This window comes from Giraffa tippelskirchi, chromosome 11 (genome assembly GCF_054371585.1).
Source record: "Giraffa tippelskirchi isolate mGirTip1 chromosome 11, T2T-mGirTip1v1.2.pri, whole genome shotgun sequence".
In the NCBI taxonomy this organism is placed as follows: domain Eukaryota; kingdom Metazoa; phylum Chordata; class Mammalia; order Artiodactyla; family Giraffidae; genus Giraffa; species Giraffa tippelskirchi.
The window spans coordinates 131,714,492-131,786,580 of NC_137285.1; the positions used below are offsets into that span (position 1 = coordinate 131,714,492).

The following is a 72,089-nucleotide window of genomic DNA, read 5'->3' on the forward strand; positions in this document are numbered from 1 at the left end:
TTCTTTAGACTCCTCTCTATACAGATTAAAGCTTTATAAAGACTGAATTTTAAAGTTCAACTGGAGAAAAAGGAACATATACCAAAAGCCAGGAATATTCTGAAAAAGAAAATGAGAAGGACAAGCTCACTCTGATAATTAAACATAGTAAGAAGCCACAGTTTGTGACTGAAGAAGCAGAATATGGGTCAATAGAATAAAGAGAGAATTCAAAAATTGATGTAAACTCCATTTGCTAAATGAGTATTTCAAATAAATGGTCAAAAAGAATAGATTATTTAATAAATGATTTGAGACAACTAGATGGTCCATTAAAAGGAAAATTAAGTCAGATCTCTATTTGATATGCAGCAATGAAATAATTTCCAGAAATATCTAAGATTTAAACACTTAAAAAATGAAACCATGAGTGTTCTAAAAGAATCAATGAATGCGTTCAAAATCTCAGAATGGCAAAGGCCTTTCTAAGCAAGATACAATTCAGAAATCATGTGACTACATTAAAAAAATTAGTCATTAAAAATTATATTCAAGACTGGAGAGGATATTTATAATACATATATGAAAGGAATATGGAGAAGGCAATGGCAACCCACTCCAGTACTCTCGCCTGGAAAATCCCATGGACTGAGGAGCCTGGAAAGCTGCAGTCCATGGGGTCACTAAGAGTAGGACATGACTGAGCGACTTCACTTTCACTTTTCACTTTCATGCATTGGAGAAGGAAATGGCAGCCCACTCCAGTGTTCTTGCCTGGAGAATCCCAGGGACGGCGGAGCCTGGTGGGCTGCCGTGTGTGGGGTCACACAGAGTCGGACACGACTGAAGCAACTTAGCAGCAGCAGCAGCAGCAGCAGCAGCATGAAAGAAATAATTTCTTTAACATATAGAAAAGTTTTATGAATCAAGATTAAGACAATCTAATAAAATTAAGCAAAATATGTGAAAAAATAATTTATAGAAAACACAAATGATCAGTACACATGGAAAAAATTCATAATTCATAATTAAAGAAATGCCAACCAAAACAAGACATTAGTACTGCTCACAAAATTGGTCATAATCTTCAAAATTTAACAATTGGACCAAGACTGACACTGTTGGTGGCAGTGTAGATTTATACAAAATTTTGAAGACAATTAACCACTATCTTCCAAAATCTGAAGAATTTGATTCATTTGATCCAGCAATTCATTGCAAGGAATTTATCTATATAGGGTGCTTACTGTAGCCAAAAATGGAAACAACAAATCCTTTTAGTATTATAGTTCTTATTAAACAAAATATGACATCTATACTATGGAATTCCATACAGCCTATGATATAAGAGGGGAAACTTACATTAGCTGATAATGGAAAGATGGCCAAGCCGTATTACTGAGTTACAAAAGTAAGTGTAGAATAAAGTGTAAAGTATGATCCTTTTCTGTGAATAAAAACCAGAAATATTTCTAGATGCTAGTGTAGGCTTAATTTCTTTTCTGGAAAAAAGCACAAAAAACTATTTATAGATAGTACTTTTGGATGAGAGACTGGGAATCATTTAGAATCTTTCTATACTGTTTGAACTAGGTTTACTATGAGTAGGTCTTTATTTTTTTTATGTCATAGACATTATGGGCGACTTCCTAAAATATATTTCACCTATCTTTAAAAATAAACATTTTATTTAGGTAACATTTTAAAATTTTTAAGTCAGTTATTTGGAACTCAGGATAGATCATCCACTTAGCAAGACGAGGCTAAGAAACTTCCATCTGGTCACACGTGATCACATGTTCTAGTTCCTGTTTTCAGCTGACCATTGAAGGAAAAAGGGACATAGATAGGATTTCTGTTAATAAGGAAAATAGTTCTCTCTTTCTGTTAATTAAGATATCTAAAAACACAAGCACATACCTATGAGTTTACCTGTAGAATTTCTTAAATTAAGAAATCTTTGGAGAACTAAGCGAGGCGCAACTCAAGCATCCAAAAAGGCCTCTGCACAAAGCAAGTGAGTGAGTTATGATCAGGTTAAAAGATTGCCCCAGGCAACAGCAAGAGTCAGCAGCACATATCTGACGTTCAAGTGAGGAAAGTGCAGTTATTTATATTCCAGGCATTTGTTCAACAACAAACATTGATTGAGCATCTACCACATACAGACAGGTCAAAAGCATTTAGTAAAACAAAGTCTTGACCTCATGGATCTTATATTCTAACCAGAGAGAAGATAAAGACTGAATAAAGACAAAGACTAAATAAATGTATAACTAACAAAATGTCAAGCAAGAGCCCAAGAAAAAAAAATAAAGTAGGATAAAGAGATTGAGAGTGAAAGAGTGGTTATTAGGGAAAGACTTCCTGATACTTAATGTTTAGGTAGATTCTTGAACTCATTAGGAATAAGCCAAGATAAACTGAAGAAGAGAATTCTAGGCTGAGGGAATGGCATGTTTAAAAACTCTGACATGGAAGTTTGTGTGTTCAAGGGACAGCAAGGAAGACAGCCTAACACTGTGGGGACAACACAGAGAGTAGTAAATGAGACCCAAGGTGGCATCAGGGAACAAGGCAGGCCAGATCATACAGGGCCCTTAAGGAAATAACAGAATTTTACTCCAAGCATGAGGGGAAACCACTGGAGTATTTTGAGCAGGAAACTGATGTGATCAAATTATTTTCCTAAAGGATTCCTCTGGCTGCTTTGAGAGGATAGACTTATAGAGTGTACCAGTCAGGGTTCTCTAGAGAACCAACAAAAAATTAGATAGACAGATACATAGGAGAGAGATTAATTTATTATAAGGAACTTACACGATTACAGAGGCTGAGAAGTCTCAAGATGTGCAGTCAGCAGGCGGAATGGAGACCCAGCAGAGCAGGTAGTACAGTTCCAGTTTAAGTCTGAAGGCCATGAAAACCAAAAGAGCTGATGGTGTAAATCCTAGTCTAAAAGCTGGCAGGCTCAAGACTCAAGAAGAGACGATTTGTCAGTTCAAATCTGAAAGCAGGAAAAAAGCAGATGTCCCAGTTCAAGACAGTTAGCGGGAGTTCCCAGTTACTCACAGGAGGATCTACTTTTTATTCTAATCAGGCCTTTAACTGACTGGATAAGGATTACCAACATTATGCAGAGCAATCTGCTTTACTCAGTCTACCAAATCAAACGTTAGTCTCATCCAAAACACCCTCACAGATGTACCCATAACAATGTTTGACTAAATATCTGGGCACCCCTGGCCCACTTAGGGTAACACATAAAGTTAATCAACACACAGGCAAGAAGGGAGGAGACAGGAAGACCATGAGAAGGTTCTTGTCATTTACCAGACAAGAGATGAGGATGTCTTGGACTTGGGTTGCAGCCACTGAAGTGATGGAAAGAGGCAGGATTTGGGTACTTTACTTGAAAGTAAAGCCAAAGGAAATTGCTGCTCAATTTCATACAGGATATGAGAAGGAAGAATCAAGGATGACTCCAAAATATTTGGCCTGAGCAAGCAGCTAAATGGAGATGCCATTTACCAAGATAACAACAACAACATTAATAATAACTAATAGTTAACTCTGAAGTGATTCTTAGTAGGTATCAGGCACTTTTCCAAATACTTTATATATATTAATTCATTTAGTCCTCACATACATTATTTCATTTAATCTTCACTAATAAAAAAACTGAGGCAAAAGAATTTTTAGTAACCTGTCCAAGCTTATACAGCTAGTCAATGAAAATGTACTCATAATCCTACTGCACTAATAGCAGCTTTTCTTATTTACTTTCCTTATTGGTGGGAGGAGGTGATAATAAACTAGAAATCAAGAATTTGGTTTAAGACATGTTAAGAGTTAAGAAGTTTATTAGATGCCCAAGTGGCGATGTCAACAGTTTTCATATAAAAGCCTAGAGTTCAGAAAAGAGATCAGAATTGGAAATGTGAATTTGAAACTTATCTGTATTTAAAGTGAAGGGACTGAATTAAGTCATTAAGGGAATGAGTACAGACAGAATAGAAGTATGAGAACTCAACGTGAGGAATTCCAACATTTAGAGGTCAGGAATGATGGATGATCCCATAAAAGCAAACGAAAGCCAGAAGTATTCCAAGTAGAAGAAACATCATGAGAACAAAGTACCCTGGAAGCCACATAAAGTCTTTCAAGAAAGAGATCACATTTGTGGGAAGACACTAAGAGGTAAGAGGACTGACCGCTGTATCTTGCAACCATGAGTTCTTGGGTGATCTTCCAAAAAGTTTCACTAAATTCTATTACAATTTGTATTTCTTGTTTTTACACATCCTGTAAGCAGAAAAATAAATATACATTTTTGTTCATTTCATTTTTATTTTTAGATATCAGGGAGAGGAACTGGCTAGCCACTGATGAAGTTCTCATTATAATATGTTGGTGAATGGAATAAGGTCTTCAGTTTGATAGCCTCTATTTTATCAGTTCACACAGAAATGTTTAAGTTCCAGACGACCAACTCACCCTGAAAGTTACAAGTTTACTGATAAAATCTGATTTGTTAATCAAAAGCCAGTTTATCCATTTTTATTAGGAAATACACTATTCTAACACCAACGGAAAAGAGTTAATAGTAAAATGAGCCCTCTCAGGGTGGTATTACTTTGAAGAAGTAACCATAGTCCAGAATCTAGTCCTTACTTTGCCCAATATTAAACTCTGTGAGCAGATTTGACTTGAGAAGTTTGGCTTTTCACTAATCACATTCAAAAAACTCCTGAATGAACTCAAATGAAGTTTGTTCAAGCTTGAAGATTTATTATTCTTTGACTTGCTTCACTGTCAAAGACTGAACACTTACTGGCCAAGTTTCAAATTTCTCAGGACACCTTGATGTAGCTCTTTATGTTCTATATTCATGTACATAGATATCTGAATAAGCTTAATAAGTTACATTTTATAGATAAATGCAAACCTAAACATGGAACTGCACATTTTGTCTACAATGTATCAGGAATGTGGCTAGCACCCCCCACTTTCAACTGCTACTGCATGAGCCCACATTACTATCCATATTGAATTATTGCATCAGCCTCCTGGCAAATCATTGTACTCCCACACTTGCTCACAGTCTATTCCCAAGAACTGACTAATCCAACAGCCAGAATGATTCTCAGAAATGCAAGACAACTTTCAGAACTCTCTAATATCTCTCTATTTTACTCAGAGAAATAACCAGAGTCCTGACAGTGTCCGAGGGCATACCACCTGAGCTATATCCCCATCACTTACCTCTGACTAGTTCCTACTACTCTCGGACTAACTCACCCTATTCCAGGTGTATTGACATCCTCACTCATCCCAGACACGCCTCTACCTCAGGTATTTGTACTGATTGTTCCCTCTGCCTGGAGAGCTTTTCACCAGATAGTCACACTGCTGACTCCCACACCTCCTTCAAGTCTTTGTTCAAATCATATCTTCTCAATGAAAATTCCTCTGGATAAATGGTTAACAACACTCTTTCCTACAAAATTGCCCTTGGGTTAACATTTTAGCATTGTTTCCCTGAAAAGTTGATAAAAGTAGAAGAGCAGTTGTGTCACTAAGCAACAGCACTTATGGTAAAAACAACACTGGATTCATAAGTAGCATCTTGATCAAAAGTTACATATGTGAACCATAGATTCTTGGTTGGAATCTATAGCTTTGGAATTCTTGAAAGTGATAACTCTTGTAACTAAACATGTCCCTTGCAGTAACATATTCCCATACTTGAGATTGTAACATGAGACACTAGGTTATACTTGAGAAACAGGGTTTCTAAGCCAGTGTGCATGCTGTACTTACCCAAATGGACCATCTATTTTCACACTAAAACTTTGGTGGGGGTGCAAAAAAGACTGGCTCCTGGATGACTGTAGGGATTGCTGTGAAGACTACTCCCACTGAAGAGAAACACATGCCTGTGCTACTGGCATGCTGCTTTTCCTGACCTATATCCTTTTTTTTTTTTTAATTAATGTTTGTTGGAGTATAGCTGATTTACAGTGTTAGTTTCTGCTGTATAGCAAAGTGTATCAGTTACACATATACATATACCCACCTTTTTAGATTCTATTCATATATATATATATATATATATATCCTGGAGAAGGAAATGGCAACCCACTCCAGTATTCTTGCCTGGAGAATCCCATGAACAGAGAAGCCTGGTGGGCTACAGTCCATGGGGTCGCAAAGAGTCCAACACAACTGAAGAGACATAGTACACACACTGTGTAAGTCATTACAGAGTATTGAGCAGGGTTCCCTGGGCTAGGGCCTTATTAGTTATCTATTTTACTGAGCTATAGCCTTCTAAGTAAAGCAAGTATAGCCTATGGTAATTTAACTGAACCAGAGAATACTTCCCAGGTGGTGATCACACAAGGAGTTCAAGAGAAAATGAGCTGGAAATCAAACATGAAGCAGACCAGCAGGAGTGTGGAAGAACTAGGAAGGCTCTGAATGAGATATCTGGGCATGCAGACAGTGCAGGAATGCAAGACTAGAGGTCAGAGCTGAAGTCTGCAGGCACTAAAAGAGGCATCTGTAGGTTCATCAGCACAACTACTCTCCCATCACCTACCCACATCTAGGATGCCTGCATCTAGCTTTCTAGCCTTTGGATGGATCCTGGGGAGAAAACTCAAACACCCTACCACTGCTTTTGCACTTATCGACGGAACTGACAACTATCTGCCCCTGACTGGAGTGGGTGCCACAGTCAACTGGCAGCAATTCCTGGGAAGCCCATCCTGACAAAGCACAGTGGATGAGTCAAAGCCTTAAAGCAGCCAAAGCACTGCTGTGCCAAGGCAACTCTGGCAGCTGAGTGGGAACACGTGAGAAACTGCGTCTCTAGGCCCAGGATGTTGGGTCCAGGGACTCAAGGAATGTTTTGGAGGGACTGGTGTCCTATGTACCATGTCAACAGAGGAACATCCCACTTCCATGGGCCCTTCATGGAACAGCTCCCATTGCTCTCTAGCTCCGTCAAGTCCAGATCCTTCCTTCCCTGCCTGCTCTCAACATGCTGTGCTTCTCACCACTGCTTCAACACAGAGGACTTTTCACACCCCTGTGTGTTGCCAAATATTATTCCCTCTGCCTGGCATGGACTTTTCCAACTCACTTTCTATATCTGATCCAGAAAAGGTTGCTTCAGGCTAACTGAATCCCTTGACCTAAAGTCACCTTTCTTTAGGTGTCCCTTTCTCCAGCTACTGCTTCTTCCTCCTTCCTTTGTGCCATATCTCCATTAAGTTCTCCTCCCATTATTCAACTTTTGTGTGTTCCAGCTCTTTCCAACTGGGACTCTGACTGGCAATATTTACAGAAATGTATTGAATATTTTTACTTATCAGTTTCTTCACTAAGAGTGTACCTTCCTCAAAAGTGCAAACAATTATTTTATCTATTTGTTCAGTAGTTTAACAAGTATTTGCAAATTCTTCCACTGTCAGGGATCCAGAGAAAAAATGGCAGGCAAGAAAGACCATACCCTCATGGAAAGGCTATTAAAATGCTTTCTTAGGACTTCTTGATTTTAGAGACCACACATCATTTCAAGCATTTTTATATATTTATTTATTTTTAAATATGTTGATTTATTTATCTAGCTGTGTTGGGTCTTGGATCCTCGATCTTCATTGTGTCATGCAGGATCTTTTTAGTTGCAGCATACAAACACTTAGTTGTGGCATGTGGGATCTAGTTCCTTGACTAGGGATGGAACCCGGGCCCCCTGCATTGGGAGTGCAGAGCCTTCACCACTGAACTACCACGGAATTTCCTCAAGCATTTTTAAATGTACCAGTAAAAGTCATGAAAGCAGTCTTACAATTTATTGTGTGAATCATTAGATACAAATAGCACATATAATTCATGAATTATGATTTTGTATCAGTTATACTTATTGAGGACTTTGAAATTAAGAAATAAAAATTTCAAAAGCGCCGAAGTATTTATGACTACTCTACAATGAAGTCAACATTTAATTATTAATGTGGATTTTCTTCATTTTTAAACTTTGGATTTTTTAAATTTAAATTTATGAATTCAGATTTCAATTTTATTTTCACATTTTGGAATTTTTGGAGACATGATCTAATACCAATATCTGGCCTTCCTCACCTCTGGGCAAATAGAAAGCAGTATTTCTCAATTGCTAAAGTGCTGCACTCAATATGCCAGCAAATTTGGACAACTCAGCAGTGGCCACAGGACTGGAAAAGGTCAGTTTTCGTTCCAACCCCACAGAAAGGCAATGCCAAAGAACGCTCAAACTACTGCACAATTGCACTCATCTCACATGCTAGTAAAGTAATGCTCAAAATTCTCCAAGCCAGGCTTCAGCAATATGTGAACCGTGAACTTCCAGATGTTCAAGCTGGTTTTAGAAAAGGCAGAGGAACCAGAGATCAAATTGCCAATATCCGCTGGATCATCAAAAAAGCAAGAGAGTTCCAGAAAAACATCTATTTCTGCTTTATTGACTATGCCAAAGCCTTTGACTGTGTGGATCACAATAAACTGTGGAAAATTCTGAAAGAGATGGGAATACCAGACCATCTGACCTGTCTCTTGAGAAACCTGTATGCAGGTCAGGAAGCAACAGTTAGAACTGGACATGGAACAACAGACTGGTTCCAAATAGGAAAAGGAGTACATCAAGGCTGTATATTGTCACCCTGCTTATTTAACTTATATGCAGAGTACATCATGAGAAACGCTGGGCTGGAAGAAACACAAGCTGGAATCAAGATTGCCGGGAGAAATATCAATAACCTCAGATATGCGGATGACACCACCCTTATGGCAGAAAGTGAAGAAGAACTAAGGAGCCTCTTGATGAAGGTGAAGGAGGAGAGTGAAAAAGTTGGCTTAAAGCTCAACGTTCAGAAAACTAAGATCATGGCATCTGGTCCCATCACTCCATGGGAAATAGATGGGGAAACAGTGGAAACAGTGTCAGACTTTACTTTTTTGGGCTCCAGAATCACTGCTGATGGTGACTGCAGCCATGAAATTAAAAGACGCTTACTCCTTGGAAGGAAAGTTATGGCCAACCTAGATAGCATGTTTAAAAGCAGAGACATTACTTTGCCAACAAAAGTCTGTCTAGTCAAGGCTATGGTTTTTCCAGTGGTCATGTATGGATGTGAGAGTTGGACGGTGAAGAAAGCTGAGCGCCGCAGAATTGATGCTTTTGAACTGTGGTGTTGGAGAAGACTCTTGAGAGTCCCTTGGACTGCAAGGAGATCCAATCAATCCATCCTAAAAGAGATCAATCCTGGGTGTTCATTGGAAGGTGTGATGTTGAAGCTGAAGCTCCAATACTTTGGCCACCTCATGCGAAGGGTTGACTCATTGGAAAAGACCCTAATGCTGGGTAGGATTGGGGGCGGGAGGAGAAGGGGACGACAGAGGATGAGATGGTTGGATGGCATCACCGACTCGATGAACATGGGCTTGGGTAGACTCCGGGAGTTGGTGATGGACAGAGAGGCCTGGCGTGCTGCAATTCATGGGGTCGCAGAGAGTCGGACACGACTGAGCAACTGAACTGAACTGATAGTTGTGCAAAGCCATGTGATTAGACCTGCCCAATGAAAGGAGAATGATGGACAAAGAAGAGCCTCAGTTCTTTAGACTCTCATTTCTCTACCTTGGCAATCAGGAAGCCTGGGTTTTCTAGGTGGTGCAGCTAAGGGATTGTGGAGGTTGTATCAGCGTGGGTTCTTGAGTGACTTTGTCGAGTCCAGAATGCCCATTGCCTTACCATTAACCTGTAATGAACATGTAACATAAACTAAAAATAAAGCTTTTGTATTAAGCTGCTAAAGACCTGGGAAATATCTGTTGTTGCAGTATAGTCTAACCAGTGCTGACTAATACAAAGCCCCATTTCAATTTTTGGGGTATTTTTTTACAGGTCTCTTACATTTTTAGAGACCCTACCTCCAGGCCTAAGACACCATGCCAACACTACCTAGTAAATGAAACACTCCTAAGTCTACTAGGGGAAACAGATGATCAAATGAGAAGTTAAAGTTTAATCAGTGCAATTCATTCAACAGAGATTTACTGACCTCATGCTACATGGAAAGAGGATAAGATCAACTTCCCTTGAGTCATGTGGCTGCAGGAGAGTGTGGTGGATACTGGAACAGACTCAGAGTTCTAAGTAGGAGAAAGAGAGATGAATGCTCTGTAGACAACTATTAGTATCTGCCACAGGGTGACATTTCCAAAGTTATAATGACTTCTCTCACCAATGGCCCCAAATGAAATAATGATAAGATACTCTGGTACTAAAGAAAAGATGATTTCTATGAGAAGATAAACAGAGACATTGTTCTGTGTTGTTTTAGTCTACAGGCTATTAAGGGAGGCTAAGGAGGATGGACTCTTATAAGGAAAAAGAGGCCATTCCATTAAACAGAGAGAAAAGCACTTTCTCTTCAAGTGGAGTGTGAGAGAGAAAGAATCTGGCTACCTGAGAGATGACAGTGACCAGGAAAAGATAAGGGAAAGAATGCAAGAAAAAAGCTGTCAAGAATTCTGACCTAAGAAGATTCTCTATTTTTGGCTGTCAGTAATACTTTAGTTAAAATATTATCTTATACAATGCTCCCCGTAAGGTTGAGAGACTGGGGTTCAGACTTTTTTTTCTGTTGATATTTGTACTTTTTAAAATACAGCTTTCTGTATATCACCACAAAAGCAAGCAATAATCATTCTTAAATTGATTTTATAGAAGCTAATTAAACTACAGTAAAATTCACTAATTTTAGGTTTACAGTTTGATGAGTTTTAAGCTGTGTAATAAGCATTACTATCAAAATATAAAACATTTAACTAGTCCACAAAAATTCTCTCTTATTCCTTTGATATATACTCATTTTGAAATGTGGCCCTAAGAAAGTTTGCCAACCTCATTTCCATGAGTGGACTCTCAATCAGTTTAGTCACCCAGTCATGTCTGACTCTGAGACACCATGGACTGCAGCACACCAGGCCTCCCTGTCCATCACCAACTCCTGAAGCTTGCTCAAACACATGTCTTTTGAGTCAGTGATGCCATCCAACCATCTCATCCTCTGCCATCCCCTTCTACTCCTGCCTTCAATCTTTCCCTGCATCAGGGTCTTTTCCAATGAGTCAGTTCTTCACATTAGGTAGCCAAAGTATTGGAGCTTCAGTTTCAGCATCAGTCCTTTCAATGAATATTCAGGACTGATTTCCTTTAGGATTGACTGGTTGGATCTCCTTGCAATCCAAGGGACTCTCAAGAGTCTTCTCTAACACCACAGTTCAAAAGCATCAATTCTTCAATGCTCAGCCTTCTTTATGGTCCAATTCTCACATCCATACATGACTACTGGAAAAACCATAGCTTTGACTCTACAGACCTTTGTTGGCAAAGTAATGTCTCTGTTTTTTAATATGCTGTCTAGGTTTGTCATAGATTTTCTTCAAAGGAGCAAGTGTCTTTTAATATATTCTCAATAGATTGCATCAAAGATGATAATCACAGAACTTCCCTGGTGGCCCAGTGGTTAAGAATCTACCTGCCCATGCAGGGCATATGAGTTTGATCCCTGGTCCAGGAAGATACCACATGCCATGGAGCAACAAAGCCTCTGTGCCACAACCACTGAACCTGAGCTTGAGAGCCTGCGCTCCGCAACTAGAGAAGCCACTTCAATGAGAAGCCTGTGCACTGCAACTAGAAAGTAGCCCCTGAGCAATGTACGGAGAAGGCAATGGCACCCCACTCCAGTACTCTTGCCTGGAAAATCCCATGGACAGAGGAGCCTGGTAGGCTGCAGTCCATGGGGTTGCTAAGAGTCGGATACGACTGAGCGACTTCACTTTCACTTTTCCCTTTCATGCACTGGAGAAGGAAATGGCAACCCACTCCAGTATTCTTGCCTGGAGAATCCCAGGGATGGCGGAACCTGGTGGGCTGCCGTCTATGGGGTCGCACAGAGTCGGACACGACTGAAGTGACCTAGCAGCAGCAGCAGCTCAATGTAACTTGAAAAAGCCCACACACTACAACGAAGACCCAGCACAGCCAAAAATAAAAATAAACAATAAAACTGGTTTAGTTTTTCATTTTTTTAAATTAATTTATTTATTTTAGTTGGAGGCTAATTACTTTACAATATTGTAGTGGTTTTTGCCATACATTGACATGAATCAGCCATGGGTTTACATGTGTTCCCCATCCTGAACCCCGCTCCCACCTCGCTCCCCATCCCATCCCTCTGGGTCATCCCATTGCACCAGCCCTGAGCACTTGTCTCATGCATCGAACCTGGACTGGCGTTCTGTTTCACATATGATAATATACATGTTTCAATACTATTCTCTCAGATCGTCTCACCCTCACCTTCTCCCACAGAGTCCAAAAGACTGTTCTATACATCTGTGCCTCTTTTTCTATCTCGCATATAGGGTTATCATTACCATCTTTCAAATTCCATATATACGTGTTAGTATACTGTATTGGTGGGTTTTTTTCTGGCTTACTTCACTCTGTATAATGGGCTCCAGTTTCATCCACCTCATTAGAACTGATTCAAATGTATTCTTTTTAATGACTGAGTAATATTCCATTGTGTATATATACCATAGCTTCCTTATCCATTCATCTGCTGATTGACATCTAGGTTGCTTCCATGTCCTGGCTATTATAAACAGTGCTGCGATGAACATTGGGGTACACGTGTCTCTTTCAGTTCTGGTTTCCTTGGTGTGTATGCCCAGCAGTGGGATTGCTGGGTCATATGGCAGTTCTATTTCCAAAAACTGGTTTTAAAAAGATGATAATCACAAACCCTTGGCTAGTGACTGTTTCAGGAATGAATGCATGCATGCTAAGTCACTTGCAACCCCATGGACTACAGCCCACCAGGCACCTCTGTCCATGGGATCCTCCAGGCAAGAATATTGGAGCCATTTCCTCCTCCAGGAGATCTTCCCAACCCAGGGATTGAACCCGAGCATGAAAATCTAATCGTGGCCTAGGACTGGATTGCCATAAACTTCTGGGAAAGCATGGTTATCTTCTTCTTCCGCTCCTGATGGAGTAACTAACTGACACTAGATATTTTCACCATAAACAAACAGAAAACTGGACAAACTTTGTGAAAGAACTGTGTTCAGACTTTATACAACAGGTAGTGAAGGACTCTCGGAAAAGGCAATGGCACCCCACTCCAGTACTCTTGCCTGGAAAATCCCATGGACGGAGGAGCCTAGTAGGCTGCAGTCTATGGGGTCGCTAGGGGTCGGACACGACTGAGCGGCTTCACTTTCACTTTTCACTTTCATGTATTGGAGAAGGAAATGGCAGCCCACTCCAGTATTCTTGCCTGGAGAATCCCAGGGACGAGGGAGCCCGGTGGGCTGCCGTCTATGGGGTCGCACAGAGTTGGACACGACTGAAGCGACTTAGCAGTAGCGGCAGTGAAGGACTCTGACCCCCTTATATTTACTCCCAATTTCTGCCCAAAAGAAGGGTCCAGCCTGCAAAGAAGGAAGGTATAAGCAGGGCAGAAAAAGCTCATTTACAGAGCTGGGGATACAAAGATCAGAATTTAGGAGGCTAAGTGGCAGAAATTTCTATAGCAGAACACCAGAGAGAAGGGAACTAAGCAGAGAAAGAATGCCAGAAAGCTGCATCAGGGTCACAAGTGTTCACTAAATTCTAAGATGCCACACAGTTGGTCAAAGAGCAAATATAATGAAAAAGAATATCAAGTTGGTAAAAGCTGAATATCTTAGAATTTCTCTTATTAGTCATGCCAACCTACTCCCTTTATTCATAATACCACAGCACAGGGGCCTCTGTCTCCTTTATGTCATCACTGTCTACTCTCATCTCTGATGCACAGAGGACCTTCTTCTATAAAAATGCAATTATGTAAGTGCTCTAAGATTGACTTGTGATTCTAAAGAACTTGTTTGCCTTATGGGTGATCCACTTAAGAAAATAAGAGTCCATCATTGCCATCCAAAGATGGAGCCTAAAATAGGTTTTCTGGGGCAGCAAAGTTTATTAGAACCCAGCAGGGGGTTGGGGAAAGGGAGGAAACCAAGGCAATAAAAGGACGGAGGGCAACAGACTGAAAAACAGGGTACTTCTTGGTACCCATCAGATGATTACTCTGTTTGTTCGGCCATAGCACATAGTTTGTGGGATCCTAGTTTCCCAACTAGGGACTGAACTTGGACCTTTGGCAGTAGAGTAAAATGGAAACAGTGACAGACTTTATTTTCTTGGGCTCCAAAATCACTGCAGACAGTGACTGCAATCATGAAATTAAAAGACGCTTGCTCCTTGGAAGAAAAGCTATGACCAACCTAGACAGAGTATTAAAAACTAGAGATATCACATTGACGACAAAGGTCTGGACAGTCAAAGCTATGGTTTTTCCAGTAGTCATGTATGGATGTGAGAATTGGACCGTAAAGAAGGCTGAGCACTGAAGTATTGATGCTTTCAAACTGTGGTCCTGGAGAAGACTTTTGTGAGTACCTTGGAGCAAGGAGATCAAACTAGTCAATCCTAAAGGAAATCAGTCCTGAATGTTCATTGAAAGGACTGATGCTGAAGCTGAAGCTCCAATACTTTCGCCACCTGATGCGAAGACCTGACTCATTGGCAAAGACCCTGAGGCTAGGAAAGATTGAGGGCAGGAGGAAAAGAGGTGACAGAGGATGAGACAGTTGGATGGCATCACTGCCTCAAAGGAGATGAGTTTGAGCAAATTCCTGGAGATGGTGAAGGACAGGGAAGCCTGGCATGCTGCAGTCCATGGAGTCACAGACACGACTTAGCAAACAAACGACAACAACAACAGCCTTGGCAGTAAAAGCACGGAGCCCTAACCACTGGACTGCTAGGGAATTCCCTGATTACTCTGTTTGGCCCCAAAGGTAATTCAACAGCAATAGGAAAACACGTTAGGTCATTCTCTGAACTATGAACATGTTTGAAATAAGCCATTCATAAGGTCAGTTTCTTTCTTCTAATACCTGGACTCACCCATTTCCAAATGTTTTTAGACGGAGTTATAGACTAAAACAAACACCCTAGTTCTCAATGAGAAAGAAGCGCTTCTCAACTCTCCTTTTGGTAACATGGGAAACTTAGAAACTACAGAGTATCCACAATCAGAATTTAATTTCCAACATTTTATTTCAGATTAAACATCACAAAGAATGGGATTACCATGCAGAACACTGAAGAAGTAGGCTGGGAAGTAAGAAGCAAGCAACGGGGAGTTTGAATCTGCAGATAAGCAAGGAAGCGGGAAGAAAAGTTTTCAGGTCACATCTGCTTCTTAAGGGTTGGGGTCATGGAAATTTCTTCCGAGTTAATAGGTAAAACAAAAGTATTAAGGAAAACCAGAAAGAACTAGAATTTTAAAAAATCCCTATTTGAAAGCACTAAGAGCTGCTGAGGCTGAAAGGGCCAAGATCCTAAAGAAGAGTGAAGAGAGAGAGGTAAGCCAGTAAATTTCCCCTTGAGGAATTAATTTCCTAATTCTTGAAAGTGAAAGTCACTCAGTCATGTCACATTCTTTGTGACCCCATGGACTGTGGGATTCTCCAGGTCAGAATACTGGAGTGGGTAGCCTTTCCCTTCTCCAGGAGATCCTCCCAACCGAGGGATCGAACCCAGGTCTCCTGCATTGCAAGTGGATTCTTTACCAGCTGAGCCACCAGGAAAGCCCAAGAATACTGGAGTGGGTAGCCTACCCCTTCTCCAGTGGATCTTCCTGACCCAGGAACCAAACTGGGGTCTCCTGCATTCCAGGCGGGTTCTTTACCAACTAAGCAAGCCCTAATAAAAGGCTAAAAGGCTAATTTAGCTGACTAAAAGGTTAATTTGGGTGAAATGTAGTTCCTAATGGGCTTCCCAGGTGGCACTAGTGGTAAAGAACTCACCAGCCAGTGCAGGAGACCTAAGAAAAAGAGATGCGGGTTCCACCCAGGTGGGGAAGATCTCCTAGAGGAGAGCATGGCAACCCAGTCCAGTATTCATGCCTGGAGAATCCCATGGACATAGGAACCTGGCTGGCTACAGTTCAGAGGGTCGCAAAGAGTCAGACACAACTGAAGCAACTTAGCATGCATGCAGGCAGGGAGTTCCTAATAGGCAAAGCAGCAGGAGTTTCTGGTAATCATACAGGACTGTGTTGTCTCTAAGTCGTGTCCAACTCTTTTGCGACCCTATGGACTGTAGCCCACCAGCCTCCTCTGTCTAAGGGATTCGTCAGGCAAGAATACTGGAGTGGGGTGCCGTTTCCTTCTCCAGGGGATCTTCCTGACCCAGGGATCAAACCCGCATATCTTAAGTCTCCTGCATTGGCTAGTGCCAGGACAGAAAAGAGCAAAAGTGGATTCCAGAGTCACAAAGACAACAAGGATAGGGAGAGACAAGCTTGACACATAGCTGAATTTTTAAGGTACACAAAGCAAGAGGGTAAGAATATAAGAAAATGCCATTGAAAGCACCAGAGTTTACAATGGTCTGACAGTGCCAAGGAAATAAGAGTATATGACCCAGCAAAAAGAAGAGGCCCTAATAAACACCCATAGCCTCTCAGTTAAGACCGCTGGATGGCTATGTCCACAAGATGGGGGCAAAGAGTTGTATATTTGTCTTAGTAAAAATTGCAACACAGATGATTCATGACAACTCAGTTGTTGATCAAATTAAAATGATCTGATCTCCACCCTAGCTTTGTGACAGAGAACAAGGTGTATCCTTTCTGAGGGAAGATAAAAGCATTTGGAACCAATGCAATTTGTCCATATACAATATCCATTGTTTAATGAAATGTGACAAGGTCTACCAAGAAATAAGAAAAAGAGAAAATTCAGATGATAAAAACAGACCTTCAGATTATCTGGATCACTGCTGTTCAACAGAATTTTCTGCAATGATGGAAATGTTTCCTGTGTGCCATCCAATACAGTAGTGACTACATGTATGTGGCTACTGAGTACCTGATAGGAAGAACTGACTTTATTTTATTTTAAATAATTTACATTCCTACTTTAATTTAAATAGCCACATGGACCTAATAACACTCGCATAATTTTCATGCTGATAAAGGGAAATATAATAAAAAAACATTTGGTTACTCCAACAAAGGAGAGAAGAAGGAACATGAAACAAGTGAGACAAAAAGAAAAGAGATAGTATGATGGTCAATATATATCCAATTATGTTAGTAATTATGTTAAATACAGAAAGAATATATACTGCAATAGAAAAACAAAGACTGTCAGGCTAAAAAAAAGACACAATACTATATGCTGCTTACAACTGTCACACATTCAATCATGGAGATTTCTTTATATACTGCCTCTCCTTTCCTCTCTCTCCTCCTCTAGAACTCTCATCATATTAGACATATGGCCACCATATGGTCCTCTATGTCTTGACCTTTTTTCCTATTTTTCATTTCTTTACTTATCTTTGTAGCATTTTGGTTAATTTTCTCAACTCTTCCTTCCTCTTCAGGAATTCTCATTTTTCCTGTGACGTCTCCTCCCTCCTACTGAGTTCTTTCATTTCAATGATTTTACTTTTGATAGTTCTTTCCAAGTGTTTTTTGAATTCATGTATCCTATTCTAATATCATAATATCTTACTCTTTCCTTTTGGTTTTTACTCATTTTATCACTTTAATAATATTAAGCACAGTTACTCTATCGTATTTATCAGATTGTTGTACTTTTCCAAGTTCTTAAAGTTCTAATATTCCTCTTCATCATGTCTAATTATTCTCTCTCCTGAATTATTTTCTTCTATGATTTGTACATTTTAATCACTAACTCTTCATGGATATTTTTTATTGCCCTGGACTGCTAGAAGTGCTGTTACAAAGAGTTCTGCTTTGGCTAGACACCCAGAGATTCCATTGGTGTGAGAGATTAATGTTCATATTAAAATCCTAAGAAGATTGTCAAATGAGACTTTACATTTGCATATGGCAAAAGCTTAGAGTGTTTATTTCTCAGAGGAATTTTCTTTATTTTTTGGTTTTAACATTTAGTTTTTCTAATTACCCTTTTATGGAAAGGCAGCAATCCAAAGGTCCTGCTCTTATGCAGGGACCTGAGTTAAAACTTTTTGCCTCACACAAGTCAAAACCAGTCTTTTATAACCAGGAGAGCTTTGAAACTACAACTGCCAACTTCTAGGGGCTATAAGCAGTCAACAGAGCATCTCTGATTCATTTGTATAACTATCCTTCATGTACATCTGATCCAGTAAAAACCAACCTTTGGATTAATGTGATGGTCTTGAGTTCACTGCTCAGTCAACTAGAAAGCTGAACACTAAGAAGAACATCTCAAAATCATACTAACTGTTAACCTTACTAAATCTAATGTCTCACCTTGGCTGAACCCTCATTCAGAGTTTCAAACTGATCTTTGCTCTCCCAAACCACATGATGGCAATCTAATGGACAGTTTTCAATATATGGCCACTGACAAGTCCTCTCCACTGAATATAGCTCCATAGATCATTCCTTCATCCCTATTTCCTCCTTCCCAAATTCTCTATTTCCTTTTGTTCCCATGGCACTGTATTCTCTGCCAATCATTTCTGTAATACAAAATATTTCCTGAGGTGTTCTCTTTACACTATACTTTCCTCACTTAATATCTTTATTTTATTGACAACTTAATAATGGTGACTCAGACAGTAAACTACCTGCCTGCAATGCGGGAGACCTGGGTTTGACCCCTAGGTTGGGAAGATCCCCTAGAGGAGGGCATGGCAATCCACTCCAGTATTCTTGCCTGGAGAATCCCCCTGGACAGAGGAGCCTGGCAGGCTACAGTCCATGCAGTCACAAAGAGTGTGACACGACTGAGTGACTAAGCACAATAACCATGGAATCCAATTCTCTAGCAAAGGTGTTTTCAAGCCCATAAACATTAACTTGTAGACAGGCATTGTCTTGTGGTCATCTCACAGGCCTCATCCTCCATATTAGCAGTCCCCAACTTTTTTGGAACAAGGGACTGGTTTCATGGGAGACAATTTTTCCTCAAATTGGGGTGGGGGAGATGGTTTCAGGATGATTCAAGCGCCTTACACTTATTGTGCCCTTTATTTACGTTATTCTCATATCAGCTCTACCTCCAATCATTTCAGGTATTAGATCCCGGAGATTGGGGACCCCTGCTGTACCTGAGCCAAATCAATTTCATCATCTCCATTGGTAGAAGTACTCCCGTTCTGTGTTCTCTTCTTTAGTTAGGGACACCATCATTTACCTATGATAGAAAGCTGAGAATCACTCTTGACTCCCCTTTCTTCCTTATTCTTCACATCTCTTTGCAGTAGTATAGCATGGTGACCCAGAGATTAGCACTGGACAGGTCTCTGCTCCAGATTTATTAACTATAGTTGGATGTTATTAGATGGAATTCATAAATTCAACCTAGTACTCAGTCTCTTTCAGCTTATTTTTCTCCCACCTGAAAAACTGGAAAAGGTGTGCTACACATGATACAGAAGATTGTTGTGAAGATTAAAGAAGGTAATGTGTACAGAGTGCTCAGTCTCCTGCTTCATACATAATAAATCCTCATCAAATTCATCAAGCCTTGACTGCCAACTTCCAAAATATATCTTGACGTTATCTCCTCTACCTCATCAGTATTTATTTACCCATTCACTAGCAAATCTTTATTGAATAGTCACATGTTCCAGGTACTAAGTTGGGCCTTGGAAATTCATAATAAAAAAAGTAGACATTGCTCCTGCTCTAGTGATACTTTCAGAATGGATAGAAGAGCAAACTGTTAAATAGCTATTACAGGAAGTCATAAAAAGTCATGACCCTAGGGTTTGCTCTGGTTAGTGAGAGTATATTTGCTGGGTCTCATCCCCACCCACTAGGGTCCTGGGTGAGGAAACAGGCAACATGAGAGAACTGTTGAAGAAACTCCTGCCAGAGTAACCTGTTGTTGTTTAGTCTCTAAGTCATGTCTAACTCTTTGTGACCCTATGGCCTGTAGCCCTCCAGGTTCCTCTGTTCATGGGATTTCCCAGGCAAAGAATTTGGGGGGGGGGTTGCCATTTCCTTCTCCAGGGGGTCTTCCTGACCCAGGGATTGAACCCATGTTTCCTGCATTGGCAGGTGGATTCTTTACTGCTGAGCCACTAGAGAAGCTGAAGTGATCTACCTAGACCACAAATCTGACTATGTCACCCACTGTGTAAATCATGCTATGGTTTTTCACTGCCTTTAGAATAAAATTAGACTCCATAAAATGACAGATAACCCATTTTATCTCTTAAAATGAGAGACAGAAAGTGCTAAGATATGTTTCACTAATACTGAACTATTTCTATTTCTGTATACATGCCATTCTTTTTTATGTTTTTATACCTTTATTCCCAAAGCCCCTGCACCATCCTTCACCATGTCTCTGCATTGGTAACTCCTTATACCAGCTGGGATTCTTATGGCTGCAAAGGAAAGCAAGCCAACTCAAACTAGCTTGAGAAAAAAAGAGAAATGTATCATAAGGAGACTGGGGTGTCTTATGAAACACAAGGACAGGGAAGTGAATACACAGCTACTGTAGGTAACAACAGAACCAGAGGCATGAATGCTGGGAACGTGCATTTCACAGCTTCTCTCTGCTTCTCCCTGTGTATTGTCAGCGTAACTCAGATTGTCATTGTTTTTCCTCTACCTAAAGGCAGAAAACAAAGCAGCTGACAGTTCTCAAGCTTCACTTGGACCTGTGTTGAAAACTCCTAGGGAGGGACACTGATTAGCCCAGCACATTTCAAGTTTAGCCTCATGGACAAAAACTTGTGGCCTTGGGACACAGTGTAACAGTGAGTTGAAAGGCTGTTCTTGCCATAAGCACGTGGATGTGGGAGGAAAGCACCTAGAAAAGCTGAAGAAAAAGAACAGGGCAGACTAAGGAATACATTGAGTAGAGTACATTCCCACTCATCCTTTTTGACAGCTTAGGTGGTCCTCCACCAGCAGTCACTCCAGATCCCCCTTATTGGGTTGAATGTTTGTAGTCTATGCACCCTTACCGCCCTACATGTATGTCTAATTGTTTAATATTGCCATTAAAATGTTCAGTTATCTATTTCTGTGTCAGTCTCTTATGTACTACTTAAAGTGTGTATCATATTCGGTTTGATTCCTCAAACTGAGGATACAAAAAAAAGCAATAATGAATGTGTAAATTTATGAAATGTTTCTGGAAAAATGAGTAATTGATTACTTGAATTGACATATGAATTCTATTTCTAAAACTCTAGCTATAAAAAGTCATAATTTCAAAATTTCTTTGAAATCAGTACACATGGATCCTCTTACATAGCAAACTCCAGTGACATAATTCCAAACCTTATTAATTGTTATTTTTCTGAAGTAATTATTAGAGGTGAGAGAATCTATATAATTCATTTGGTTATATACATTTAAAGTCACTTAATTAACCCAATATTCTGAAGGAAAGCAGACACATACACTCCCCCCCCCAAAAAAAACCCTCTCACTATACTTAACAACTTTCCAAACCCAGCTCACATGATAGCCAATAAGTTAAATAAAAACTCCAGTTTGCCAACAGAGGCATTCTCTGCTCTTCCTAAAAGTACAGGAAAGAGTAGTATTTTTCTCACCACTATGAAGGAATTTATCAAATACGTGCAAAAAAAAAAAAAGAAGAAGAAGAACAAAAGGTAAAACAGTGAGAAGAAAGTTGATGAAAATTGTCAAAACAATGTTCTGCTCTCCCTCTGCTGGCTCCCAGGTAGTATTGCCCTTCAAAGATCTGCTCAAAAGCCGGAAGGAAGGTTCTCTCATGGAATCCACAAAATATTCAGAATTGTTCCTATTGTTCATCTAAATAAGCCCCCCTCAAGCCAAAGCATCCCCCCCAAACCATCAATATCTTCTCTTCCTATCATTAATAATGGCTAATAACCTGAAAAAGAATAGATATGTATCTGTATATAACTGAACTACTTTGCTGTACACCTAAAACTAACATTGTAAATCAACTGTACTTCAATAAAAAATTAAATTTAAAACAAAAACAAAAACAATGGCTAATATAGAAGAGAGAATAAGTATATGTTAATAGCTTGACTCCTAATTCTTCAAGAGAGTAGTTCAAAAGTAGAGAGGTATATGTAATATTATATTTTCTGGTTTTCTTAGAATATGATCCTCACTAATAGATTAAGATGTAACCTGACAGAATGGGGAAAACACTGCATTTTGAGTTTTAAGACCTAAGTCTGCTTCTTGGCTTTCCCTATTATCTGCTGGCTGTGTAACCTTTACTAATTGTCACTTTTACATTGGTTTTTTAACATCACCATTTCTGGAACTCAGTTTCATCAACTTCTAAATGAAGAAGCTATGCTACAGAACAGTTGGATCTTTTTTTTGTTTGTTCTGAGTTCTGTTGGATTTTTCTTGTTCTAATATTTTATGATTTTAAGTGCTGTTGAATTACAAAATTTTAATGATTTATGCTTTTTCTCTACACCATTTAAGTCATTCTCAGACATAAGCAAAATGGTTGAAACCTTTCCTGTCACCATCAGCTTCTTTTCTTGATGTAGTGCCAAACACACTGTGGATACCCAAATGAATCTTAATTGATATATTAATGATTATGATGGCAATGAAAAGCCCTAGAGTTTTAATTTGAGGCAAATTCTCTCCTGGTTATATGGCTAGAATTTTGAGTAGCAGCTGTGAACAGATCTGTATTTTCTTCCCCACGCCACCCCCACAACAGTCTGAAATCTTTGCTTGAAATGAGAAAAATCAGAAGTAGCTAAAAATGCACTTTCAATCTGTTCTGCTGTCCAGTCATTAGTTTAATTCCCTAAGTCACATCTCTTTATGTCAGTTAACTCTAAAATATTGTTCCAAGGAAGAAGAGTACAAAGTGGCGAGAGGGAAGTCAGGAGACATAACATCAAATAACACCTCTACTTCTCAGTTTAACATCCGTCTTTTAAGACTAAAACATAGCATGTCATGAATGAGAGAACATGTGTGGACTGATCACTCCAGTGCTTCCATATACAACATAATGGGCAGTAGCAGACATAATTATCCAGTTCAGTTGCTCAGTCGTGTCCAATTCTTTGTGATCCCATGGATTGCAGCACGCCAGGTCTCCCTGTCCATTGTCAACTCCTGGACTTTACTCAAACTCATGTCCATTGAGTCGGTGATGCCATCCAACCATCTCACCCTCTGTCATCCCCTTCTCCTCCAGCCTTCAATCTTTCCCTGCATCAGGGTCTTTTCAAATGAGTCAGTTCTTCCCATCAGGTGGCCAAAGTATTGGAGTTTCAGCTTCAACATCAGTCCTTCCAATGAATATTCAGGACTGATTTCCTTTAGGATGGACTGGTTGGATCTCCTTGCAGTCCAAGGGACTCTCAAGGGTCTTCTCCAACACCACATATCAAAAGCATCAATTCTTTGGTGCTCAGCTTTCTTTATAGTCCAACTCTCACATCCATACATGACTACTGGAAAAACATGGCTTTGACTAGACGGACCTTTGTTGGTAAAGTAATGTCTCTGCTTTTTAATAAGCTGTCTAGGTTGGTCATAATTTTTCTTCCAAGGAGCAAGCATCTTTTAATTTCATGCCTGCAGTCACCAACTGCAGTGATTTTGGAGCCCCAAAAAATAAAGTCTGTCACTGTTTCCACCGTTTCCCCATCTATAACTATACGTAATTATGTATAAATAAATATACACAATTATAGCTATCAGTTATTGAGAGCTTACCTGTGGCAGGCATGTATGTATATATATGTCTTATACACTAAGGAGATCACATACCCATATGTGATATACAATAAGAAATTTATACATGGTCTCAGTCCATTTTTCAGGCACAGAGTTCCTAAAATCCTTAGAATTTTTTAATTGCTAAGAATGATAAACAAGTTTTCAACAACTACAGCAGAATTTTGTTAATGAGGGGACTAACTAACAGAAAGTCCTGAAGGCTAGGGGCTGGTTTCCAGGGGAACCGATTAGGTGAGCAGAGTGTTGGAACTTTAGGCCTCATCCCACTGCTGGGAGGGGAATGGGGCTGGAGATTAAGTTCAGTTAACAATGGCCAATGATATAAGCAATCATCCTTAAAGAAGCCTGCCCCCAAAACCTAAAAGGATTGGATTAGGAGAGCTTTCCAGGCTGGTGAATGCATGTAAGCTTCTGGGAGAGTGGTGTGCCCCAGAAAGGGCATAAGAGGTTCTGCACCTATTCTCACCTGTCTTGCCTTATGTATCTCTTCCATCTAGCTATTCCTAAGTTATATCCTTTTGTAATGACCAGTAATCTAGTAAGTGAAATATTTTCCTAAATTCTGTGATCTGCTCTATCAAAGTAATGGAACCAGGGGTTTATGGAAACCTCAAATTTATAGCCAGGGGATCAGAAGCACAGGTAACATTGGTGCTTAAACATAACACTGGTGCATAAACATTCAGCATTGGTGTCTGAACAAGGGAGGGGGCAGTCTTATAGGATTGAACCCTTAACCGCTGAGATCTGACACTATCCCCAGGGAGATAGTGTAAGAATTGATCTCAGTTGGGCTTCCCAGGTGGCACTAGTGGTAAAGAACCCACTTGCCAATGCAGGAGACTGAGTTTGATCCTTGGGTCAGGAAGATCCCCTGGAGGAGGGCGTGGCAACCCACTCCAGTATTCTTGCCTGGAGAATCCCATGGGCAGAGGCGCCTGGTGGGCTACAGTCCATAGGGTCACAAAGAGTCCAACAAGACTGAAGCGACTTAGCACAGCACACAGTAGAATGACCAGCTGATGTCCTGGAATTGTTTGGTGTGTGGAAAATACACACATCTGTGTCAGAAGTAAAGGAGTATAGTGTAGAGGAAACACACAAGAGGAGATGTGATATGTGTATGTATATAGATTGAAAGTGAAAGTGAAAGTCGTTCAGTCGTGTCTGACTCTTTGCGACCCCATGGATTGCAGCATGCCAGGCTTCCCTGTCCATCACCAACTCCTGGAGTCCACCCAAACTCATGCCCACCGAGTCGGTGATGTCATCCAACCATCTCATCCTCTGTCGTCCCCTTCTCCTCCAGCCTTCAATCTTTCCCTGCATCAGGGTCTTTTCAAATGAGTCAGTTCTTCGCATCAGGTGGCCAAAATATTGGAGTTTCAGCTTCAACATCAGCCCTTCCAATGAACACCCAGGACTGATCTCCTTTAGGGTGGACTGGTTGGATCTCCTTGCAGTCCAAGGGACTCTCAAGAGTCTTCTCCAACACCACAATTCAAAAGCATCAATTCTTCAGTGCTCAGCTTCCTTTATGGTCAAACTCTCACATCCATACATGACCACTGGAAAAACCATAGCCTTGACTAGACAGACCTTTGTTGACAAAGTAATGTCTCTGCTTTTTAATATGCTGTCTAGGTTGGTCACAGCTTTTCTTCCAAGGAGCAAGCGTCTTTTAATTTCATGGCTGCAGTCATCATCTGCAGTGATTTTGGAGCCCCCAAAAATAGTCTCTCACTGTTTCCATTGTTTTCCCATTTATTTGCCATGAAGTGATGGGACCAGATGCCATGATCTTTGTTTTTTGAATGTTGTTTTAAGCCAGCTTTTTCACTCTCCTCTTACACTTTCATCAAGAGGCTCTTCAGTTCTTCACTTTCTGCCATAAGGGTGGTGTCATCTGCATATCTGAGGTTATTGATATTTCTCCCGGCAATCTTGATTCCAGCTTATGTTTCATCCAGCGCAGCATTTCGAATGATGAACAAGCAAACACTCATGGGAGCAAGCAAATAGGATTTATTAAATAGAAGGAAAGTACAAAGCTCTCAGCATAGACACTGAGAGGGGGTAAGTTCAGTTCAGTTCAGTTCAGTCGCTCAGTCGTGTCCGACTCTTTGCAGGGGGAGAGGGGGTAAAGAGTCCTCAAAAAGGCAGGGATTATAACAGTTTTATATCTTTACCAGTATTCACCTGTACATTTTTGGTTGGCTCCTGTCCTTAAAAATACGTCATTTTTAACCAATCAGTTTAAAGGTCAAGATGCTTAACTAAATATCTTTATGGCTTAACAGAAGTTAATCACTGCCCTTCCCTGGATCTGAGTGCTGATAATTTATCAAACCAAGGATACATTCTAGGAATTTGTGACAAAGGGTATAGCTTTAGGCTAATGGATCAAGATGTTTATTGAAAACAAGGTCTCAGAGTCCTACTGCTGCTAAGTCGCTTCAGTCGTGTCCGACTCTGTGCGACCCCATAGACCGTAGCCCACCAGGCTCCTCCATCCCTGGGATTCTCCAGGCAAGAACACTGGAGTGGGTTGCCATTTCCTTCTCCAATGCATGAAAGTGAAAAGTGAAAGTGAAGTCGCTCAGTCGTGTCCAACTCTTCACAACCCCATGGACTGCAGCCTACCAGGCTCCTCCATTTATGGGATTTTCCAGGCAAGAGTACTGGAGCGGGCCAGAGTCCTACACTAACTAGCAATTTCTACCTCAATAGCATATATATTTGTCAAAGAACAAAATTCAACTACTGAGTCCATTTTAAGATTGTATTGTCTTTATTCAGCAAATCATGAATGGATTAACAGATAGAAAGCAGTTTTCAGCAGCTTTGCAAAATCAAAGACTTGGGAATTTCCTGGTGGTCCAGTGGTTAGGACTCCAAGCTCGCACCTCAGGGGGCATAGATCCCTGGTCTGGGAACTAAGATTCCTCACTCTATGTGGTACAGCCAAAAAAGAAGGGAAAAAAAAGCTTTTGCAGGTAGAAAGGAACAAGAACAGGGAAGTCATACTAGGCATCTGCTGGCCAGTTAAAACAAGGGTTGTTGTTCAGTAGCTAAGTCCTCCCTGACTCTTTTGCAACCCCCATGCACTGTAGCCTGCCAGGTTCTTCTCTCCATGGGATTTTCCAGGCAAGAATACTGGAGTGGCTTGCCATTTTCTTCTCCAGGGATTGTCCCAACCCAGGGATCAAATCCACCTTTACTGCATTGGCTGGCAGATTCTTTACCACTGAGCCACTAGGAAAGCCCTAAACCAAGGGCACTTTCCTTAAAATGAGCAAAAGGAAATCTTAGAGCCTAGCTAGGTAACTGATGCTGAGCAGGCATGCACTGATTCTGATTGGTTGACCTCTGCCTTTCTCTTTTGGGAAATCAAAAATCAAAACTTGGTTAAGTTATGGTTTGCTGACATGGGCCTTACTTAGCATAAGCAATTTCATCTCAAGCTCAAACTGATACTTTAACATATTATATATTATACATATATACACAAATGTGTATTTATGCTAGGTACACACACACACACACACACACATATATATATATTATTTCCCACAACCATATAAGGCAGATGATATTATCCCTATTTTACAGATGAGAAGTTGAAGCTTAAAATTACTATAGCGACTTCCATAGGTTATCCTGCTAATAAGTGGCTGATCTAGGATTTAAACCAGGCATCTAATTCTAGAGTCCATTGAGAGTTGCCTTGAACCCCAAGTGGTACACTGAAACAACCTAGTGCCCCCCACCCCCACACCAGTGCTTGTGCTCAGTCGTGTCTGACTCTTTTCGACCCCATGGACTATAGACCGCCATGTTCCTCTGTCCATGGGATGTTCCAAGCAAGAATACTGGAATGAATTGGCATTTCCTCCTTCAGGGGATTTCCCGATCCAGGGATTGAACCCACGTCTTCTGCATTGTAGGTGGATTCTTTACCCACTGAGCCATCAGGGAAGCACCAACTTAGTATTTTTTAAAAAGTACTTATACAGCTTCCAGAATAACTAAAATAAAAAAACACAATAACAACTGATACTCCCAAGTGCTAGGAACATGTTTAGGAGTATAAATTGCAGCTGGAAGGAGTATAAATTGACACAACCACTTTGTAAACTCTTGGGCAGTATCCACTCAGACTGAACATACACACTGCCTATGATCCAACAATTCCACTTTTCACTGTATGTCCACTACACATGTTCACAAAAAGTGCAGAATATATGCATACCAAAAGACAGAAAGTGCACAGCAGTGTCATTTGTAAAAGCCACAGATAAGATCAATCCAATGTACATCAACCATGAAATGGATAAAGTAAAAGTTTCTCACCTTCATGTAACAGAAATATGATTCAAAAATGACAAAGAACTACTGCTACACACAATAGGGATGGATATAATGTTGTGTAATGGAATCCAAACACAAAAGCATACATTCAGTACAATTCCAAATTCCAAAAACAGGCAAAACTAGTCTGTGGTAAAAGAAGTTTTGGAATGCTTATTTCCTTTGGCAACATGTGACAACAACTAGGGGTGGGGGGCATAAAAAAATCTTCTGGGATAGTGGAATTTCTTGACCTGGGTAGTGGTTATTCAGATATAAAAATTCATCAAGCTATGACTTGTGTACTCCTGTCTGACATGTCAAAATTCAATATGAAAGCTTACAAAAGGAGAAGAGGAGGAGGAGGAAAATAATGACTAAGAATCCATCCTTGTTCATATTCCATAATCTCTTTTGTAGTGCTAGGTCATCTCATCTCAAACCTGGGACTCATTTCATATTAATGCTTCGTGTTTTCCCTAATGTGTGGTTCTTTTTGCATATTACCTTCTCCCTCACATATACATATATATCTAATCTGTTACAAAACCCAACCAAATCTGCTTGCTTAACTTCTATCCTCTCTATGCTTTTTTAATTCCCTTAGTTCAGGGTTTCTCAATCTTGGCAACACTGCAATTTTGAGCCAGGTAGTTCTTTGCTGTGATGGGTTCTCTTGTGCACTGTAGGATGTTTAACAGTTTCCATATCCTCACCCCACTAAATTATCAATAGCACCCTCTAGTTGAAATAAACAAAAATGTCTCCAGACATTACCAAATGTCTTGAAGGCAAAGGAATCACCTCTCACTCCACAGAGGCATTGCCTTAGTTATCAATGTCCTTACTATTAATCACCTGTATTAAGGCAAGAGATCTTACCTGAACCTCCTGCCCAGGATGGTGAAGTGAAGAAGTGAAAGTATTAGTTATTCAGTTGTGTCTGACTCTTTGTGACCCAATGGACTGTAGCCCTCCTCTGTCCATGGAATTCTTTAGGCAAGAATACTAGAGTGGATAGCAATTCCCTTCTCCAGGGTATCTTCCCAATCCAGGGACTGAACCCGGGTCTCCACTGCAGGCAAATTCTTTACTGGCTGAGTCACCAAGGCAGCCCCACCCAGGACAATACCTCTTCCCTATTCTTCACAGTCCTTACAGTTTTAGTTTTCTCCAAGATAAAATCTAGTTATCTCTAATGTGGCTTAAAAATAGTATTATCTTTCCTCTACTTACCTCTCCAGCTTCCTACCCCCAGCTATACTGAATTCCTTGCAGTTGTCTGAAGGATGGATGAAAGTTAGAAGAAGTGTTAGTCAGAAGTATTAAGTACACTAGCAGTTTAAAAGATAAAAGCAAAACTCCTAGAATGTTTTATATATAGAATATGAGTAAGCATGTACTTTGTGAAACATAGACAGAACTGTGTTAAATATACATAGTAAGTTAGTAAACTATAAGGCATACCAAAGTTAAAATAAATAAAAAATATGGAACAGAGCATCATTTACAGTCAAATTGGAATGGAAAAACAAAGATACGAATAATTATGCCATCTCTAGGATGACAGGTATGTCACCCCTAAATCAATCATCCACAGGCAACACTTAGTATGGTCTCATACGTGCGCTATCCAAGAAATGCAAATAAAACCCATGTCTGCTCCTCAGGCTAATTAGTAAGCTCTGGTTGTGACCAAGCATGTTTCCCTTCATCTATCCAAGGGAGCATACACGGTGGAAGTGGGCTAACCACAGAGTTACCTGGATGTGATCCACTATGAACTTGAAGCCTAGAGATTGCAAAGCACATGGCAAACCATATGCACAGATAATCCAGCAGCTTAGTGTCTTCCTACTAGTTCTTTTCAGAACTGATGGACCAACTTATAAGTTCTACTTCCATTAATGAAAGTGTCATTAGAGCAGCAGTTTTTTACCATGGTTCACACTGCTATGAATTTTACATCCATGATCTTATTTCATTTTTAGTCACAGTATCCACTGCTTACTGGGCTTCCCTGGGGGCTCAGCAGTAAAGAATTCGCCCGCCAATGCAGCAGACATGGGTTTGATCCCTAGGTCGAGAAGACCCCTGCAGAAGGAAATGGCAACCCACTGCAGTATTTTTGCCTGGGAAATCCCATGGGCAGGGAGAGGAACCTGGCAGGCTACAGTCCACGGGGTCACAAAGAGTCGGACATGACTAAGCAACCAAACAACAAACAGAGCAGGTGCGTGCCATTACCCCAAAGCACTTTCTACCTGTGGGCTCCTTGCTGTAACCTTAACCCCAGTCCTCATAAGCATATCATCAGCAAAGGCTGACGTGGGAAACACATGAACGCTGCAGAACTCATGACTCAGCTGACGCTACCCTTCCACCTGCTTGCACCCTAGTCTAAGTGTGTCAGTTTACCCCAAATCTTTCCCCTTGCTTTTCGCTGGCTATTTAATTCAGGCTTTAATCTCCTTCCAGAATACTCCTGCTTTAGCACCTCTCATTTTATCCTGTTGATATCCTTTTGTTTCTACGGCTGTGGTGTTAGCTATTTATCCTTCTGTCTCATCAGTCTACAAGCTCTTTGAGAACAGGAATAAAATTTCATCCTTTTTCTCTCATTATAACTTAGCAAAGTGCCAATCACAAAGTAACTACTAAAACAACTACTGAACGTCACCTCCTACAGACACAGTTAAGGAAGTTACCCATTGTTCTCGCCTTTCTCCCATTCTTAGTTTCTAAGATTGGTGTAAATCAGAGAGTGGCAAAATCCTGCTTAGGTTCAAAGCAGTAAGGAGGTGTTCAGTTCAGTTCAGTTCAGTCACTCAATCGTGTCCGACTCTTTGTGACCCCATGAATCGCAGCACGCCAGGCCTCCCTGTCCATCACCAACTCCCAGAGTCCACCCAAACCCACATCCATTGAGTCGGTGATGCCATCCAGCCATCTCATCCTTTGTCGTCCCCTTCTACTCCTGCCCTCAATCCTTCCCAGCATTAGGGTCTTTTCCAATGAGTCAACCCTTCGCATGAGGTGGCCAAAGTATTGGAGTTTCAGCTTCAACATCAGTCCTTCCAATGAACACCCAGGACTGATCTCCTTTAGGATGGACTGGTTGGATCTCCTTGCAGTCCAAGGGACTCTCAAGAGTCTTCTCCAACACCACAGTTCAAAAGCATCAATTCTTTGGCGTTCAGCTTTCTTCACCGTCCAACTCTCACATCCATACATGACTACTGGAAAAACCATAGCCTTGACTAGATGGACCTTTGTTGGCAGAGTAATGTCTCTGCTTTTCAATATGCTGTCTAGGTTGGTCATAACCTTCCTTCCAAGGAGTAAGCATCTTTTAATTTCATGGCTGCAGTCACCATCTGCAGTGATTTTGGAGCCCCAAAAAATAAAGTCTGATACTGTTTGCACTGTTTCCCCATCTATTCCCCATGAGGTGATGGGACCAGAAGCCATGCCGTGTGGGGCCACCCAAGACGGACGGGTCATGGTGGAGAGGTCTGACAGAATGTGGTCCACTGGAGAAGGGCATGGCAAACCACTTCAGTATTCTTGCCTTGAGAACCCCATGAACAGTATGAAAAGGAGGTGTTAGGAAGGACAATAGATTCACTGCAGAAAACAGCTGACAGTAGGTGTCCCTGGTGGCTGAGTGGTAAAAAAAATAAAAATAAAAATCTGCCTATAATTCAGGAGATGTGGCAGGAGCTAAGGGTTTCATCCCTGGATCTGGAAAATCCCCTGGAGAAGGAAATGGCAACCCACTCCAGTATTCTTGCTGGACAGAGGAGCAAATAAAACCACAAATAAAACCTCCCATGGACAGAGGAGCCTGGCGGGCTAGAGTCCGTGGGGTCACCAAAGCGTGGGACACCACTTAGGAACTAGAACAACAACCAAGAACATTTCGGTTTTGGTGGCTCTTCTTTCCCTGACCCAGTTTTTCACTTGGCTGTTTTAGGATTCACAAGGGGCTCATAGTGTATAGTTAAAATATGGCCCATTGTGGTGACCTGACAAACAAGGAATAAAGTCACAGTGGCCACATTGCCCTGGTGGGCATTCTGTTTTTTCCATATAGCAATATCCTGTTTTTCCCTGCTGATACCAGTCTCTCAAGACCACCTGACCACCCTGACAGTGAGACCCCTTCGACTATGTGACCACAAGACCCCAGCTGCGGGCTAAAGATAAACTGAGGCCCCCTCCCTCCAGGGCACAATTTCCCATCAATAGGGTATAAGAAGCGATGGCTGAAAAAAGAGGGCACTGGTTTTTCTCTAAGGCCAGTCTCTTTCTTTCTTTCTTCCTATAATAAATCTTTCTCTGCCTGACTGTCTTGCTCACTCTCTTTTTTCTCCATGCTCACCTTACAGGCTGGTTAGTGGGGCAGGGCAGGGTGGGACAGGGGTCCTCCTACCCCCACCTGAAAATATTTGAAGGTTCAACCCCTTCAGCTAAGAGATGGAGGGCTCTCAAAAATTCCAGGTGAATAAATCTGCTTTAAAAATTCAGTTCAGTTCAGTTCAGTCGCTCAGCCATGTCCAACTCTTTGCGACCCCATGGACTGCAGCACGCCAGGCTTCCCTGTCCATCACCAACACCCGGAGCTTACTCAAACTCATGTCCATCGAGTCGGTGATGCCATCCAACCATCTCATCCTCTGTCATCTCCTTCTCCTCCCGCCTTCAATCTTTCCCAGCATCAGTGTCTTTTCCACTGAGTCAGTTCCTCGCATCAGGTGGCCAAAGTATTGGAGTTTCAGCTTCAGCATCAGTCCTCAGTGATCATTGCCAAGAAATAGAGGAAAACAATAGAATGGGAAAGACTAGAGATCTCTTCAAGAAAATTAGAGATACCAAGGGAACATTTCATGCAAAGATGGGCACAATTAAGGACAGAAATGGTATGGACCTAACAGAAGCAGAAGATATTAAGAACAGGTGGCAAGAATACACAGAAGAACTATACAAAAAAGATCTTCATGACCCAGATAACCACAATGGTGTGATCACTCACCTAGGGCCAGAAATCCTGGAATTTGAAGTCAAGTGGGCCTTAGAAAGCTACTGGAGATTATGGAATTTCAGTTGAGCTTTTTCAAATCCTAAAAGATGAGGCTGTGAAAGTGCTGCACTCAATATGCCAGCAAATTTGGAAAACTCAGCAGTGGCCACAGGACTGGAAAAGGTCAGTTTTCATTCCAATCCCAAAGAAAGGCAATGCCAAAGAAACGTTTCAAACTACCCCACAATTGTACTCATCTCATACGCTAGCAAAGTAATGCTCAAAATTCTCCAAGCCAGGCTTTAAAAATTAATGAGCTCCTAATTGGTACAGACAATAAGGATACAAGAAAGACAATGCTTTTTGTTCTCCTCAGAAAATTAGCAAGTGTCTTCCTGTGCGTGCATGCTTAGTCCCTTCAGCCATGTCCAACCCTTTGCAATCCAATGGACCGTAGCCCTCCAGGCTCTTCTGTCCATGGGATTCTCCAGGTAAGAATACTCCAGCTGGTTGCCGTGCCTTTTCCAGGCGATCTTCCTAACTGAGGGATCGAACCCGCGTCTTTTATGTCTCCTGCATTGGTAGGCGGGTTCTTTGCCATTAGCGCCGCCTGGGAGGCCTCTGGCCTCCTATTTCGCTCAAAGTAATAAACAGCTATTCTCATAGCTCATATGGGATTCCAAGGTGGCGCTAGTGGTAAAGAGACAGAAGGGATAAGGGTTCCATCCTTCGTTCAGGAAGATCCCCTGGAGAAGAAATGGCAACCCACTCCAGTATTCTTGCCTGGAGAATCCCACGGATAGAGGTGCCTAGCGGGCTACACAGTTCACCGGGTCACAGAGAGTAGGACACGACTGAGCCAGTGAGCATACACATTCTTACAGTTTATAATAAAGGGGATGCATTTTGGAATATATTTCGCTTGAATGAAGTAAATCATAAAATGGGAGACCTCAGACAGAGGGCCTTCTTAAGGTGTTTTGAATTCATTCACTTCTTCAGGGATTAGGAGGCTTGAGGTGCAAAGACTCGGCATCAAGCACAGACGTAGAAACTCGCGAAACAACTCAAGTTAGCGGAACTTGCATCTTGTAAAAGGTGACCCTAGGCACCGCCCAATTCCCTAATGTCAAAGAAAAAAAAAAATTCCGTCAGCCTCTGAAGCAACTATTGCCTCACCTTGAATCATTCGCCAATTCATGCCGCCCCGCCCTTTCGGCCCCGGAGGCAGCCAGGCTCGGTTCCCCTCTAGGCTTCTGTCGGGCCTCTCTTTATGGTAGCGCTGAGCCTCTCTAGCCGCGCTCGCCGTTCTCTCGGTGGTAAACTCCAGGAAGAGTTTAAAAGCGCGCACCCAGGCCGCGCTCAGAGGCGGCAAGTGTGGTGCGCGCTCGGTCTGTGGGGAGCTCGAGCTGAAGGTAAAGAGGGGCTAGAGGGGAGGGTCCGGGGCGTGGAGACGGGTTCCTGGGTGGGAGGGGGGCCCGGGCCGGCTGAAGGAGGTCCCCATGCAGAGGAGGGGGAGCACGTTGGACACGTGGGGGGAATTTTCAGCTGCGTGCTGGGGCCTTCCGCGGCCTGCCGCCCTGCAGCGACCCCCTCTCCCTCCGGTCAATCTGCGGCCCCTTGTGTCAAAGTCAAGCACAGTTCCTGTCGACCCCGCGGGTTTTCACCTCTCTTGGGGAGACCTGGAGCCCTCCTAACTTTGACTTAAGGTTTGTCTTATTTAGAGGAGAGCTTTTGTGGCCTAGAACCCCATCCACAGCTTATCTGTCTGCTCTTTGGGTTTTATTTTTTAAATGAGAACCTTCCCAGTCCTAGCTGTTTGGTTGAGGCTGGAGGTCGAATAGTATTCTTTTCTCCATCCCGGCAGCATGAACATAGTAGGGGCTCATATGCTGTATCTGGTGGCTTACAACATTCTCAAACAGCCGGTGAAAAGTAGGGTAGTTACGCATGCAATGCAGGAGACCCCGGTTCGATTCCTGGGTCGGGAAGATCCCCTGGAGAAGGGATAGGCTACCCACTCCAGTATTCTAGCTTGGAGAATTCCATGGGCTGTATAGTCAATGGGGTCAAAAAGAGTCTGACACGACTGAGCGACTTTCACTTTTTAAAACTATACTTTTACCTTTACAATCTTGTCCTTAGCAAGGCTTCCCGTACTTTGTCATTCCTAGAATGTTCTAGTTTTCCAGAGAGGAATCATTTATTGAAAAATATAAAACATGAAACTTGTAAGTTGCATGATTCTGGAGTAGGTATTCCCAGGCTCAGTTTTTGGAAGGAAGGAGGTTGGGATTCTAATCAGGCGAAAGAAAGTGTTGCTTCTCAGATGGCTCAGTAATAAAGAAACCACCTGCCGATGCAGGAGATGCGGGTTGGATCTCTGGGTTGGAAAGATCCCCTGGAGAAGGAAATGGCAACTCACTTCAGTATTCTTGCCTGGAAAATCCCAAAGACAGCGGAGCCTGTTGAGCTACAGTCCACAGGGTCGAAAAAGAGTGTGCATGTGACTAACACAACAAAGAAAGTGTTAAGGACTTTTAACTGCTCCACTGAGAAGAAGCCCCTAGGGAAGGGCTTGTGTGGAGGAACACCCTCACTATGCTTGTGACCACAGGATTGAGGTAGGGATAGTTGCAGGATCCTGAGCATCTGGTTATACTGATTTGGGGGAGATTCAGCAGTTGAGGATCATGCATTCATTCGAAAGATGTTCTCTACTGTGTGCCAGTGGTAGAGAAGCTACAGCTGTAACAGGACCCAGATGATTCCTGGCCCTCGTGGAGCTTAGTATATAATGGGAAAAACTAACAGGAAAGAAGAAAGCCTGTGATGAGTACTATGAAAAGGGAAGTCCCTGAACTTCCTTCTTCTTTTGGCTTAAGTGATACAGAAAATAACACCATATAGCTCCTGTCTTCCAACAGCTGAGAAGTAATAGAGGCAAAGTTTCAAACAGAGGAAGAAGGATCTGTAACAATAGAATTTGGGTAAGGTATGCCAGAAAGGTGAAGACAGGGACACTGTCTTGAAGGATTAGTTAGCATTGCCTGGCTTTCCAAGCAAAGAAAACAGTGAAAGTGAAAGTCGCACAGTCGAGTCTGCCTTCTTCAGGGGATCTTCCCAACCCAGGGATGGAACCCAGGTCTCCCCCATTGAAGGATGATTCTTTACCAGCTGAGCCACCAGGGAAGCCCCAGTATGAAGACTTAAAATGTAACAGAAATTTTCAGGTAGTGTAGTTTGACCTGCAGTGTGTGATATTTGAACAAATAATGCCATGCTGAGTGTCCAGACTTTTGTTTTCTAGGAAGAGATGAGTGTTTTCCATACATTAGCTTACAGTTCAAGATCACAGTCACTTACCCAACATCTGTATTGAGTTTTAAGTTAATTGTGGTTGTTGTTCAGTGACTAAGTCTTGTCTGACTCTTCTGCAACCCCGTGGACTGTAGCCTGCCAGGCTTCTCTGTCCATGGTATTTCCCAGGCAAGAATACTGGAGTAGGTTGCCATTTCCTTCTCCATAGTATTATAAGTAGTGTTAACTACTGTTAATTAATCTGTTTTAAAAAAAATTGAAGTACTTTTAAAAAATTAAAGTACTGTTCATCTCCAGGAGTAGTTAGTACTGTTTGACAATTTTGACCACATCCAGAATTCAGGTAAAATAAAGAGAGCTTTACTCATTCATCCTGGTCTGTAAACAATCCCTCAGTTGTTGAATTCGGGGGATTCTGTTCTCTTTGACCTTTAAGGACCCCAGGAATAGAGACAAATCACAAATGGAGTTTGGAGACCTGAAAAGTTTGCTGACTTGTTCCAAATACGAACACTGCAGTATATCAAAGTGTTAGTTTTTCTTGCAACAAAGTGTTAGTCGTGTCCAACTCTTTGCGACCCCTTGGACTGTAGCCTGCCAGGCTCCTTTGTCCATGCAATTTCCCAGACAAGAATACTGGAGTGGGTTGCCATTTCCTTCTTCAGGGGATCTTCCCAACCCTGGATTGAACCTGGGTCTCTCACATTATAAGCAGAATCTTTACCACCTGAGCCACCAGGGAAACATTATTGTGCAGTATATAGATGGGACTTATTATTTTAATCCAGTCACCCACCCTATGTGGAGCATTTAATCTCTTTACATTTAAAGTGATTATTGATAGGTATGTGTGTTCAGTTCAGTTCAGTCACTCGGTCGTGTCCAACTCTTTTCGACCCCAGGAACTACAGCACGCCAGGCCTCCCTGTCCATGACCAACTCCCAGAGTCCACCCAAACCCATGTCCATTGAGTCGGTGATGCCATCCAGCCATCTCATCCTCTGTCGTCCCCTTCTCCTCCTGCCCCCAATCCTTCCCAGCATCAGGATCTTTTCTAATGAGTCAACTCTTCGAATGAGGTAGCCAAAGTATTGAGTTTCAGCTTCAACATCAGTCCTTCCAATGAACACCCAGAACTGATTTCCTTTAGGATGGACTGGTTGGATCTCCTTGCAATCCAAGAGACTCTCAAGAGTCTTCTCCGATACCACATTTCAAAAGCATCAATTCTTCTGCACTCAGCTTTCTTTATAGTCCAACTCTCACATCCATACATGACTACTGGAAAAACCATAGCCTTGACTAGACAGACCTTTGTTGACAAAGTAATGTCTCTGCTTTTTAATATGCTGTCTAGGTTGGTCATAACTTTCCTTCCAAGGAGTAAGCGTCTTTTAATTTCATGGCTGCAGTCACCATCTGCAGTGATTTTGGAGCCCCAAAAAATAAAGTCTGCCACTGTTTCCCCATCTATTTGCCATGAAGTGATGGGACCAGATGCCATGATCTTAGTTTTCTGAATGTTGAGCTTTAAGCAAACTTTTTCACTCTCCTCTTTTACTTTCATCAAGAAGCTCTTCAGTTCTTCTTCACTTTCTGCTATAAGGGTGGTGTTCTCTGCATATCTGAGGTTATTGATACTTCTCCCAGCAATCTTATTCCAGCTTGTGCTTCCTCCAGCCCAGCGTTTCTCATGATGTACTCTGCATATAAATTAAATAAGCAGGGTGACGATATATAGCCTTGATGTACTCCTTTTCCTATTTGGAACCAGTCTGTTGTTCCATGTCCAGTTCTAACTGTTGTTTCCTGACCTGCATACAGATTTCTCAAGACACAGGTCAGATGGTCTGTTATTCCCATCTCTTTCAGAATTTTCCACAGTTTATTGTGATCCACACAGTCTAAGGCTTTGGCATAGTCAATAAAGCAGAAATAGATGTTTTTCTGGAACTCTGGCATTTTCAGTGATCTAGCGGATGTTGGCATTTTGATCTGATTCCTCTGCCTTCTCTAAAACCAGCTTGAACATCTGGAAGTTCATGGTTCACGTATTGTTGAATCCTGGCTTGGAGAATTTTGAGCATTACTAGCGTGTGAGATGAGTGCAATTGTGTGGTAGTTTGAGCATTCTTTGCCATTGCCTTTCTTAGGGATTGGAATGAACACTAACCTTTTCCATATACCTATTGCCATTTTGTTGATTGTTTCTGGTTGTTTTTGTAGTTCTTTTCTTGGTCTTTCCCTTAGTTGTTTGATGATTTATTTTTTCAATGTTAGGTTTGGATTTCTTTCTTTTTGTTTTTTGTGTATCTGTTTTAGGTTTGTGGTTACCATAGGTTCATATATATTGACATATAATAATGACGTATGTGTGCACACACACATATATATAAATTCACAAGCGTGGGTGCTAGTCGCTTCAGTCGTGTCCGACTCTGTGCAACCCTATGGACTATAGCTCACCAGGCTCCTCTGTCCATGGGATACTGCACGCAAAAATACTGTGAGTGGGTTGCCATGCCCTCTTCCAGGGGATCTTCCTGACCCAGGAATCAAGCCCGCATCTCTTTCTGGTCACTTAGACCGCAGAGACAGTTTCAGAAGTTCTCTGCTCATTTGGCAGACACTTTAGGGTTAGTAAATGGATTTCCTTCATGATAGTGTAGGTGCCCTTTAAACAGCTGCTTTTTTGCTCTGTCCCAGGATGGACAAGTCTGTGTACAGGCTCCTCAATGATATTCCTCCCTACTGAAGACCCTTGTTGGGGATGGGCTTCCCATGGATACCATGTCTCTGTCTCTTTTACCCATCCTCTATGTGCTCCCTCTATCACTTGTTCTGCAGCCCTCAGTATTTCTTGAGCAGGAGTTGATCTGTATGTAGGTACAAATTCAGCATGTTCATGTGAAGAGATAAGTTCAGGGTCTTCTACACTGTCATCTTTGACTGGAACCTCCCAAATATTTTAAATGATACTGTGGACTGTAGTATTGTCTGAAGTTCACTTTATCTTTATGGTGCCTGGGTCTGGAGGTTTATGACTGTTTCACTTAGCTATTTAACCCTTCTCTTGGTACCCATTCACATGTCCTGTAGGTAGCATTTGAAGATAATGAGCACAAAAAGTTGACAGTTGCAAGAGGCATGACGTGTGTGTGTGCACGCTTGGGTGTGCATGCACCCATGCCCGAAACTGCTGATTTGCATAGGAAGGGTGAATGGAATTATTATTTTTTTATTAAATAAAAGGTAAATGGGAAGACGCCTTATAAATTGTCCCTATACTGAAAAAAGACATTTTTCATGAAAGGGAAAGATTCTTAAAAGTTGACCTAAAAATACAGTTAAGTTTTTTGTTTGGTTAAAGCTCCTCTTAATGTGATTTTTTTTCCTGCTAACTTGGAGTGGTAACAAAGCACAGGCTGTACTGGGGAAATCGGCCCATTAGAACATATTGTCATATCTCCCCTATAGTTTGGGGAAGGAAGAAATGAGTTCCCCAATCATTTCCCGTATCCCTCTGCTATTAGTTTTAGTGATGATTGTGATGGCTCTGCTTGAACCCGTGTAGGAGGCCTGTGATCAGGTTCTAGAGCTCATGTTATTAGGAAAACCTGCTAGCATCCTGGCCTTGTTTGAGGTCACTTCTTCAGTGCACCTAACCTACCTACCTTAGAGTTGGGTAATGGATAGCAAGAGAAAATGCTTAAAACTTACTTCAAGGAATCTCGAAAAAATAAATTTAAATTGTAATGTTTAAAAACAAAACTGGTAGATTAAAAGAACAGATTGGAAATTGCCATTGCAAAGAGTCAGGGTGGGCAAAGGGGGTCAAAAGGTACAGACTTCCAGCAGTAAATAAGTAATGGGGATGTGACATCCAGCCTGATGACTAATGAATAGTTCGGTACTGCATATTTGAAAGTTGCTGAGAGAGTAGACTAAAAATTCTCATCAAAGAAAGAAATTTGTAACTGTGTTGACAGATGTTAACTAAACTTACTGTGTTGATCATTTTGCAATATATACAAATATTGTTTCATTGTACATCTGAAACTAATATAATGTGTCAGCACCTCAATTTTTAAAAAAGGCATATTCCCTGAGCTGTCAGTGTTCACATCATATGAGGAGCAAATATCCAGTACTTGTGTTTACTACCTCAGGTATAGAAGAATGAAGTCTAACAAATCTATATTTACTTCTTTCTCTCTCAACTCCTCTGGGAGTGCTATAAAAATATTGAAAGTTAATCTTAGAATCACAAAACATAGCTCTGTTTAGTTACTGACGGAAAGTATTGGCAATTCTAAAGCAAGAGAAAATTGAGAATGCAGAACTTTTTAAAGCAAGTGTCAAATAATGAAGTCTGGAGTTAGTAGGGAGAGGCTTTATTGAAAGCATTATTGCCAGAGGGGGAAAGAGATTATTGCAGTGGAGAGAATTCTCTGACCAAAAGATTTTCCAGCTTCTCAGGGGAGGAGTAAACAGTGCTTGGAACAGAACTGCTTGGTCTGATTGTAGATCCCAGATTGTTTTAGCCTGAGGCCAGCTTTTTCTCTTGAGGGATCCTTTGCTGGCTCTGGCTGAGGTTATACCAAAGTTCAGGGGCCTAGAGGAAGGAGAGAAACTTAAAATATGGTTAGCTATATTTTTCCAATTTTGTTCCAATTGATTATTTCAGCAGGCAGTTCAGCTAATTACTCATAAATTTATTAATGAGACAGTGGGGATTTGGAGGTCCTTTGTTCTGGTCATTGGAAAACAATGGGATATTCTTGAGTTTGACGGAAGCCATACAGAGAGTAGGAGGGTTTCTTTAGGCAAGTCTGTTCAAGAACCAGGAGTACAGGTTTCAGGTAAAATTTAACTTGTTAAAAGGCATTTTTCTATTTGAAGTAGAAAATAATTAAATGTACAAATAAAATTCATTGAAACGTTTATATAGGAAGGCCGTAGGATACTCATTGACATTCAGAAATTAATAAATCGTACATCACTAAGTGTAGTTTGAAAGTACTTACAGACCGATTTCACTTGTACCATAGTGAAAGATTCCTAAAAGAGGGGTGGGGAGGGAGAATGGAAAACCCTGTGAGAAATACTAGATATTGTGCTGGTCCAAGTGACTTGGCTGGAGCAAATTAAACTTTTCCTATGTTTAACATATTTTCTGTAAAAAAAAAAAAGGAAGTAAAATTGTGACTGTAACACTGATATAAAATCAGTAGTACTTGGTTTTTATTTTCCTTATTAACAAGGGGATTGGTAAGATGTTATAACCAGTTCAAATGATAGAAAAGACACATTTATTGATCAGGAATATTGAAATAAATGAGCAAACAGAGGCAAAACTGTCTTCTTCCACGGTGGGCCAGGGGAGTCAATTGTACGTCTTACAAACAGAATTTACAAGAATATGGACAAGAATTGTTCTGCATTGCTGTTAGTTACGTAGTACAGTTGTCAGGTGTGAGATAGCTCAAAGGCAGTGACAGACTCAGAGCTCTCATATGATCGGAATGTGACAGCCTGAAGGTTGTGCTCTCCACAGTGCAGTTTTCCGCTGAAGCCAGGTATTTTTCTCTAAACCTAGTTTATGAAATTTACAGCTCCCTCTCCCTCTCTCAAATAATCTTCCCTTAAGTATCAGACTTCCTAGAAGACAAGTACATGTCTGTGTGTGTTTCTTATTCTTTTTTGATGTACTCTGTAAATATAGAAGATGCTTGGTTAATGTTCTGTTAATTGAATTACAAACTGTAATGTGCTTACGTATCATCTGGGGATTTATTTTTTTAAATGCCATTCTTATTCAGTGAGTGCATGGGCCTTACTGAGATCTCTCATTTCTAATAAGTTCCCAGCTGATGCTAGTACTAGTTCATGGACAATAAATAGTAATGTATTTAAGGAAGACATTGTGCTGTGTTGTGCTAAGTTGCTTCAGTCGTGTCTGACTCTTTGTGACCCTGTGGGTCGTAGCCCGACAGGCTCATCTGTCCACGGGATTCTCCAGGCAAGAATACTGGAGTGGGTTGCCATGCCCTCCTCCAGGGGATCTTCCCAACCCAAGGATGGAACCCATTTCTCTTATGTCTACTGTATTGGTGGGCAGGTTCTTTACCACTCGTGCCACCTGGGAAGCCTTGGCAAACATAGCACCATGCTGCAAGTGAAGAGAGCAGCATGAGGCTACTAGACTACCACTTGAAGAAGAAAAAAAAATACTAATTGTGGGTCACAGTGCCAGAGCACAGCCCTAAGTGAGCAAAAGAAACAGTTGCTTGGAAACAAATTCTGAGAACTCTATAGTGGAATCTTAGCCTAAGGGAGGAGAACAGAAGTGAGGGTGTTGGGAGTTAACTACCAGGAGGAGTAACCAGAGGGGGTAAGTTTTAGAAAGCAGGCAGCAGCCACTGAAATCACTGCCTGAAATTTTGTGCTTCTTGAGCTAGTGTGACTTTTTCTGTTTTTTTTTTTTTTTAAAGCAATGTTTGAATGTAAAACTGCTTTGATACAGGTGTGTACACTTTTATCATGACAGTTTCACTCAAGTGAATGGTTCCAGTATGCCATTGAGCTTTAAGCAGTGTGAAAAATACATTTTGTACTGCAACTGGTCTTGTCTTCTTTCAGACGGGGCACTTTTAATTTTTAACTGAGGAACTCCTGTAATTTGTTCATCGGTAGTGCAGCTTTCTTTTAGCAGCACAGAAAAGGTGGAAGATAATGTGAAACTGGCACCAAAGAAAGATCTCTATTTACTGGAAGATGGGGGGTGGGGTGGGGACGAGGGAGAGGCACGGTAAATGAGGCTGCCAAAGTTAGCAAATAAAATATAGGAAGCCCAGGTAAATTTTAACTTCAGAGAAGCAACAAATGATTTTTTAGCAATGTTTGGTTTATAATTTAAATTGTTTATGCGTTGTCTAAAATTCAAATTTAACTGAGCATCCTGTATTTTATCTGGCAACTCTAGTAGTAAATAATTCTACCCTAACAGTGATACCTGAGAGATCCCACACATTGTTCTAATTATAATAGCTTTATAGTAAATAAATTTATTTTGATTTCCTTCAAGATTATCTTGGCTTTCTTGAACCTTTACTCTTCCATAGACCAGCTTGCTAAATTCTGGGTGGTGGGGGATTTGTGGAATACCTGGTGAAATTTTGATTGGAATCATACTGAATTTATAAATTCCTATAGAATTGACATATTTACTATAGTCACACTTGCCATGATTATTTTCTAATGTTTTTGTAGGCTTTTGGTAAATGTCTTTCTATTCCTTGCTTGCTAAGGGTTTTCTTTTTATTATTCAGGCTTTGAATTTTATCAAATGCTTTTCCAGCTTCCCAGATAAAAATTTGCAGCACAAATCTGACCCTCTTTAATGTTTTCTCTAGGGTGATCTGCTATAGTGATCTCTAGGTGAAAATCAGAAAGAGGAAATTTACTAGAACCAAGCATGATGGATCCATGTTCAGTTGGAGTTCAGCTTCGTACCACAAATGAGTGCCATAAAACCTATTATACTCGTCATACAGGTTTCAAGACTTTGCAAGAATTGTCATCAAATGACATGCTTCTGCTTCAACTGAGAACTGGAATGACACTTTCTGGGAACAATACAATTTGCTTCCATCATGCAAAAATTTACATTGACAGATTTGAGGATTTGCAGAAGTCATGTTGTGACCCATTTAACATACACAAAAAACTAGCCAAAAAAAATTTACATGTGATTGATTTAGATGATGCCACTTTTCTGAGTGCAAAATTTGGAAGACAACTTGTACCTGGTTGGAAGCTTTGTCCAAAATGTACGCAGATAATCAATGGAAGTGTGGATGTTGATTCTGAAGACCGACAGAGAAGAAAACCTGACTCAGATGTATGTAGAGTCGATTTTTTCTCCATTACTTCTACAATGTAGGGTTTTATTTAATTATGAAGAAATCATTTATATCACTGTTTATTACAGTTGGTCCTTAAACAACACAGGTTTGAACTGTGCAGGTCCACTTATATGTGGACTTCTTTCGGTCAGTACAGTACTATTACAATCTGTGGTTGGTTGAATCCAAAGATGCAGAGGGCCAACTCTGGGACTTGACAGCAGCCTAACATTTTAGTATCCAGAACTGATCATGGAATCAATTCTGCTAGAATATCAAGGGATGGACTTGAATGCAGTGAATATAAAGTTGGGGAGGTAAAAATAGATGATGTTTTCTAAATATTTGTGTAAACCCAGATTGTATGGTAAAGAGTGTTGGCATGGGGAAAATAATATAATATTCCCTAGACTTTCAAGCTGCAGTTCCTAGTGCTAAGACATTCTGGCATTGCCAGAGCTTAACAATCTTAGCTCCTTTTCTGATACTGAAGTAACTCAGTAGGTTATGCCTGCCAGCAAGGGTTTGAAATACAGCAGAATGAATTCCCTTTTTTATGAAAGACTTGAAAACTGCTACTTTAAAAGGAACTTCAGAAGTGACTTGAAATAATTGTTTCTTATTTCAGCCTTTCTTTTGACTTTGGCACTATCCCATTCTTATCTGGGTTTTTAAGATGCTTGTGAATTTCTTTTGCGTCTAGCTCTGAATTCTTACTTGTTATGGTCAAGGCTAATTTTAGGACTCCCTACTGTCAAAAAGCATACATTTTTACATTGGAAGTATTAAATATCTTATCTTATCTTACCTTATAACTCTCTTCCTTATTCACATGCGTACATTTAGATTATTTAACCATTATCAGAACAGTTTAAGATTTCATAAAGCTGTCTCTGGTGTAGAACAAGGACTGGTATGTCAAAGGAGGACTCCTCAAATTTTCTATTTATAAGCAATTTATAATTCTTGCTGCTGGCATATTTTTCTCAATTTTCTCCTTTCCATTATATTAATAAACCAAATTAAAAGATAATTAAAATTTTAAATTATAAGTAGTGCTTTTCCTTTGTTATCCCCTCAAAGGCATAGCTCCAGGACCCAGTATCAATTTTGTTACATTTGGGCACTAAAACTTTTTTTTCTTTTTTGCGAGTTCCAGACTGTCTTCCCGGCTAAGAAATAATCTGGATTAATATTAAGTGAAATATCTATGTATGGTTTGATATTAAGATTTGAGTTAATAATTTGTTAACCTTTATTCAGGGAAGAACTGCTAAAGCTTTGAGGTCATTACAGTTTGCAAACCCAGGAAAGCAAACTGAATTTGCTCCGGAAACTGGTAAAAGAGAAAAAAGAAGGCTTACCAAAAATGCGGCAGCTGGTTCAGACAGGTATGTTATGTGTTGTTTAAGTCATATGTTAACTTGCCTCACATCTGTATTGTTTTCCTATCTTTCTCTTACAAGTTTTGCATTTTCTGGTTAGATAGTTAAAATTCAATAATCTGGAATTAGTAAGAACCCCCAAGGGTCTCATAGAAAATTAAGGTATTCCCTTCCACTCTAAAAATTTTGTTTTTAAGAAAGTCTCAATGAAGTGAATAAGATAATCTTTTTGGCATCGTAATTAAAATAATTTAAACATACTATACTTGTAACTAAAATAATTATTTGAAAAGCATTAATACATCATTTGTATGTCTACAGGTGGCAACTAAAACATAAATTTTATGAGAATGCAAGGTTGATTTTTATTTTTTAATGTCTAAAATAGAAACGGGCTTCCCCTGTGGCTCAGTGGTAAAGAATCTGCCTGCAGTGCAGGAACCACAGGAGACACGGGTTTGATCCCTGAGTTGGGAAGATCTCCTGGAGGAGGGCATAGCAACCCACTCCAGTATTCTTGCCTGGAGAATCCCATGGACAGAGGAGCCTGGCAGGCTGTTGTCCATGGGGTCACAAAAGAGCTGGACATGACTGAATGACTTAGCACACATTTTCTAAGAGAAAGAGTCCTTATATATAGAATGTCCTCAAGCAAGGATTACTTATGCTTCCCTGGTGGCTCAGACAGTAAAGAATCTGCAATGCAGGAGTCCTGGGTTCAATCCCTGGGTTGGGAAGATCCCCTGGAGGAGGGCATGGCAACCCACTCCAGTATTCTTGGCTGGAGAATCCCCATGGACAGAGGAGCCTGGCAGGCTACAGTCCATGGGGTCTCAGAGAGTCAAGACATGACTGAACTTTTAAGCACAGCAAAATAGAAACAATTTTGGTGTAGTTAATAGAATGAACAGGAAAGCTAAATTGTTTAGAATATGACTTTTTAAATTGAGCATTTTTAAAATAACAAATTGACAAAGAAATGTTAGTGTAATCATTCAAAATTATTTTCTTACACGGGCCATTATTCCATCTGTGATGGTTTTCCATTGAGTCATTAGATGCTTTTAGGCCAGATTTGCTAGTCTATCAAAGAACAAGAAACAGATTAATTGCAGTATAAAAAACAGCTGGATGGTGTACTGTGATAACAATAAAGCTATGTTCAAAAAGCAGTAAAGAGATTGGTTGCTAGTAAAATGTACCACTATTACCTAGTCTTTTCTTTTTGGTAAGGGAAAAATAGTTGTAGCAACTGTATTATTATTTTTGGACACATTTCTCCTGCATTCCTTTGGATATGTTTCAACCCTTTACAGAGAGGGCCTTCTCACAAGCAGTTTGTTAACGATTAATTGTAGAGTAACTTTGAGTCAGGTAAGCCATGTATCAGTTTGGCAAGGTTTCATCCATAATCCAAAACGTTTTATCTACCTTAAATTTTTTTTCATTACCTTATTGTCAACTAACTATTCAGAAATAAAATATGCATGAAGTGTATAACTTGCCTTGGGTTTTGTATTACAGACAAGTGATCCCAGCAAAGAGTAAGGTCTACGATAGCCAGGGTCTCCTGATTTTCAGTGGAATGGACCTCTGTGACTGCCTCGATGAAGACTGCTTAGGCTGCTTCTATGCTTGTCCTTCCTGCGGTTCTACCAAATGTGGCGCTGAATGCCGCTGTGATCGAAAGTGGCTATATGAGCAAATTGAAATCGAAGGAGGAGAAATAATTCATAACAAACATGCTGGATAATTTGTGGTGCCCAATTGTGATCCTTTCTGTATTCCTAAAGTTCTGTAATTCTAAGATACATGTTAAAGTTGGTTTTGCCAAATGACACATATGTACTTGGTGTGCACTAACACTGCCTTTTGGGTACCTTAAGATAAATTATTTGATGTAAATTTAGATGGACTCTTTATTACTCAGCAGTCAGCTCTTCAAGCCTGTCTGAGTCAATGTAAAGAAGTAATGTGTAGGAGTCCTCTGTACAATTCCCATGTCCGTAAATTTCCATGGCACTGATAAACAGTTAAATAAACCAGTTCCTTAAGAGCAACAGTTCAAATTTCAGTTACTGTGGTATGTTAACTGTGAGTAGTTCTATGAAGTACAAACTTCTGCTAGCTGTTAAGCTCTCAAGCCAGTATGTAACACATGTACTTCAAGATCAGTGACTAGTCAGATTATTTCTCAAATCCTGCTAATGATTCGTCACTGCACAGCTATTACTCAGTTTGTTCAGACAGCAAAGCACATAGTTGTGTTGTCTCCTTGTCACCCATGTGACCTTTTACAAAGTGGGTAATCAGAAATGGCCAACAGAGACAAAATTGCAGTCAAGAAATGAAAATGATAAGGCTAGAGGTGAGACATGAATAGATGGGGTTATAGAAGGAATCACTGGTCATTGGAATGTTGCTGGTGCTGCTATGCTCGAGCCTCTAGGTATGCAGCTAGAGGAACTTGGTGCATGCAGACTCATCATAAATGAGGAAAGTTGTGATGAAAAGGATGAAAATGTCCCAGAGGAAATGATGGTAACAAACTTCACATTAAAAGAAATTACAGAGGTTCACAACATTGAAAACATAAACAGTAACATAGTGGAAGCTAATCTAAGCTTCCACATAGAAGTATGAAAATTTGCAGTAGTATAGAAAAGATGCTTATCCAGTGTCATAAGTTTCTTGACAAAAAGGCAAGTATGATTATTCTTGATTAGTTTTTTTACAATGAAATAGCACTTTAATTCTCAGTGTTTCTGGTGTTTTAAATTACATTGTACTAAGTTACATTTTTTTCATTCTTTTACATTTATAACTGACACCTTTTAATATTTTGGCATTTTTTTCAAGGTCACACAGCAGTAATTTTCTCCATTAATTATTAAGATTATTTTGATTGACACTAGCACCCATGCAAGGCAAAGACTGCCTATAGGTGAGAAGAGTACCTACTTCAGGAAAAATTTGATATAACTGAGTAGTTGAACTATTTTAGAAATCTCCATTCCATAAACTCCATAATTCCATAAGTGCTAAAATACATCATTTCTTCTCCCCACTTAAACTCTTTTTAAAAACGTTTTACTACTGTAAACCTTTCATTACTTAAACTGTGTTCTTGGTGAAAATTTGTCCTTGCTGGCAAAAATCTATTTCTGTGTGTAAAGCATGGATATATATGCAACATATAAACAGATCTACCTTATATTAGGCTTCCCAGGTGGCACAGTGGTAAAGAATCCACCTGCCAGTGCAGGAGATGCAAGAGACTCGAGTTCAGTTGCTGGGTTGAGAAGACCCCCTGGAGGAGGAAATGGCAACCCACTCCAGTATTCTTGCCTGGAAAATTCCACAGAGGAGCCTAGCAGGCTACATTCCATGGGGTCACAAAGAGGCGGACATGACTGAGCATGCATACACATGCACATACATTATATCTGTGGTGTTTAATAGGATGTTGACTAGGATTAAAAGGACTAAAAACAGCTCCATAATGGAGTGCTAATGAAGAAAGTTGGAAAAACACTGGTTGAGATGCAGAATATAAGACATCTACCTGTCAATCTGTCTAAAATCTTACTGTCTAGACATGTCTTCTAAACTAGGTTTTTGTTTTATTTTCCCTAAAGATAGTACTTTAGTTTAATCAGATTAGCTTTGTAGCAATTTTAAATACTTTTTAGCTGTTGAAAGTAGATTTATACAGCCAGTTTGATTGAATTGACCAATAGAGGTTTATTTTTACTCCTGTATACTTTTGGTATCTTTTAAATGACTGATTTTACTTGGATGGAATGCCATTTTCAACCATGGAATTAAATGTCATTTTTAAGTTATACTAATTGTTCACTGGTCTAGTTATAAGGAATACACTTTATCAATTCCTTGACCAATATGTTTTTGACAGAGCACTGGCAGAATATTTTGGCTTTCTATACTTAAATCCCTGAGAAGGCAATGGCACCCCACTCCAGTGCTCTTGCCTGGAAAATCCCATGGACGGAGGAGCCTGGTGGGCTGCGGTCCATGGGGTCGCTTAGAGTCAGACACGACTGAGCGATTTCACTTTCCCTTTTCACTTTCATGCATTGGAGAAGGAAATGGCAACCCACTCCAGTGTTCTTGCCTGGAGAATCCCAGGGACGGCGGAGGCTAGTGGGCTGCCGTCTATGGGGTCGCACAGAGTCGGACACGACTGAAGCGACTTAGCAGCAGCATACTTAAATCCATGGTGGGCTTCCCTGGTGGCTCAGATGGTAAAGATCTGCCTGTAATGCAGGAGGTATGGGTTTGATCCCTGGCACGGGAAGTTCCCCTGGAAAAGGAAATTGCAACCCACTCCAGTATTCTTGCCTGGAGAATTCTATGGACACAGGAGCCTGGCAAGCTACAGTCCATGGGGTCACAAAGAGTCTGACATGACTGAGCGACTAACACTTTCACATACTTAAGTCAGATACTGGCTTCATTTTTTTGTTGAAGGATAATTGCTTTACAGAATTTTGTTTTCTGTCAAACCTCAACATGAATCAACCATAGGTATACATATATACCCTCCCTCTAGGTTGATACAGAGCCCCTGTTTGAGTTTCCTGAGCCATACAGCAAATTCCTGTTGGCTGTCTATTTTAAACATATGGTAATGTAAGTTTCCATGTTACTCTTTCCATACATCTCACCCTCTCCTCCCCTCTCCCCATATCCATAAGTCTATTCTCTGTTTATTGTTTCTCTGTAAGTAAATTCTTCAGTACCATTTTTCTAGATTCCATATATGTGCATTAGAATACGGTATTTATCTTTCTCTTTCTGACTCACTTCACTCTGTATAATAGATTCTAGGTTCATCCACCTCATTAAAACTGACTCAAATGTGTCCCTTTTTATGGCTGAGTAATATTCCATTGTGTATATGTACCACAACTTTATCCATTCATCTGTTGATGGACATCTAGGTTGCTTCCATGTTCTAGCTATTGTAAATAGTGCTGCCGTGAACAATGGGATACATGTGTCTTTTTCAATTTTGGTTTCCTCAGGGTATATGCCTAGGAGAGAGATTGCTGGGTCATGGTGGTTTTATTCCTAGTTTTTTAAGAAATCTCCATACCGTCTTCCATAGTGGCTGTTTCAATTTACATTCCCACCAACAGTGCAAGAGCATTGCCTTTTCTCCACACCCTTTCCAGCATTTATTGTTTGTGGACTTTTTGATGATGGCCCTTTGGATCAGTGTGAGGTGATATCTCATTGTAGTTTTGATTTGCATTTCTCTAGTAATGAGCAATGTTGAGCATCTTTTCATGTGTTTGTTAGCCATCTGTATGTCTTTGGAGAAATGTCTGTTTAGGTCTTTTTCCCACTTTTTGATTGGGTTGTTTGTTTTTCTGGCATTGAGTTGTATGAGCTGCTTTTATATTTTGGAAATTAATCCTTTGTCAGTTGTTTCACTTGCTATTATCTTCTCCCATTCTGAGGGTTCTCTTTTCACCTTGCTTATAGTTTTCGTTTGCTGTGCAAAAGCTTTTAAGTTTAATCAGGTCCCACTTGTTTACTTTTGTTTTTATTTAAATTACTCTAGGAGGTGAGTCATAGAGGATCTTGCTTTAATTTATGTCATTGAGTGTTCTGCCTATGTTTTCCTCTAGGAGTTTTTATAGTTTCTGGTCTTACATTTAGGTCTTTAATCCATTTTGAGTTTATCTTTGTGTATTGTGTTAGGAAGTGTTCTAATTTCATTCTTTTACATGTAGCTGTCCAGTTTTCCCAGCACCATTTATTGAAGAGGCTGTCTTTGCCCCATTGTATATTCTTGCCTCCTTTGTCAAAAATAAGGTACCCATAGGTACATGGGTTTATTTCTGGCTTTCTATCTTGTTCCATTGGTCTATATTTCTGTTTTTGTGCCAGTACCATACTGTCTTGATGACTGTAGCTTTGTAGTATAATCTGAAGTCAGGAAGGTTGATTTCTCCAGGTCCATTCTTCTTTCTCAAGACTGCTTTGGCTATTTGGGGTCTTTTGTGTTTCCATATGAATTGTGAAATTTTTTGTTCTAGTTCTGTGAAAAATACTGTTGGTAATTTGATAGGGATCACATTAAATCTGTAGATTGCATTTGGTAGTATAGTCATTTTCACAATATTGATTCTTTGAAAAAAGAATCTGATATGTTGAATATTGACTGTTCCATGTGCATTTGAGAAGAAGGTGTATTCTTCTGCATTTGGATGGAATGTCCTGAAGATAACAATGAGATCCAGCTCATCTAATGTATCATTTAAGACTTGTGTTTCTGTATTAATTTTCTGTTTTGATGATCTGTCCACTGGTGTGAGGGGCTTGTTAAAGTCTCCTACTATTTACTGTGTTACTGTCAATTTCTCCTTTTATGTCTGTTAGTGTTTGTCTTATGTATTGAGGTGCTCCTATGTTGGGTGCATAGATATTTATAATTGTTATATCTTCCTCTTGGATTGATCCCTTGATCATTATGTACTGTCCTTATCTTTTGTAATCTTAAAAATTTTAAGGTCTATTTTGTCTGATATGAGGATTGCTACTCCAGCTTTCTTTTGCTTCCCATTTGCATAGAATATATTTTTCCATCCTCTCACTTTCAGTCTAAATGTGTCTTTAGGTCTGAAGTGGATTTCTTGTAGACAGCATATATATGGGTTTTGTTTTTGTATCCATTCAGCCAGTCTGTGTCTTTTGGTTGGTGCATTTAATCCATTTACATTTAAAGTAATTATTGATATATATGTTCCTATTGCCATTTTCTTAATTGTTTGGGGTTGATTTTGTAGATCTTTTTTCTTGTATTTCTTGACTATGTAAATCCTTTAACATTTGTTGTAAAGCTGGTTTTGTGGTACTGAATTCTCTTAACTTTTGCTTGTTTGAAAAGCATTTTATTTCTCCATTAATTTTGAATGAAATCCTTGCTGCGTACGGTAATCTTGGTTGTAGATTCTTCCCTTTCAGTACTTTAAATATATCCTGCCATTCCCTTCTGGCCTGCAGAGTTTCTGCTGAAAGATCAGCTGTTAAGCATATGGGGTTCCCTTGTATGTTACTTGTTGCTTCTCCCTTGCTGCTTTTAATATTTTTTCTTTGTGTTTAGTCTTTATTAGTTTGATTAGTATGTGTCTCTGCGTGTTTCTACTTGGGTTTGTCCTGTATGGAACTGTTTGTGCCTCTTGAACTTGATTGACTATTTCCTCTTCCATGTTGGGGAAATTTTCAACTATAATCTCTTCAAAAATGTTCTCATACCCTTTCTTTTTCTCGTCTTCTTCTGGAACCCTTATAATTCAAATGTTGGTGCGTTTTCTCTGAGTCTATCCTCAGTTCTTTTCATTCTTACTTTATTCTACTCTTCAGAAGTTATTTCTACCATTTTATCTTCCTGCTCAGTGATTCAGTCTTCTGTTTCAGATATTCTGCTATTGATTCCTTCTAGAGTATTTTTAATTTCAGTAATTGTGTTGTTTGTATGTTTATTCTCTAATTCTTCTAGGTCTTTTTTAATTGATTCTTGCATTTTCTCCATTTTGCTTTGATCACCTTTACTATCATTCTGAATTCTTTTTCAGGTAGTTTGCCTATTTCCTCTTCATTTATGTGGACTTCTGTGTTTCTAGTTTGTTCCTTCATTTGTGTAGTATTTCTCTGCCTTTTCTTTTTTTTTTTTTTTTAACTTACTGTGTTTGAGGTCTCCTTTTCCCAGGTTTCAAGGAAAGTTGAATTCTTTCCTTGAAGAAGGTTGAATTCTTTCTTCCTTTTGATTTCTGCCCTCCTAAGGTTGGCCCAGTGGTTTATGCAAGCTTCATATAGGGTGAGATTTGTTATGAGTTTTTGTTTGTCTGTTTTACCTCTGAAGGCAAGGCTGAGTGAGGTGGTAATCCTGTCTGCTGATGGTTGGGTTTGTATTTTTGTTTCGTTCTTTAGATGAGGGATCTGCACAGGGGGAGATTGGTGGTTGGGTGATGCCCAGTCTTGTATTCAAGTTGTTTCCTTTGTGTGAGTTCTCACTATTTGATACTCCCTAGGGTTAGTTCTCTGATAGTCTTGGTCTTGGAGTCAATGCTCCCACTCCAAAGGCTCAGGGCTCAATCTCTGGTCAGGAACAAAGATTCCACAAGTGGTTTGTTATGGCATTAAGTGAGATGAAAACAAATATACAAAAACCAAAGCTGAACCCCAGACAAATGGCAGTTACAAGATCAGACAAACGATAATTAAAATAATGGAATATACATATACACCCATGAGCAAAGTCAAAACAGTCCAACAAAAATAAAGTACAGTAGATTGACCTGGTGAACAAAGGAAGTCAAAGATTATATTTACCAGTTAAGAGCAAAACTAACTAAAGCACAAAGTGGAAAACAAAACTAAGGCAAGGTGCCAAGTGGGGAATAAAGCAATGAAAACAAAACTAACAAATATGTTGAGAGGAAAGTAAAGAAGGAAAACAAAGAAGAGATATGCAAAGTTAAATCGAGGGAGATGAAGATTTATATACATTAAAGATTAACTGCAAGGGGAAATGAACAGTAGGAATGCAAACAAAGGAATAAATGTAGAAAAAATATAATACGTTTAAAAAAATTGAACTACAAAAGAGAAAAAAAAAAACGGAAGAAGAAAGAAAAAAGGAAAACTCCACAGAACTGCAGAAGTCCAACGTAGAGGCAGAGGTTTCTAACAACAATAAAAAGTGTTACTGAATATACACATATAAATATACACCTATAAGCAAAATGAAAACAGTTCAACAAAAATAAAGTACAATATATTGACCCAGCAAACAAAGGAAACCAAAAATTATATCTACCAGAACAAAATTAATGAAAACACAAACTGGAAAACAAAACTAAAGCAAGGTCTCAACTGGGGAATAAAGCAATGAAAATAAAACTAACAAATAGGTTCAGAGGAAAGAAGAGAAAGAAAAAGAATAGATATGCAAAATTAAATAGAGGTAGATAAAGAAGATTTATATACATTAAAGATTAACTGCAAGGGGAAAAGAGCAGTAGGAAAAGCAAAGGAATAAATGTAGAAAAAATAATAATAGGTTTAAAAAATTTAAAAAAAAAAAGGAAAACTACATAACTGCAAAAGCCCAATGTAGAGGCAGATGTTTATAACAATAAGAAATGTGACTGAGGAAAAAAAAGCTCAAAAGCTTTATTAGATTTCATAGTGCCAATAAAAGCGACAACTACAACAGAGTCGGGGGCGGGGGGAGAAAAAAAATCCAAAAGATTCTACAGAATGAGTCAAAAAATAATAATAAATGTTTTTTCTTGAGTGACTGCTGTCAAAGTCCTTTCCCTCGTGGGAGTCACAGTCCACCATACCTCCCTAGGATGCCCGCCAACACGGCTGACCTTTTGGACCTGCTGTGGGGACAGCTCAGATTCTAATCTGGTCCTACTCCTGTGTGTTCTTGCCTGCAATGTCCACAGCTAGTGTGTTTTCTTTTGTGGGCGCTCTCAATGACCTTTCATATATTCCATAGACACAGAGTCTGCCTAGTTGATCATGTGGATTTAATCTACCGCTTGTACAGCTGGTGGGAAGGTTTTGAATCTTCTTCCTTAGCCACACTGCCCCTGGGTTTCAATTGTGGTTTTATTTCCACCTCTGCATGTGGGTCGTCCATTGGAGTTTGCTCCTGAGGCTGCCCTGGAGGACTTGGGTTTGCCCCTGTGAGGGCCAGGTGTGGAGGTGGTGCAGCTGCTTGGGTTGGAGGGGTTCTGGCAGCACCAGGTACTCAGGGGAGTTGGCGGCTAGGGCAGCAGGAAATACAGTGCTCTAGAAGGGTATGGCAACCAGTATGGGCCAATATGCTCCAGTATTCTTGCCTGGAGAACCCCGCCTCCATGACAGAGAAGCCTGGCAGGCCACCGTCTACAGAGTCACAAAGAGTCGGACACTACCAAAGCGACCCTGTGCGCAGAGACGAAAGACTTTTTTTGTTTGTGGCAGCTCTGCCCCAGTGAGGGTTGAGTGTGAAGGTGGCACAACTGCTTGGCTTACCCCTTCACCACAGGAGTTATAGCCCTATCAGTCTCTTTTTGAGCCTCTTGGAGCTGGTGATCAGAAGGCCTCTTAGCCAGTCTTTCTCTGTAGTTCCACCCAGTTCAGGCACTATCAGGGTTTCCTTGCCTGGGGTCCTTCTCTATTGTTTGGCGCGTTAGGCACGTAGAGGGGCCCCCTGACTGGGGTCCTACTCTGTAGCTCAATGCCTTAGATGTTTGGTGGGCCAGCCTCTTTATTGTTCAGCTGCAGAGGCTGGCGTGTGGAGGGAGAGAGAGAGAGGCTATGGTGATGGCTCCATCCCCTACGCATGACTCAGCAGTATCGCCTTGCTTCCATGGTTGCCCGGCTTTCCTCCACAGGCATTTCCCACCACAGTCTCCTCCCTCACATCCCCTTGACCCATCTCTCCGCAGTCAACAGCAGCCCTCGCCCTGGGAATTGCTCCACAATCCCTAAACTCCAGCTCCCAGCTGCTGCCCCTTCCATGGGACCCACGTCCCTGTCCAGGGTATGTATGGCTGCAGCAAGGATTGTCTGATTCTCATTCTGTTTAGGCTGCCACAGATCAGCTGTTTCACTCTCAGCCTTAAATGTTTCTGCTCTGACTCAGACAATTGCCCCGATGTGGGATTGGAACCCTGCTTCAGTTCCTCCACCCTCCAAAGGCAGGTCCAGTCCTACTAACACTCCTGTTTTTCCCCCTAGTTCCTTGTCCTACTGAGTTTTGCGTGGTTCTATATATTCTTTTCCTCTGGTCAGGTACTCCTGTCTGCTCTCAGTTTGTATTCTGCATGCACTTCTGTGTCTGAAGGTGTATTCCTGATGGATACATGGAGAGAGGTGTACTCCACGTCCACCTACTCCTCTGCCATCTTGTTCTCCAAAACCCAAATTGTTATATTTCAACATTGTTTAGTAGAACATTTCTGTTATTATTCAAAGATAAGTTTTTTAAGGGAAACTTTTTTGAACAGTTCTACAAATATTTGTTCATTATGTGACATCACAAGTCCACTTACAGTTTTAACATAAAATTACAGAAATACAGAATACAATGAAATCATCATCTAGATCCCTTTTATATTTTGCTTAAGTATGGTGGCTACAGTTTGTGGGGTCACAGAGTCGGACATGACTGAGCACACACACACACAGATTCAACATGGCTAAGTTATTTTAGAAGCTTAAAAACAAAAATAAAAGTTGCATAAACAGTTATGTGCATAAACACATAACTTTGGCTAAATATGGGTCCTGGTTGAAAAGTTAATGAAAGATTACAAACATTGGTCTTAACACAGTATTGGTCACAAACAGAGTTTAAAAAATGCATGTACATATTTGAATAAAATGACTGACATTCTAGTGATCTTTTTCCCATTTGTCTTTTACAAGTATAAGAAAATAGCTTCTTATCTTTGGAATATTATACATGAGATTCTTCTATTTTTTTAAATATGTCTATTTCTATATAACAATCTGTTCTACAACCTGACAGTCTATTCTAAAACTGCTTTCCTGGCATGGGTTCAGCTAAGTAATTTTTAACAGATGTATTTTGAAATACATACATATATATATACACATATGGAGAATGATGTATTAATGCAGAAAATATAACTTATAGTAAGTTCTAGTATGGTTCTTAACTTTATGGAGGTCATGGACCCCTGTAAAAAGCTGATGAAAAGTATGAACTCCCCAGAAAAATACATGTGAGTACTCATAAATATTCCACATTCTGAACCCCTGAACATTTATTGAAGTACCTGGGTAGTAGGTGTTTTCTGTAAACCACTTGATTTTTTCTTTTGAGAATGGCTGTCTAAAGTGTAATTTGGTTTGTTATGTAGTGTTGTGAATGAGTTTTATTAAACAAAATCAGAGCAGTTCAGTTCCTTAAAAGAGCTCTTGCTACCTCGAAAAAGCTGGATACCACTGGGCCCACCTTCCCTACCTCCAAAAAGGTTATTTACAAGTCAAAATAGCAATGTAAAAAAACCAAGGTCTCTTACATGAACTGAGCTTTCATAATTAGAGATTTTCTTATGATTATGCTGTTAGAAATCACTTAGCATCTTTGTATAGATTCATGTGTGGCACTGCCTTAGTTTTTGCTGACATCTGCTGGTATTTTCACAAAAATAAACTCTCTGCTACTACTTTATGCTTAATCTCTTTGATTATAAATTAAAATATGAACACTGGTCATTACACTGACATGAGATATTTTTGAAAATTCTCAAAGTAGAATGTCTTTTTAGCATTAGGTCTTGCCCAGCAGTGGTCACCAGATTTTTAAGAATATGAGTGGGGATAGGAAAATATACATGGACACTTCTGTATTTCTTTTCATTTTTATAAAGTTAGAGAAACTTGGGGAAATAATGCTTTTATCTGTTTTTTAAAAATGATCAAATACTTCACTGAAAGGTGAAGTATTACACTGAAAGGTGTAATAAACTTCTGTAGAGTATATACACCAATTTGTAGATTATATGTAACTGCATAGTTAGGCAGATTGACTAATTGTAGCAAGATAATTTAACTTCTAGAAGATAAAGGAGATTTATTAGATAAAACAGATTGTTAACTCAGTTGGGTTGATTATTTTCCATCTTTAAATGCAATTTGAAAGTATTACAGCTCCAATGATTTGACACAATTAAAATTTATTAATTTTTTCCCCCTTGAAACCATACAGTCAGCAAAAACAAGACTGGGAGCTGACTGTGGCTCAAATCATGAACTCCTTATTGCCAAATTCAGACTGAAATTGAAGAAAGTGGAGAAAACCACTAGACCATTCAGGTATGACCTAAAATCAAATCCCTTATGACTATACAGTGGAAGTGAGAAGTAGAGTTAAGGGACTAGATCTGATAGGCAGAGTGCCTGATGAACTATGGATGGAGGTTCGTGAGTACAGCAGACAGGAATCAAGACCATCCCCAAGAAAAAGAAATGCAAAAAAGCAAAATGGCTGTCTGAGGAGGCCTTACAAATAGCTGTGAAAAGAAGGGAAGGGAAAAGCAAAGGGGAAAAGGAAAGATATACCCATTTGAATGCAAAGTTCCAAAGAATAGCAAGGAGAGATAAGAAAGCCTTCCTCAGTGATCAGTGCAAACAAATAGAGGAAAACAATAGAATGGGAAAGACTAGAGATCTCTTCAAGAAAATTAGAGATACCAAGGGAACACTTTATGCAAAGATGGGCTCAATAAAGGACAGAAATGGTATGGACCTAACAGAAGCAGAAGATATTAAGAAGAGGTGGCAAGAATATACAGACAGAAGAACTGTACAAAAAAAGATGTTCATGACCCAGATAATCACGATGGTGTGATCACTCACCTAGAGCCAGACATCCTGGAATGTGAAGTCAAGTGGGCCTTAGGAAACATCACTACAAACAAAGCTAGTGGAGGTGATGGAATTCCAGCTGATCTATTTCAAATCCTAAAAGATGACGCTGTGAAAGTGCTGCACTCAATATGCCAGCAAATTTGGAAAACTCAGCAGTGGCCGCAGGACTGGAAAATGTCAGTTTTCGTTCCAATCCCAAAGAAAGGCAATGCCAAAGAAGGCTCAAACTACCGCACAATTGCACTCATCTCACACACTAGTAAAGAAATGCTCAAAATTCTCCAAGCCAGGCTTCAGCAATACGTGAACCGTGAACTTCCAGATGTTCAAGCTGGTTTTAGAAAAGGCAGAGAAACCAGAGATCAAATTGCCAACATCCGCTGGGTCATCAAAAAAGCAAGAGAGTTCCAGAAAAACAACTATTTCTGCTTTATTGACTATGCCAAAGCCTTTGACTGTGTGGATCACAATAAACTGTGGAAAATTCTGAAAGAGATGGGAATACCAGACCACCTGACCTGCCTCCTGAGAAATCTGTATGCAGGACAGGAAGCAACAGTTAGAACTGGACATGGAACAACAGACTGGTTCCAAATAGGAAAAGGAGTACGTCAAGGCTGTATATTGTCACCCTGCTTATTTAACTTATATGCAGAGTACATCATGAGAAACGCTGGGCTGGAGGAAGCACAGGCTGGAATCAAGATTGCTGGGAGAAATGTCAATAACCTCAGATATGCAGATGAGACCACCCTTATGGCAGAAAGTGAAGAAGAACTAAAGAGCCTCTTTGATGAAAGTGAAAGAGGAAAGTGAAAAAGTTGACTTAAAGCTCAACATTCAGAAAACTAAGATCAATGGCATCTGGTCCCATCACTTCATGGCAAATAGATGGGGAAACAGTGGCTGACTTTATCTTTCTGGGCTCCAAAATCACTGCAGATGGTGATTTCAGCCATGAAATTAAAATACACTTACTCCTTGGAAGGAAAGTTATGACCAACCTACATAGCATATTAAAAAGCAGAGACATTACTTTGCCAACAAAGGTCCATCTAGTCAAGCTATGGTTTTTCCAGTGGTCATGTATGGATGTGAGAGTTGGGCTATAAAGAAATCTGAGTGCAGAAGAATTGATGCTTTTGAACTGTGGTGTTGGAGAAGACTCTTGAGAGTCCCTTGGACTGCAAGGAGATCCAACCAGTCCATCCAAAAGGAGATCAGTCCTGGGTGTTCATTGGAAGGACTGATGTTGAAGCTGAAACTCAATACCTTGGCCACCTGATGTGAAGAGCTGACTCATTGGAAAAGACCATGATGCTGGGAAAGATTGAGGGCAGGAGAAGAAGGGGACGACAGAGGATAAGATGGTTGGATGGCATCACCGACTCAATGGACATGGGTTTGGGTGGACTCTGGGAGTTGGTCATGGACAGGGAGGCCTGGTGTGCTGCGGTTCATGGGGTTGCAAAGAGTCGGACATGACTGAGAGACTGAACTGAACTCAACTGAAACCGTGAGGGAATAAGTTCTTTGTGAAACAAACATTGAAACTTCAGTTTTCTCATTTCATATCACTACAAGCAAACAAAAGTTTGTTCAAAGTTGCTGTAATCTCCCTAGTCTATGATTTTGAAGTAAGTGGACTTATTACAAATAAGATGTTTGCAAATATCACTGAAATAACCAAAACCTTCCAGTACTCCCAGTTGCAACAGCTAATACATGAAAATACAAAAGAAGTTTGGGGCTCATGATTTTTGCTGTAAACAGGCTGATTTTTTTTAACTCAGTTCTTTTCAGAGGCACATTTTGAGATAAGGGCACATTTTACTTTAATGAAATAAAGTAAAAGCCAAACCTCAGCTCAGAATTGTGGGATCTTTGTCTTATTGAGAGAACTTATTAATATCTTATTAATATCTAATTATTAGGATTCCCTGGTGGCTGAGACGGTAAAGCATCTGCCCGCAATACGGGAGACCTGGGTTTGATCCCTGGGTCGGGAAGATCCCTTGGAGAAGGAAATGGCAACCCACTCCAGTATTCTTGCCTAGAAAATTCCATGGATGGAGGAGACTGGTGGGCTACAGTCCATGTGGTTGCAAAGAGTCGGACACAACTGAGCAACTTCACTTTCAGTTTCACTTTTTCATTAATATCTAAAACCAGGATTGAAGAATTTGACCTTTTAAAAGGAGACCTAAAACTATTCAAAATATAAATTTAGCTCTCTTATTATTCCTTTGTTGTCAATATCCAATCAGTTATATCGAACAATTTAATAAATACAAATTAAATGTTGGTTTTAATTATTCTAAATTCTGGTAGCCCACATTTATGATTTGGGCCTCACAGCAATATCACAGTTATTTTAAAAATTAAATTTGTGGGCTTCCCTGGTGGTCCAGTGGTTAAGAATCCTTGTTGCAATGCAAGGGACACTGGTTCAACCCCTGGTCCAGGAGGATCCCACGTGCCACTAAGCCTCTGTGCCACAACTACTGAGCCTGTGCTCTGGAGGCTGTGAGCCACAGCTATGGAGCCCACCCACCAGAACCTGTGCTCCATAACAAGAGAAGTGAAGTGTGAATTGTTGGTCATCCAGACATGTCCAACTCTGCAGCACCATGAACTGTAGCCCACCAGGCTTCTCTCTCCGTGGAATTTTCCAGGCAAGAATACTGGAGTGGGTTGCCATTTCCTTCTCTAGGGGATCTTCCCGACCCAGGGATCGAACCCAAATCTCCTGCATTTCAGGCAGATTCTTTACCATCTGAGCTACCAGGGAAAGCCACAACAAGAGAAGCCACCACAATGAGAAACCCATGTACCACAACTCGACAGTAGCCCCCGCTCTCCAAAACCAGCGGAAGCCCACGTGCAGCAACGAAGATTCAGCGTACTAAAAATAATATTTTTTTTTGAAAAAAATTTTGTTATTTGGTGGCATAAGATAATGTTACCAATAGTGGTAATACTGGTACCATGTAAGTGGTTTCTACGAGGTTCTGTGTAAAGTACACATTTAATTTTGGCATTAAGAGAAGTAAAATGATTCAGGGATGTTCAGTGAATTGTGATATCTTTAAGGTTTTTAAGTAACAGTCTCATGCCTTCCTCAAAGTTTATTTTGCTTTTTGATTTGGATTGGACTTATTTTCCCAGCTCAGCTTAGTGTTGTGAAATGAGATCAGTTTATTAAGAGTGTCTACAAACAGAAAACAAATTTACTGTTACCAAAGAGGGGGAGGGGGAGAGGGACAAATTAGGATAAATTAGGAGTGTGGGATTAACAGATACACAACACTATATAAAAAATAGTCAAATGAATAACACAGGGAACAATATTCAATATCTTATAACAGTCTATGATGGAAAAGAATCTGAAAGAATATACATGTATACCTGAAATGAATATAATATTGTAAGTCAACTATAGTTCAATTAAAAAATCACCCCCTTTAAAAAAAAGTCATCCCAAGGACTTCCCTGGCAGTCCAGTGGTTAGGGCTCCACACTTCCACTGCAGGGGGCATGGGATTGATCCCTGGTAGAAGAATTAAGATCTCATGCCATGCGGTGCAGCCAAAACAAAAAGTCACCCCAAACCATGCAAGGGAAATTTAAATTGGTATAATTCACAGTAATTCGATCACAAATTATTTGTTGCTATAATATCTTTTTCCTATTGCCCACAATTCAAAATTCCATTGCACTAAAAAGAAAAAGATTGGCCTAGAGAGCCAATCTGAAGTGATCTGGAGAAAACTATCACATGAGCTTTCTTTTCATTACATGAGGTTTTTTAAAACTACCAGCAAGCTTCTAATCATTTCTGGCTTAAGGAATGAGACTATGCAAAGAGAATTTCTACATAAGATACAGGCCCCACAATCTGGTGCATGCAAATAAGATTCATTTTTTCCCAAAATATTATGGCTCATGGCGTTCCTAAATTAGGCCACAAGAAGACTTCTATAGGAAATATTGAAAGGGAAACATTTCCAAAGGTTTTTAGTGAACGTTTCCAACTCATTCTCAAAATGTATAGTTGAACAAATATTTAATTTCTCTTTGATGTCTTTTTGTGTCAAAGAACTACACATAGATTTAGCAGTCAGAGACAACTAAATATCCTTCACAGACCAAGCCTTCCACTGTGACGTACCCACAACCCATGTTAGTGGGCTCAGGCCTTTTAGGGGAAGCGGCCTTAGGAAAGGCCGTTTAACATCCGCACTTTGTTTCCCCCTGGTTCTGACCCAAGGAAAGCCCGTCTTCACACTGGACAGCAGAGCTTGTAAGTTGGGCAAACGTTAAGGAAACACTGCCCAAATGGTGAAAATGATTAACTCAGCCAATCAGTTTCTCTCGGGAGTTTAAACAGAAAATGAAGGAGAAAAATTTAGTTTGTATAAGGAGAGATGAAATGACAGAATTAGCTGAGACACTATAATAGAAGAGGAGGGTTGTATATGTACACACTACACTTTCAACAGCTGCTTAAGCTTCATTCAATCACCAGAACTGCTGTCAGATGAGTCCATCCATTGTATCTTGAAAATACCCCATCTCAGTGCAGCTTGGCCACGTACAGTCAAGACCCTCTTATTCTCATATGTATCCTTGCAACAAACACTATTATTAAGATCCTTAATGAGGAGCTACCTCTTGGCCTTGTATTGCTGGAGAACTCCAGACCAGTGATGCTCAAATTTGAGCATGCATCAGGATCACTTGGAGGGTTTGTTAAAACTATGGACTGCAGGGCCTGGGATAAATCCATGGTCTGTGATTGACTCGGTCTGGAGTAGTAGAGAGTTTGCAGGTGAGGTTGAAGTCACTGGTCCGGAAACCATGCTCAAAGGAAAACTGCTCTATCAAAAAATACTTTTACCTGAGCCTCATTTATAGGTAGTACTTGATTTAACTGGTCTGAGGTTTGGCCTGAGCACTGGGAGGCCAAGCCTTCTGGCTCCATGTGAGAATCACTCAGAATTCAAGTGGGCTGATATTATGTGTCAACTTGGCTAGGTGATAGCACCCAGTTTTTGGTCAAAGATTATACTCTAGATGCTGCTGTGAAAGTATTTTTTAGATGTGATTAAACTTTATCCAGAAAAATGGTACAGATGAATCTATTTGCAGGGCAGGAATAGAGACACAGATGTACAGAACAGACAGGTGGACACAGAGAGGCAGGGATGGGATGAATTGGGAGATTGGAATTGACCTACGTGCACTGCCATGGTGGGAAGGAGGTCCAAGAGGGAGGGGATATATGTATATATACAGCTGATTCACTCCATTGTACAGCAGAAACTAACACAACATCATAAAGCAACGACACCCCAATTTTTAAAAAAAATATCAATAGACTTTGAACTGAGGCTTCCCAGGTGGCGCTACTGGTAAAGAACCCACCTGTCAATGACATAAAAGATGCAGGTTTGATCCCTGGGTTGGGAAGATCCCCTGGAGAAGGGCATGGCAACCCACTCCAGTATTCTTGCCTGGAGAATTCCATGGGCAGAGAAGCCTGGCAGGGTCCATGGGGTCGCAAAGAGTGGGACATGCCTGAAGCAACTTGGCTCGCACCTTCTATAATGTGAATGGACCTCATGTAATCAGTTGAAGGCCTTAAAAAGATCAATGTACCTCAAGGGAGAAGGAATTCTGCCTCCACTGCCTTCAGACCTGAATTGCAACATCAGATCTCCCCTAGGTCCCCAGACTGCCTGCAGATTTTGGACTTGCCAGCCCCCATAATCATGTGAGCCAGTTCCTTAAACTATGTCTCTTTTCCCTGGTGGCTCACTTGGTAAAGAAACTGCCTGCAATGCAGGAGACCTGGGTTTGATCCCTGGGTTGGGAAGATCCCCTGGAGAAGGAAATGGCAACCCACTCTAGTATTCTTGCCTGGAAAATCCCATGGACAGAGGAGCTTGGTGGGCTACAGTCCATAGGATCCCAAAAGTTGGACATGACTTAGTGACTAACCCCCCACCATATGTTTATATACATCCTCTTGTTTCCAGATCTCTGGAGAACCCTGGTTAATACAATAGCCTAATTTGTCCCTATTCCAAATTGGTTCCCAGAAAGATCCTGGCTCTAAATCAAAGAGCATAAACCTTTCACTGATCTTTTTTTTTTCTTTCTGTATCTGGCCTTAGAAGATTCAGTGACTATATAGCTCAGTCAGTTTTTACTCCATTCTCCTGTTCATATTATTAAATCCATTTGGTTCCTCCTTGGAATATTCTTCAATCTGCTTTGGCTTTTTTCTTCATTTTTATTTTGTTTCTACTGCTCCAGTTAAAGCTCACATGCTTTGAATCACAGTATCAGTTCTCCCTTTCAGTGTTAGACTGAAATTTGCCTTTGAGCCATTACCCTTATACTCTCAGCCAATGGAATTCAGGTGGAATAGATCTTGCTTTTTTTTTTTAAATAAATTTATTTATTTTAGTTGGGGGCTAATTACTTTACAATATTGTAATAGTTTTTGCCATACATTGACATGAATCAGCCATGGGTTTACATGTGTTCCCCTTCCTGGACCCCCCACCCTCCTCCCTCCCCATCCCATCCCTCTGGGCCATCCCATTGCCCCGGCCCTGAGCATTTGTCTCATGCATCGAACATGGAATGGTGTTCTGTTTCACATATGATAATATACATGTTTCAATGCTATTCTCCCAGAATGTCCCACCCTCACCTTTTCCCTCAGAGTCCATAAGACTGTTCTATGCATCTGTGTCTCTTATTCTGTCTTGCATATAGGGTTATCGTTACCATCTTTCAAATTCCATATATATGCATTAGTATACTGTATTGGTGTTTTTCTTTCTGGCTTACTTCATTCTGTATAATGGGCTCCAGTTTCCTCCATCTCAATAGAACCGATTCAAATGTATTTTTTTAATGGCTGAGTAATATTCCATTGTGTATATGTACCACAGCTTCCTTATCCATTCGTCTGCTGATGGACATCTAGGTTGCTTCCATGTCCTGGCTACTGCAAACAGTGCTGCAATGAACATTGGGGTACACACTAGACCTTGCTTTTTGATTCCAGGAGTGGGTGCATCACCACCTCCGGCCTTTGAGAGAGCAGTGTCTCTGTAGCCTTTGTTGTTCAGTCACTAAGTCATGTCTGACTCTTTGCAGCCCCATGCAACACAACAGGCTTCCCTGTTTTTCACTATCTCCGGAGTTTGCTCAAACTCATGTCCATTGAGTTGGTGACGCCATCCAACCATCTCATCCTCTGTCACCCACTTCTCCTGCCCTCTGTAGCCTTAATGAATGTTTTAAGTGTGGATACATGACTGGCAAGGGCTTCTCAGGTGGCGCAGTTGGTAAAGAATCCACTTGCCAATGCAGGAGAAGCAAGAGACTCAGGTTCAATCTCTGAGTCGGGAAGATCTCCTGGAGTAGGAAATGGCAACCCACTCCAGTACTCTTGCCTGGAAAATTTCATGGGCAGAGGAGCCTGGCGGGCTACAGTCTATGGGGTCGCAAAAGAGTCGAACACAACTGAGCATGCACACGTACGTGATTACCAAGGCCAGTCAAAGCCAATAAACATCAGCTTTGCTAGGATTAAAGAAAAAGAGGGGTTTTTGATGAGGGTTGCTCAGCTTGTGGATTTAAGACTGGACCTATTGGTGGTTAATCTGGACACTGCCTAACTAGAATCTGCCTTAGAATTCAAACAAGGGTAAAACCAGAAGCCAAAGACCAAGACACACAGGATTGGAGTCCTGGGATCCAGCTATGTCTGAAGTCAGCCCAGGACTTTTCAGTTTCACGAGGCAATCATTTTGTCTTTTTGCCCGTGATTGGACATTAGATGAATCCAAGGTGGTGACCAGATGGAGAGTTAGCTCTTTTCATCTGAGGATAAAGACCATCAGAGCTCAAGGGTAAAACGCCTATTTAAAACTCAGGCCCTTGGAACATACATATAATATATATTTAAAAGGAAAGCAAGCAGCTGTGACCTACAGCCACATCTTTATTCCTCTTCCGAATCCTTGCAGAAACTTCTCACTCTATAGTTCTCATGGACTCAGCCGCCTTTAAAAGACAAATGCAGCATAAACTATGGTAATTTGCCAGTAGGGTCTGAAATTCTATAGTGAAAATAAGAGACATAGTTAAGATAACTGGTATTTTAGTTGGAATTACTTGCTTTTAAGGCTCTTAAGTGTTTGAAAATTACATGGAAGCATTCTCTCTGGAATACCATGCTTCATAGTTGGAATTCGATTCTGAGTTAAATGATAGAAAATCTTAATAGCTGGGTCTGAATTAATTAACTTGCCAGGCAATTAAAGGTATATCATTGCCTCAAATTTTTGATTTATAATACACTGCTAGCAAAGTTAGATTTAAGTGTTAACAGCTCCAATTCTTCCTCTCTTGTGCCCTTATAGACCATTTAATTCTCTGTGGTTGAAGGAAGGCAGAATGTGAGGCAGTGGTTCCACCAGACAAAAGGGAACTTGGTATAGTTTAGCATCATCTATATGTCACTTCCAATGATAACAGTGCCAAAAAATTAAACGTATAGTGACTTTCTGATATTTGATAGTATCTTAGATAATTGGATAGTCTTAATCACTTATGATAGCAATATTTAGATGCCTTCCTCTTTTATATTCTACTGTATTGATGTATTTTTTAACATATTTTTTGGTTATGAAATTAGGTAAAAACAAAATATAGATTGTCTTTGCAATGAATTTCAGAGGTTCACATATTTCTGAGGCTTCTATTCCAAAACATCTTTGTCTGAATATCCTTGAAAAAGTATACAGCTCTAAAATTTGGATAATTTAGAGAAATATCTGATTTATTAATTCTTTGCTGTTAGCCAAAGCTTCAGTATTTAAAAATAAAGACACTTAAAAAAAAACTGGTTTTATTCTTTTACATTGTTGGCTTTTTCTGCTTCAAAACTTAAAACAGCTGATTCTATACAATTAATAACTGGGGCAGTAATCATAAAATATCAGTTCACATATAAGAGTCTAATTCTTAGCAGTAACTACCTCTGTTAAGTATTATTTCATCTTTCCACCTGGCCTACTTAGCTGCTGGGTTTTTTTTTTCAACTATACAATATAGTGTTATTAACAATGGTCACCATGTTTTACATTAGATCCTCAGAACTTATTCATCTTATAGCTGAAGGTTTGTACCCTTTTACCACCTCTCCTTATTTCTCCCTGTCATCCTCCACCCTAGCCCCTGACAACCACTTTTCCACTTCTGTTTGACTTTTTTTAATTCCACATTTTAGTGATACCGTGCAGTATTTGTTTTTCTCTGTCTGATTCATTTCACTTAAGTTGCTTCTCTTATAATTGTGATTTAACAGATGAAGAAACTGGGGCTTAAAAAATTTAATAAGTTGTCTAAAGTCACATAGCTTATAAATGGAAGAGAGGGAATCTTACGCAGTCTATTTGACACCAAAGTGCAAATGCCAACCTATATTCACTGTATTCTTTTTCCATTCATTTAATGCTTGTGAAGTTCTGTCTATTCAGGATGTATTGGAGCTTTTGATTCGATAGTTTAAGTATTATTATAGTTAGCTGTTTTTATAGGGTGTACAGTTAGCTGTTTTTATAAGATGTGTCTTGAAATTAAAGACTTTACCTGTTTCTATGTCGAGTACTCAGTCACCTTCATAAAAATAGATAGAAAACTACTACCTGGCTAGTTCCAAAATGTCTTTCTGCTTCAGTTCTGAGGAGTCTCTTTGAAGAGTAAGATACACACCTGATAAGTGATAACAACAGCTTTTCGTTGTGTAGTTGGGCACATAATTGAACCATACTTCTGTTTCAACTTTTAAAAACCCTTTCTATCCGTCTCTGTTGCATGGTGCCTGAATGTCCAGAAGAGGGCGATGTTTTACTACAAACTTACAGTGAAGCGTTCACTTGCTTTGGATAAGGTCTACATTAAAAAACAATTTCTTAAGGGAGCCTTGAGGTGCCATTTGCTTAAGTGGTTTAGAGCAAAAATGTTTCTTCTAAATGTTATGTGGAGAAGAGAAAATTTTCCACCTAATTTTTATATAAATTGTTCTTTCAACTGGAAATTGGACATTATATTGAAATACAGATTGTAATGGATCATTCCAGGCCCAATCCATATTTAAATTACAGATAATCCAGAGAAAGAAATCCAAAAGGAGAAGGGGGCGGCAAAGGATGAGATGGTTAAGTAGCTTCAAGGACTCAATGGACATGAAGTTGAGCAAACTCCAGATGATAGAGGACAGGGAAGCCTGGCGTGCTGCAGTCCCTGGGGTTGCAAATAGTCTGACATGGCTTCGAGACTGAACAACAGCAATCCAGAGAAAAGAACATGAGCTGTGGTGTCAGACAAACCTGTTTGAATGTTGACTTTACTATTAACACTTCCTGGTGGTGTGACTTCAGACAAGTTCCTTGTTTCTAGAGGCCTCAATTTTCTTGCTTGTGAAATGTGAACAGTGGTAAGCACATCACAGAGATGTTGTGAGGATGAAATGTGCCAAGTTAATACAGATACGCAGTAAATGGCAATTTCTTATTCAATAGAAATAGAGGTGCCTGACAGAATACAGGAAGCCCCAGTAATTTGAATTTTAGATAAGCAACAAATCACTTTTTAGTATAAGTATGCCTCATGCGATATTTGGGACATACTTAGAGCTACTGCATAAAATGTACTAAAAAATATTGGTTATCTGAAATTCAAATTTAATGGGGTGTTCTATGTTTTTATTTGTTAAATTTAGCAATCAGAAACAGAAAACTCTGGCACAAAGGGGCAAAAAAAAATGGCTAGAGACTTTTTCTAAGACTTTTAGAACTTTATTAGTAAGTGGCTTGACATTTCTAGTATCTAGGAAAATTAATATAGGCAACAATCTAAATTTTTGAATAAGTAGCCAATCTGAGCAAAGTTTTATGACTTTTTTTTTTAAGATGAGACTTGGTCATTTCCATTTTCCATTGCATTAAGTACAGTGCTTGGCACATCCTACACAATCAATAAATCTTTTCGAGTGAAATATTTTAAAATATAAAAAAAGTTAGACTTAAAAAAAAAAGCACTTCTCCTTCTCCCCTTTCTTTTCTTCTTCCTGCTCTCAGTGAAAGAAGTCAGCCTCCTCCTTTCTTTTCTGAGTGAGGAAAGGGAGTTTGACCATGAAGGGATAGGTTTAGAGAATGAAGGAAGGGGAAAAGAAATAAAAGGAAGTCTATTGCTCACTGTCCTCTGTCTTCTCTTTGGTGGGTAAGAAGTCTGCTGCAGAAGAAGGAAGGCAAAGGCCTGGGGGCTGCAGGAAGTGCTTGTTCAGAACCAGGACCCCCGCCGGGGGAGGAGGATAGCCGCGGGTGCCAAGGTGAGCTGACTCCGTGGGGGCAGCAGTGAGCTCTCAGAGGGGTGGGAAGCACCCACCGTGCAGTCTCCCTGCTCTTTCCACTCTGCTTCTCCCGGCCTCCCCTAGAAATCTGCACCAGGCTGAGCCTAGAGCAGCACCAACCAGGCAGTAGCTGCAGGTCCAGCCACGTTGCCAGCTATTGGCCTCTGGTGTGGGCCCTCACACCCCAGGGGGCTTTCCAGGAGGCACTAGTGGTAAAGAATCCGCCTGCCAATGCAAGAGACGTAAGAGATGCAGTTTCGAGCCCTGGGCTGGGAAGATCCCCTAGAGGAGGGCTTGGCCACACACTTCAGTATTCTTGCCTGAAGAATCCCCATGGACCGAGGAGCCTGGCCAGCTATGGTCCATAGGGCACGACTGAAGCGCAGTCACACCCCAGGCGAGCTGTGTCAGCTCCCAGCAGGCACCATGTATCTGTTACATTGACCTATGGAGGGCATCATGACTAAACAACTGGAAAATGCAAATGATGACACTTATCAAAGGGAAATCACCTCTAAATGACAAACATGGCTGCTACTGGGGCCTAAAAATAGAGATGTTGTACAAAGATCTTTGTCACATGACAATAAAATTTGTGAACTCATTTTCTAATAAGGAGAAAACAGTTGAACAACTAGTGATATAATATTTATGTCAATATAATGCAACCAAAGTAAGTTTTTTTGGAGAATTTTTAATGATTTGAGGCAATACTCATGACACTATATTAATTGCTTTTTTAAGGCAGGGTACAAAACAAGATAAAAAGGACAATTCGAAATTTGTTAGAAAGCAGAATAGAGCAAAAAAACAGAATTAAAGAGACTCCAAAATTTTTTTTTTTATCACATGTTGTACAATTCTCAGATTTCCTATATTGGATACTATTACTCTTACAATGATGACAAAAAGATGGTGGAAGTCATTGAGGCTAATGATTTTTAACCCATCCATGTCACATAGAAGATACAATATCTAGCTCATGGCTTTTGTGGTCGAAGGAGAAGGACTTTGGGCAAGTCTCTTGAGAACTCTGACCCTTGGTTTTTGCATCCTTAGAATGGAAATAATTGAGTGGGGTGGGGGTTGGGTGAGACTTCTTGCAGCTACTAGGATGATTGAATGAGATGATGTCTGTAAAATTTTGCTTAGCCCAGTGCTTGGTGAAGAGGAAGCAGTCCATCAACTATAGAATTATTATTAGGTGGCAGAATAGATGAGTAGTTACCTAATTCTAGCCCTGACTTTTTTAAGCTTTCTTTCTTCTTTCTTTCTTTCCTCCTCTCCTTTCTTCCCTATTTCCCTCCTTCCTTCTTTCTCTCACTCCTTCCTTCCTTTAGGTGAAATAATAGTTAATATTG

General features: G+C 40.3%; 1 protein-coding gene and 1 long non-coding RNA gene across 5 annotated transcripts; both read left to right on the top strand.

Annotated features, from left to right (window-relative positions):
- Positions 1-34,264: 34,264 nt before the first annotated feature.
- On the top strand, positions 34,265-47,917 carry ARL14EP (ARF like GTPase 14 effector protein). Of its 4 annotated transcripts, none has more exons than XM_081543531.1 (4): positions 34,265-34,658; positions 44,329-44,468; positions 45,736-45,863; positions 47,382-47,917. In XM_081543531.1, exons 1-4 carry the CDS (start codon positions 34,517-34,519, stop codon positions 47,608-47,610), a joined length of 639 nt encoding a protein of 212 aa, XP_081399657.1. In that variant the 5' UTR covers positions 34,265-34,516; the 3' UTR covers positions 47,611-47,917. The 4 variants fall into 4 exon arrangements, with proteins under 4 accessions (XP_081399657.1, XP_081399654.1, XP_081399656.1 ...); XM_081543528.1 differs by having other exon boundaries at positions 34,608-34,658; positions 43,981-44,468; XM_081543530.1 differs by lacking the exon at positions 34,265-34,658 and adding an exon at positions 42,893-43,091 and having other exon boundaries at positions 43,981-44,468.
- LOC145526863 (uncharacterized) lies at positions 37,241-40,309 on the top strand. Its single transcript, XR_014069249.1, has 2 exons — positions 37,241-37,442; positions 38,992-40,309. It is a non-coding gene; the product is annotated as an uncharacterized LOC145526863 (long non-coding RNA).
- Positions 47,918-72,089: the final 24,172 nt, after the last annotated feature.

Bases quoted from the DNA above. Each gene is read 5' to 3' on its own strand.
- ARL14EP (XM_081543528.1), top strand. From the start codon at position 44,043: ATGATGGATCCATGTTCAGTTGGAGTTCAGCTTCGTACCACAAATGAG. The intron at 44,469-45,735 runs GTATGTAGAGTC...ACCTTTATTCAG, and splicing joins GAAGAAAACCTGACTCAGAT to GGAAGAACTGCTAAAGCTTT. The intron at 45,864-47,381 runs GTATGTTATGTG...TTTGTATTACAG, and splicing joins GCGGCAGCTGGTTCAGACAG to ACAAGTGATCCCAGCAAAGA.